The 72,089-nt window shown below is 41.9% G+C and overlaps 1 long non-coding RNA gene across 2 annotated transcripts; it reads right to left on the minus strand.

Annotated features, from left to right (window-relative positions):
* Positions 1-14,696: 14,696 nt before the first annotated feature.
* On the minus strand, positions 14,697-45,943 carry LOC140531049 (uncharacterized). Of its 2 annotated transcripts, XR_011976249.1 has the most exons (5): positions 45,818-45,943; positions 41,173-41,315; positions 33,035-33,158; positions 23,537-23,657; positions 14,697-15,243 (listed from the first exon to the last, which is right to left on the minus strand). It is a non-coding gene; the product is annotated as an uncharacterized lncRNA (long non-coding RNA). The 2 variants fall into 2 exon arrangements; XR_011976248.1 differs by lacking the exon at positions 33,035-33,158.
* Between the last annotated feature and the right edge of the window lie 26,146 nt (positions 45,944-72,089).

Here is a 72,089-nt window from a genome sequence, read left to right on the forward strand (position 1 = left end):
ATGTGACTTGAGTTTGGACTTGAGATGGTAATTTAACCAGTTAACTTAAAAATGTCTTCAAGTTGGTCTTTGCCTGGGGACTAGATCGATAACACTATGAACACCCTCTCACAGACTTCCAGAATCAATAGCACTTAGAACTCTGAAACTGTCTGGTGGTTCTAGTTACTGATCATCTGGCTTACCTTTGCAGTGGAGTACACTGGAATTAATACTGGGTTTAGAGTCAGAGAACCCATAAAATCTTTCTAAAATGAAATATGAAAGTTAGTGTTATGATTAGTAAGTATAAGATATCATCATTGTCATAAGATGCAATTAGAACTGACCCAACCATTTTGGAGAGCAATTTGGAACTATGCCCAAAGGGCTGTTATAATGTACACACCCTTTGATCCAAAAATACCACTTCTAGGTCTGAATCCCAAAGAGATCGTACAAATGGAAAAAGGACCCACATATACAAAAATATTTGTAGCAGCTCTTTTTGTAGTGGCAAAGAATTGGAAGTTGAAGGGATGCCCATCCATTGGGGAATGATTGAACAAGCTGTTCAATGTATGTAATGGAATACTATTGTGTTATAAGAAATAATGAGCAAGAGAACTTTGGAAAAACCTGGAAAGACTTATGTGAACTGATGCTGAGTGAGGGGAACAGAAACAAGAGAACATTGCATAGTTAGTTACAGCCACATTATGTGAAGACTAACTTTGATAGATTTGGCTTTTCTCAGCAACCCAAGGTTCTAAGACAACTCAAAAAGACTCATGATGGAAAATGCCATTGACATCCAGAAAAAGAATCATGAAGTCTGAATGCAGATGGAAGAGTATTATTCGCTCTCTCTCTCTTTTGTTTCTTCTTTCTCATAGTTCATTCCATTGATTCTAATTCTTCTTCGCAACATGACTCATGTGAAAATGTTTAATGCAAATGTATATAGAGAGCCTATATCAGATTGCATGCCATCTTCAGGAAGGATAAATGGGGGACAGGAGGGAGGGGGAGAAAATTTGGAACTCAAAAGCTTGTGGAACTAAATGTTGTAAATTAAAAATAAATAAATAAATGTTTATATATATATATATATATATATATATATATATATATATATATATATATATATACATACACACACACATACATACATACATATATACATATCTCAGATACAACTAACCCTGTTTGAGCAAGGAGTTGGCACAGTGTGTAGAGTCCTGGGTTTGGAATTAGGACTATCTCTGTTCAAAATCTGCTTTTGATACATATTGTCTCTGTGATCCTGAGTAAGTTATTTAGACTCTCTGTGCCTCAGTTTCCCCATATGTTAAATGAGGGAGCTAGGTTCAATGACTTTCTACAATCTCTTCCTAATTTAAATATATGATCCTATGTTTCTTTCTATTCGTCAACTGATTAACCTCAAAGGTGATCATTATAAAGCATGGGAGTGATGAAGGATATGGGAGCCTGAGAAATCCATCACACGATTGTCTCTTTTAGTCCTCTTTTATTTTCCAAATGCAAAGAAATACCACATAAAACACGGGGTGGGTAGGAGCAGCTGGCTCATGGTCTTTCCTCTTAAAGGAATCCCCATTCCCCATCAGTGAGGTCACAGAGTCATCTAAGTAGTAAAGTTACAGAAAGGTTCAATATTTGCTCTGATATGTGTCCCTGTTTTTCTGGCTCCAATAAGGCCCATGTGGGATGGGCAAAATCAGTGGAGCATTATCACAAATCAATGCCAACAATTCACCAATGAAACATGAAGTGCCTACTATGGACAGAGTACTGTGCTTAACTCAGTGTTGGGGGAAACACCAAGGGTAGGTAAGAAGTAATCTCCTGCTGTCATAGACCTGGAGGACTAGTCAATTCCTATATATTTTATTTTATAGCTCATATTTCATGACCTTAAACATAATATACCATGTTGGTGAAGCTGCCATTACTCTTGGAGATTTAATGAGGAAAATCCTTTTCTCCTCAGTGTCTATTTACCCATCACATTTTCCAAGAACTATGGATTTTTCAGTCATAAGGGACTTCAGAATTCCCTAGTCCAATTCGCACCTGAAGGGAATCCCCTCTCCCAGCATACCTACCAAAGAAGATATTAAGATATTAAGTCTTCGCTTAAAGTCTTCCAACCCAAGCCACTTCGGCTCTCACTGATTGATGTACTGTTAATGTATTTGTAATGGAATGGGAAGATCTTTCCCATCCATTAATATGCCTATGTAACCCTCTTAAGTCACATGGAAGCCCAAGTCACATAAGCTTGAGTCATATGAAGCCTCTAATGGGAGGAGTTTGATGAACAGGTGGAAGAGGAAGGGGTGGAGCTAGAGTAGAGCTGAGAGGAAGTCGATCAGACTGGTCAGAGCTGGAAAGGACAGAGAAAGCAGGCAGCTGACTGTGAGTGAGAGAAGGGCATTTTGCTCAGGGGAGCCTGTTTTTGGAAAGTCTGCATTGTTGTCATGTATAGATTTCTGTTACTATGAGAGATTTGGCTTTCTGGTGTTTGAATGAATGTTTTGGTTCTGTCTTCCATGTGGAGAGTCTGTTGTGTTTTCTGATTCAAAACTGTACTGACGTATTCATAGCTGCTACTGTGAATATCATATTGGGGCTGCAATTGATCGATTATAGGTCCCAGCCCAAGCCTCACTTGCTCATTGTTTGGGTTTCATGGTTCAGAGTAAGTGTAAATAGCAATTGTTTCTATTCTGGCCAGAAACTATGAGAGTTTTCCCCTCCTACATTGATTCATTGTGAAGGCAAACTAGGCCATCTTTTGACTCAATTCTTAGCTAGCCCTTAACTACTGAATGGGTGTTGCCTCTGTGAAACTGAGACCTGGGAAAGTCCTTAGCTTAAATAGGCCAAGGACTCCCACTGCATCTGAGGCTATTGCCAGTTGTCCTGACCTATGTCTTGCCACTGGACTCCAATGATTCTGGAAAACAATGTGAAAATGGTGACTTTGGCCAGCTCAGTCTCACTTAAATGCAATTCATTTGCAAGTTTAGACATCATCTTCCTGAAGGATGAACAACAAAACACTGAAGAGATGAGAGCCCACCTCTCAAATTACCTCTCCACTGCTGTGTATGTATTTTGTATAGGTGGATGATTTGGATGAATGAAAAAAGGAAATGAAGCATTTATTAAATGCTAACTGTGGGCAAAGCACTGGGAATATGAATAAAAATACCAGACAATCCCAGCTGTCCAGGAGCTCCCATTTTAACAATGGGAGACAACACATACAGAGGGTTTCAGCTTGAAGTCCAGGGATCTTTAAGGTAGAGCAGCAAAACTAATGGTGATGCTTCAATTTTGTGTTTGCATCTTGTTATTTACCCATTATCTCCCCCCATTAGAACTTGAGTTCCCAGCTAACAGGCTTTTTATTCCCATCACTGAACACAGTGCATGGAACATAACAAGATCTTAATAAATGCTTGTCAATTGAATGAGTTGCATATCACTTCGGATATATGCCCTTGTAGGTGGTCTTCATGAATTTCGTGGTCAAAACCACTATCATTCACAATGCTCAGCTTTCCTGTCATGAACCTCTCTGAGGACAACCAGGCCAATCCCTGGCCTTCAAACTTCTCATCGGTCTTTGGACCCAAGGACAGAAGCTTCCCAGTTTGCTAAGCAAGACCTTCCCAAGCTTGTGCTCTACTGACAAAGCCATCAAGATATCAAGTTCACCTGCATGTACCTCTTTAGTGCAAGAATTCATGTAGTGCGTCAGCCATGATAATAATGAAATGATTTTTTTAATCTGCATCAACAATTTTCATGATTACAAAAGCTGTGGTATTCACCAGAGAACTGCTACCTTTATACGGCAAGGTCAGTCAACTCCCTGGATACCTGGCAGGTCTTCAAAAAGGATTCTTCCTCCATGTGCCTAGAAAAGGGTTCATGCTCCAAGCCAGCAGCCAAATTCTCAGCTGTTCTCTGGGCTTGAACCACGGTGATCTGAAGAGAAGAAAATGCCTCTCCCTACAGGAATGCTGTCTTCTAACCATGTGACATAACAAGATTGCTTAAAAACTTAACCTTTGGACATCAAGCCTTTTCCAAAAGATAGAAAACTGTAAAAGTCATGGCCAGTGAGAGCACTATGGAGAAAAGGCTGCATTCCTTCCCTGGCTAATCCCAGAATTTCCCTGTTCCAAAAGCTTTATCAGCCTAAGCAGTCCTTGTTCCCAGAGCTGAGACAGACATGAGTACACTGTTTGGAGGCAATCCAAGGTGATTACTACTGAGATCAGGGCTTGTCTCCCAAACAGCAAGGCACATTATCCTTCACGCACGGCCCGCCATCAGAGTTTAAGAAGATTCTGAAATTGGAGCTAAGGAGATTTGCGATGAGAAGGCTTAAGCCTGGGGTTTTGTCACCTCTTTTTTTTCTTTGTCACTAGGTGTCAACTGACTTTTCTTTCTTAAGAAGTGGAAAAAATAATTTATTAGAAATGCAGAGTTAAAAATCAGTGCTGTCAAGGTTCTATGACCTTTGACACCTGGGGTCCTGGGACCTTTTGGCTAAATATATCTAAGAGAAGAGTGACATGTCAAGGTGGAATTGTCAAGGGCATGGCTGTCATTGACCTTGTGACATAATTCCATTCAAATAACAGCATTTATTAAGTACCTACTATATGCATGAGATTGTTGGGTTGAACCACTAAGCTCACCAAAGAAACAAAATTATACTTGTGGATTTTTAGAATTTTCCAAAAGTTCTTTGTAGAAGAAAGCAAAGTAGGCTATAAAACTGTGCAAACTTTTGATTCAGCAATACTACTACTAGGTCTGTACCCCAAAGAGATCATAAAAAACGAAAAGGACCCACATGTACAAAAATATTTATAACAGCTCTTTTTGTGATGACCAAGAACTGGAAATTGAGGGGAATAGCTAAATAAATGGGAGTATATGATTGTGGTGGAAAACTATTGTGTTATAAGAAACTATAAGCAAGTGGACTTCAGAAAAATCTGGAAAGATTGGACTGATGCTTAGTAAAGTGAGTAGAATCAGAAGAACATTGTACATGGTAACAGCCACATTGTGTGATAACCAGTTTTGATAGACTTAGATCTTCTCAGCAATGCAAGGATCTAATATAATTCCTGAAGACTCCTGATGGAAAATGCTATCCATTTCCAGAGAAACAACTGTGGAGTCTGAATTAATATTGAAAAACACTATTTTCATATTTTTGTTATTTGTTTTTGTTTTTTTGTTCATGCAGCTTTTCTTTTTTGTTCTGATTCTTCTTTCACAACATGACTAATGTGGAAATATTTTTAACATGATTGTACATGTATGTACACATACATGTACACACATATATACATGTATAATCTATATCAGACTGTATGGGAATGGAGGAGAGGAGGAAAATAGGGAGAAAAACTTGGAACTCAAAATCTCTAAAAAAAGTGAATTTTGAAAACTATTGTTACATGTAATTGAAAAAAATACTATTAAGCAGAGGGACAGAAGAAAACAAAGCAGCCAATATTCACTAGTGTAGTGGTTACATTTTTTCCATGGTTCAGGCTAACCCCAGGTTTATAAATTAGGTATCTGTAAGGAAGTCTTCAAATTGCCCAGATCAGCAGGTGATGCCAAGGTTCATGCCTGGTCTTGTGGCCCCATTGAGACAAGATAACTTGAAAGACTTGTCCTGATTTATTACCTTTCTCATCACTCCCTGTGCTCAGCCTCAGGACCACCCATAGAAGCTGAAATGCCATCCCACAACTGGGAATGACTCAAAACTGTCTATACATCTGAACAAACCATTGGGTCACCAAGAATCCCCTCCTTCTTGTTGTGCCTGATCTAGGTCTCCTCTCCTAGAAAGTCCAAAACGATCAAAATTAGATGATTTAAAATGAGATAATAATGATAGCTAGCATTTATAAAGTGCTGCAAGGTCTACATAATTTGATGATTATAATGCGAGAAAGAACAATGACATAATGGAAAGATTGCTAGAGAATTCTTCCTCAGACACTTGCTGTGTGGCCATGGGAAAGTTATTTAAAACTCTCTGAGTCTCAGTTAACTTATTTGTACAATGGTGATCATATAACCCCTACCTCCTAAAATTCTTATGGGATCTAAATGAGATGATCTATATAAAGTAATTTACAAACCTTGAAATTTGATAGAAAAGTCTGCTATTTTGCTTATGACATAGACAAGGTTTGACTACCTGTTCAGTATTCAAGGGCTGCACCAAATGGTTCACCTTTCTCCTAATGCTCTCATTTTAAGCCATGATGCCTGGCTGAATCATAGAGACACACAGTCCACAGCCAGAAAAGGAAACTTCATTACCTTGGCTCTGATGCAGTTTCTCTGGTTATATTCCATGAGGCTGGAGTCATCCCTTTGACCGACACGCCCCATAAAAGCCTTCCCAATAATTCAAGGAAGCTGCTAAATGGAAACATATTCCAGGAGATGTACAAAAATCTACTTGACCTTTCCCTAGCCTTGGATTACTCAGTTTACGAGAAAACTTTTTACACACATGGTACAGTCATAGAACCCAATGTGGTGTTGAACCCTGGAGCAGTCAGTCTACTACCTCTCCCCTCCCCATCTCATCTCACCATTGGAATATGAAAAAATTGTCACCTGTAAAGAAAGAAATATGAAGCATCAGGATGGAAAAAAAAATAAGCATGCCTGTAAACTGCCCCAGGGGAGAATTCTAAGTATGTATTTGCAAGGCTGCAAGCTGAAGCTGCCCAGAGCCCATCAGGTTGCTCCCAATGGCGTCCACTGCTGGAAAATAAAAATTACCAGCTAATATAGAGGAGTCTTGTTTTATAGCTCTGTAGAGCACAGACATTACAAAGTGGAAAGTAAAACCAAGGAGCCCACATAAATATAGATTGCAACAGTTATAGAGGTGACAAATCTGTGACCAGTCAGAGAGGGGAGAGAGTTGATCATTCTACATGCCCCTAGTGGGCCACTTTGGGCAGCCAGAGTCACTGTTTCTGGCAAAAATCCCAGCCAGACTCACACAGAGCTGGAGGTCCCCACCCCCTACCCTATATGTTCAAGGGGTTTCCCTTCCCTTGCACTGACTCCAAGATAAAAGCAAGAAGGGGATTCTCCAGAACCATAAAATATCTGGAAGTTGGAGGGAAGATTCTGTTTTCATGCCACCCCATTCCTCTCAGCAGGGTAGAAGTTTAGGGAGGCCAGGCTTCTTGTGTCTCAGGTCAGCTCCTGCTGCCTAGAACCCACATGAATCTTGGGACCAATGGATTATGGATGGAGCAGATCTCAGATGGAGAAGAACTCAGCAGAAACTCTTCTATAACAATTCTGTTCTCTTAAACGAGAATCCTTCTTCCTTCTCCAAATGTTGTCATTTTGATTGCTATATTTGTCCCTTGTTTGCAGGAACACTAGGTTCGGGCAGCTACAGACTTTCCAGGAAAGAAGCCATATTTGGTTTTGATTGTTTTAATAAGCATCGTTCTTATCTCTAGAGCATGTTTGAAAAACTCCAGCTATACATTATTACATTGGATCACCTCAGCAGCCTGTAAGGCAAGTGCTTTCTTGGGAGTAGGATTTGGAGCTTTTTTGTGAAGGACGGTGTCAGGGTGCCATATTGGATGGCACAGAGACTTAGTAGACACCACCAGGACAAACTCCATGTCTTAGAAAGTTTCTTCTAGCCTGATGCACACTGCTGAATCTATATTGAACCAACTCAAATCCCCTGAAAAGTTGCACTTGTCTATTGGATCGCCTCAAATGTCTCTATCATCAGTAAGTACTTGATTTCAAACTCAAGTGTACTAGATCAGGCTCTGGTAGGAGTGAGGATCTCCAGCCAAGACCATGGACACATAGCTGAATTAAACCTGAAATCTCAGACCTACCAAAGCAAACCAAGAAATTCATGTTGAATATTTTGCATTCCTTTGCCCTATTGAAACAGACTATTTCATCATCATCATCAATTCCACCACCACCTAGTGCCAATCTTGTACCTCTTCAGTGGCTGATGCCAACTAACAAAGCTATTTGCCACCATTCCTTATGGTGTCCTTTGGAATCTCTTTCAGGGACAATATCTGCTGCATGACAGCATCCATACCTCCCAAACCTGGGGTCATCATTGCAAGGTTTCCACCTGGAGTCAAGAACGGCCCAAACCAGAAGGTTTCTTGCTCAGCTCTTCTCTGGGCCTTGATAAATCATCCAATAGCTTCTTATTTGAAAAGTCACTTTCTGGCTCTCTGTAACTAGTTCCCCATAAATTTGAATTACTTTCAAGAATGGCCCAAATTTTGTCTGCAGTTTGAATAAATCCAGGTGCAAGAAAGCTGAATTGTTTGCCCTTTCTTTGGGTAAGACCTTGCTGATCCTTAGAGGCTTCTCTCTTCAGGGTCATTGAAATAAACGTGCTCTGTGTTCTGCAGAGTATGTAGTGAGGAAGCAGGGAGCAAGGGCCCTAACCCAACAGACGATGCTCAAACAAAGTGCTCCCAGGAGAAGCCTCTCTTCCCAAGAGCTGCCCAGGCCCCTTTCAGTAGGATCTATTTCCTCATCCTGCCTCCAAAAGCATCTTCTAACAGCCTTGCACATTAGCATGGATATTAAAAGTTAATCCATCCTAAGGAATTGCTAATTGGTAGCCCCTTCTGTCTCTATTCAAGAGTCTGTGAAGGTCCCAGGGGAGAACAAGATAGAGCTAAAACATTCTCGCTGCCTGTGCCCTCCACCCATCATATGACAGCAGCCGCCAAAGCTGACAGCCCTCAAGGATTGCCTCTGAGCAGAGAAGCCAAGCAGGGCCCCACCATATACTGGAGGGAGGCCCATGGAGAAGCAGCAAAGGGAAAGGGGGAAGGGAGCAGGAGCCAGACCCTACCATGGGCTGGGAAGTGAGCTATCAAAACTGACTGGTATTATCTGAGGCCTTTGCTGGTGTCCCTGGCTGTTAAAGCCTTCCCTCTTCAAAAACAAGTCATTTTTATGTCTATATATACATACATATATAAACAAATTAGATCTGCATATATCTATATCCATTTTATATGTGTGTGTGTGTTTATTTTTGTATGCCCAGTCACTGTTAATTGATTGAATGATTCTAAATATGTTGCTAGAACATTCCAGGATAGAGGGAAAGCCCTGTAGTCAGAAAGGTAGCCAGCAGGACCTTGTTATTCCCATGAGCAGAGAGCTTGACGAGTAGCAGGCAGGTGTTTCCTTTGATGCTGTATGACATTGATACCAAAAATACCATTGTTATTCTCGGGAAACATCTAGCCAAAACAATGCTAGGTCTAGAACCCAACTGTCTTGAGCCTGAGACATAGAGAGTTAGACTGAGACAAAAATACCACTGCCCACCCTAGGCTTATAGGTCCTTGACAGGTTTAAAAGTTAAATGAGCATCAGAGCCCAACACCCTCATTTTATGGGTGAGAAATATGAGAACCCCAGTAGTTAAATGAATCCCCAAAGGTCATACTGCTAGTAGGTCAGAGAGCGGTGATTCAAACCTTGCTCCTCTTATCCCAGACTCAATGCTCTTTCCTTCTCTTAGTCTGTAGGAGCTGTCATTTTCTGGAATACTTCTACTCTGACCCCAGTAACTTCAAGGCACCTCCTACCTTTCAGAGAGCAGCCTTGAGGAGCCAGGGGTGGGATTCCCATTCACACAAACACATCCTGGGTCCAGTAGGCCAAGCTTTGATCTCTGAGAGACACAGATCCCTATGCTGAATAAGCATTTCTGGGCAGCCTAACCCCTCCCTATACATGTTCCTAGTCTCACCAATGTGTGTCCCTTTCTTATTGAAATTCCTATAGTAAACTTTCCTGAGGGTCAAAAACAAATTAAGGGTTTAATTTTCAAATGACAGCATTCGCAGAGTGACAAATGCTTGGGCCAGGTCCATAAGTCTGAGAGCACATTTCCTCTGAAAGCTTGGAGTTTATTTATAGAGATAAACTGTCCATCTCCCCTCATCTGTATGCAGCTAGAGAGTCATAGGAGCCCTTCAGGTTATGTCCAGGACACAGGGATCCTTCTGATTCTCTTTAATTGAAACTCTCCCAGTAAGGATAGCCAAGTTGTGTAGCACAATCTCATCACAGAACAGAAACAATCAGTGACTCGGGAGCAGCTGCCCTGATGCTCATGAAACCCTCCTCAGCCAGTCTGCATAGCTTCCAGTGAATCCAAGCATGCTTCTCTCTTTGATGATAGAACAAGTATCAGGCTTCAGCAGATGGCAAGTGGCAAAGGATACCTTAGCACTACGTGCAGATTCTTTGGGATGCTGTCTTTCCTTTGCCAAAGGGCAGAAGCTCAAGATGTGGAAGACACTTGTAGCTGGACAGTCCACCAGAAGCAGGCTCACACTCTTACTTCCCTGCCTTTTTCTCTGTATTTATCACTGGCCATGGAGTCCTATTGCATTGGAGTTAACAAGGTTTTTCACTTCTCTGTTCTTTAGCACCCATCATACCTCTCAATAAAAGTACTAGGATGTCTGCTCCAAAGGGCAGTCAGTATGCTAAAGTCAGAGATGTCATGTCCAACCTTGTGAAGATACAAAGGCTTGACCCAACATCTAGTCTATAGAACATTGATCTTTGACAAATGGACTGAGCACACAGGTCTTCTTGGATTCTGAGTAATTCTAAAGCATATTAATCCATCTTTTTCATGAGGATTTGTGAAATGAAATATTATATACTGTACATAATTATGGATAATATATAATTGAAATATTATATGTGTAATAATGTATATTTCCTGTTACATATAACATGTATTATATATAATTTATGTGTAATTCAAATATTATATAACACATAATATATAACTGCATATTATATTATAGATAAAATAAAACATTTCATTTCACAAATAAATATGTGTATGTTTGTATGAGTGTGTGTAGGGGGAGCTACAAAGTAAGACAAGTGCCATTGGTTTCAAGCTAGAACTCCAGTATGAGACTCCATTTATCTCAACACTACTTCATCTTGTTTGATTCAGGCTTCTCTCTAGCCTAAGGTTTGAGTGGATCCTGACTGTCATCCAATCTAGTAGCCACCACTCCCAGTTTGGCACCAGCGGAAGATATAGGTAACTTGCTTCTGACTCTACCCAAGTGTTTGACTGAGTTGTTAAATAAGGCCCATGGGGCCTTCTACTAGAGAAGTTTCCCCAAAGTTAATATCATCGTTAATGATCATTGATGAACAAGATGAGGGAAGCATGGCTGGTCCAGAATTAGAAAAAGAACTGAGGATCTTAGTAGGAAACAAGCTCAACAGCATGAAATAGCATCCTGAAAAAACTAATACTGCTTTGACTACACTAAAGGAGGCATGGCTTCCAGGAATGAGGTAGCAAATAAATACCCTTCAGTGTTCTACACCATTCTGTCCCCATCTGGAGAACTGTGTTAAGTTCAAGGCATTATGTTTTAGAAAAGACAGCGATAATTGCAAAATGTCCAGAGGACAGTGAGCAGGTGGCATAAAGCCTTGAGTTCATGACACAGGAGGCACAGGGGAACGATCTAGGAATGTTTAACCCAGAGAAGAAGGGACTCCAGGGGATATAACAGCTACCCTTCTACGGAGGTGTGGCCCACGTTTGGGTGCTTGGATTGGTTTGCTTGGCCTTGCACTAGGAGCAAAGTGAAGAAATTGCAGCAAGGCAGACTTCAACTCAATATAAGCAAAACTTCCTGCCAATTGGAGCTGTCCAGAAAGGAAGAGGGTTTTCAGGGGAGGCAGAGACTTTGACTCACTCTTGGGGTCTGCTTCCTCTCCCCACACCTTGCTCCAGCATCCCTTCCCAGACCCCACCTCCCCAGCCTCAGGCCCCTGAAGTCCCCTACCCCATTAGAAGATAGGGTTTGACCTCTTTGTTTTCCCAGGTCAGCACAAGGCTTAGCATGATGCCTGGAACAGAGTGAGCATGTAATAAACGCTTGTTGTTGACCTGTGGTCCAAATGCCCAATGGAGACGATGCATCAGCGACCTTCTCCAACTCTAAACTTCTAGGATTTGAATATAAGAATATTCTCTGTCATTCCTGGGACACGTTAAGATGTAGTAAGTCCAATTCTACAAGGTCGATCTTGCAAGCTCTTATGGCCCCATTTTCCAAATGGACAGACTGAGGCTCAGCAAGGCTCAAAGATTGCCCAGGATTACAGAAGCCATCTGCAGATTCAGGTCTCTCCTCATGCTGAGGCTGCTTTTCCTTCTTACTAGTACAATGAAAACTCCTCAGGACTGGAACCTCTTTGAAATGTTTATATGTTTTATTTTGTTTAATTCCCAGCAATGGGTACAGCCCCTAAAAGAAAGCAGAGATTCATCAATGTTTATTGAATGAATGAATGAATGAATAAACTATATTCTGCCTCAATAGAAAGACTGGTGAGATTCAGACCAGAAGAGAGTAGAGAAGGGATTTCAGACTGGAGGAATTCCATATGCCAAAGCAAGGAGGTGGAAATAGCCAAAGTTCATTTCAGTTACACAGAAAGCAGTTCCTGGATTCCTATATGCAAGGAGTGGAAAATAAAGTTAGATCAAATGTTCATGATGATTGAGGGCCTTGAATGCTAAACCTAAAACTGGAGACGTTCAGTGACAGCAGCGTGAGCCTGGGACCGGTCTGGCTGTGGCCCAGGGCTCCCAAACATGCTTGTCCAGAAGCTCCTCCTTTAAATTCTACACAAGAAACAAAATGTAAGACAAAACAAGCCTACGATGCTGTTGCCCACTGATCCATTCCACAAGGCAGTCATTGTTTTCTCCATTTCCTAGACTGTGCACATGAACTAAGGAAAGCCCTCTCCAAGGGGAGCCTGGACAAGGGGCAAGGGGCAAGAAATAAGACCCAAAGCCCCTGATGTTCTTATATTCAGCAAAGGTTTCCCTCTGTAATGAGAGCATCTGAGAAACTGTTCCTTAGATCTGGTTTCAGCAACAGATAACAAAAGCCTTCTGCTCACTGACAAACCAAAAGCATTGCACTGTCCAATGGGAGCTTGGACCCTCTTCCCCTCTGGCACAGAATTATTTTGCCCATGAACATCCTAATGTAATTTCAGACGCATGGGTGCAACCACATTTTAATACCTACATTTAAATTTCATTAGAGGTCTGGAGAATAATTCTTCTGCCATTTCGTAAAGTTTCTTACCTGAAGACATCAACCAGAGTTTTTCAGCCTCCAGGGGGCACTTCAGACCAGAGGAGGCATCAGAGGGTGCTATGTAACCACAGAATTTTAGAAAGCCAGATTAAATTTCAGGTCCAGCATGGTTTAAGATAATAGAGATTTTTAGTTTTGCAAGTTACTAAAGATCAAAAAAAAAACCTCAATTGGTTCCACTGTACTTTTAAAAGATGGCTATTTTTCTAAATTTAAAGGAATTCATGGGAACATCCTTGGAGCTGGGAAGGAGAGAATCATGGGAGCCCAGACTGTCTAGCCACAATCCAAACAAAGACATCCCCCAGATAGACTCTTATCTACAGCATCCTATGCAAGGGGATGTCAGTCTTTGCTTGAAAACCTCCAGTGAGGGAGAACCCACCACCCTGTCTGCTTTGAGACATCTGGCACCATTAGCAAGGTTTTTCCCTTATATCCAAGCTAAATTGCCTGTCTAGAACTTCAATCAATCAAACATTCAATCACTGATTAAATGCCTTCTCATGGCATTAAATGCCATGTTAAGCCCAAGGATACAAAGAGAAGAATGAAAGTCTGTTCTAAAAGAACTTACATGCCATCAGGGAAGGAAAAGAAATATTTCAAAAAGCATATGCAGAATAGACAGAAGACAATTTGTGTGGGAAAAGACCAGCAGCTGGAGACTCAGGAAGACTCCACACAGAAAGGGGCAACTTAGTTGAACTCTAGAGTCAAGAAGGAGGCAAATCCCTCTTCCACATGATAATCTTTTGCAACATGGCTGATACTGAAATACGTTTGGCATGGAAAAAATAGACACCAACTATATATATTGAACATTGATTCAAAGATTTAAATTAAATGATGCTCTGAAGATCATAGTAATTTATGCAACAACATAAAAAAGCACTTTTGCTGTGATGAAGTTGAATTCATTTCAGTGATATAAGCTTCTGTCTGGCCATTCCTTCTCAGTCTTACTCTTGTTAGGTTGATTGCTTTCTGCCCAATATTTTCCCTTAGAAGCTTGTTTTAATTGTGTCTGTGTCTCCAGCATGCCAACTATCCCCCTCACCCTTCCTCCAACTTTCTGTCATCTTCAATATTCACTGATAACAAGTGTTAAACATCAGAGGCCTAGCACAGTCCTGGAACACCACTGGAAATCTCATTTCATCTTGACATTGAACCATTAATGTCTACCTGGAGTCACAGAGTGGGGAAGCTGTTTGTCCAAAGTCAAATAAATAACGCTGTAAAGAACAGATCCAGGATTCAAGCCAAGATCTTCTGCCTACTGATCAAGCATCCTTTGTGCTGTGCTACAATTTCTTTTCTCAGACTAAAAGGAAAGCCTTTTGTCATGGAGCAGTGGGGGTCGGGGGTGGGGGGCACCTTAACTTCAGTCTTGTATATGCAAACTGGCCAGTAAATAGACAGCCCTGATTGTGCCCTGACCCTCTTATGCTTGAATAGATGAAGTCTTGGCTGACCAAATTTTCTGGTAAAATTCCAAAGCATTTTATGTAAATTCAAATAGTTTATTTCTGCAAGTATTAGTCTTTTTTCTGATTGAAACCAATGTCAGAGTCTATTTGAATACCAGAATTTATTGAGTAAACAAAAAAAGGCAGTAAGAGTCACACTGGTAAAAACTATCCTCTGTTACCTCCAGTGTCGCTCAGCGCTGGAGAGGATAGTGGGTATAAAGACAATGGGGACGTTCCTCGGCAGGAGCTCATTGCTCCTGAGTGCAGATAAGACCTCACAGTCCTACAATCGTAGATCTTGGAGGATCTTGAAGAGGACATCCAGTTCCACCAAAACTGAGGGTTATTTGTTTCAATCTTGAGAAATCTCCAGGGACATAGTTACCACAGCCTCCCTTGGTAACCCAATTCTTCCTTCTGATAGTTCAAAATGTCTTGCTTTTGCACAGCTAAAATCTCTACTCTTTTGTCCATTTTCTCCTTTTTTGGTTCTATCAACACAGAAAATAACTTGTTAGCCTGTGTTTCATTAAAATAATCTATCTATATTTTCTTTTTTCAACAATTGTAAGCAATCTCAATCCCATTCCTTTCACCTTCTTTGGCCCATGCCTTTAACACTGCTTTTCCTACTTGTACCCTTTTCTGTAATCCTTTTGCTTTTGTCATCTCTTCTTTTATAACTTGAAAGTATACAGTAGCTCTCATTCAGATATTTTCAGGGCTGTCATTAAGGAGGAAAGAAGAGGCTTCTTCAATGTAGCTCTGGAGGTCAGATTTAAGTGGGATGAGTTTAAGTTCCAGAGAGAAAGTTTTTAGTTCAATATAAGGAAACTCTTTCTAAAAATTACAGCTATTACAAAATGGAGATTAACATTTTGTGGTAAGGTACTGAGATGTCCATTACTGAAAGTGTTCAAGCTGACACCCGATAGCATCTATTAGGGATGTGAACAAACTGTCTCACGCACCTTAATCAAGGGTGGACTAGGGACCACTAAGGTCCCTTCCAAGCTTAAAATTCTATGAAAATATATTGAACAGGAGACTGTAAACAATAAGATGTATGCAGTAAAGGCTCATAGTAATGATGAGCAGAGCAAAAGAAGAATTTTTCATTCCTGCTATAAGATTCCATGATCCTTTTCATTCAGACCTCTAGTTTCATGTTTCTAGTATTTCTTTCTCAAAGACAGCTAGGTGGTGCAGTGGATAGAGCTCCAGTTCAGGAGTCAGGAGGACCTCAGTTCAAATCTCACCTCAGACACTTGACACTCACTAGCTGTGTGACCTTGGGCAAGTCACTTAACCCCAATTGCCTCATCCTGGGTCATCTCCAGTCATCCTGATGAATATCTGATCACTGGATTCAGACGGCTCTGGAGGAGAAGTGAGGCTGGTGACCTGCACAGCCTTCACTCACTCAAAACAAAGTCAAGTGCAAGTCATGTCATTGTTTCTCTGATGGTGTGGTCTTCATGGGCAAAGAAAGGACAAACACACATATGTCTTTCTCATACAACACTCAACAACTTAAGGGGATTTCTTTCAGTTTGCCCTTGTCTAGAAGGTGTTTCCGTGTTGGATACCTGTGAGAAGCCTCACATAGGTAAATGTGTGATTTTTATGTATTTCTTTGGATGGATCCCATTTTGCCCCTAGGAGAGAGAAGAAAGAGCATGAGCACTGGAGTCATAGGCCCTAGATTCAAATCCTACTTCTAACACTGCTTGTGTGTGTCATTATCTAAATCTCTGAACCTCTCTGGGCCCCAGGCTCCTCTTCTGTAAAACAAGAGGATTGAATTGGGTGACCTCTAAGCTCCTTTCTATCTTGAGACCTAGGAGCCCATGAGCAACTGAGCTTCCACTAGCCCATTCTAAATGTCTCCCTGTCTAGGGTCACACAATATGATAAGCTCCTCAGGAGAGGAAAGGAGAGACTACTTACTCAAGAAAGAAAGAAATTCATGTGAAGTATTTAATTGCTGTTTGAAATTTGCCACCACATTTTATTTTGCTTGTTCTATTTCAAAATAGTCTGATTCTTTTTTTAAAAAAAATCAAATCAGATAGAACCTAAAGGAAGATAGTTGATTTGAAATATCTTTGGCAGAAGAAATAATTCATCGTATTCAAAATATAAGCTCCTCAAGGGTACAGATCACTTCTTTGGATCCCCAATACAGGGCATAGTGCCTGGCACATACAGAGGCTTACTAAGCATTTCTGAAAGTAAATCTTTGTCCATGCTAAAAGTCAGAGGATACCTAATGAGGAAGGAGACTTACTCCAGGAAAATCCAAGAAAAGAACTCAGCAAAAATGAAGCCAAATGTATTCGGGTCTTCTAGGAATCCAGGCAGCAAGAGAAGGAGTATTTATGCAATTGTTTTTCAACAAATAGCATGTCATCATAACCTGATTCCTAGAATATAAGCAAACCTTGCTATAACAATATTCCATTGCCTTCACGCATAATATATATTGCTTTGCTCTTATGGAGCTCATTGTCCTCAATAATGTCGTCATACCTAAGACAATGTTTTCAAAAAATTGAATTAATGGGAGGATTGCTAGAGTTAGGGTTAGACTTAAATGCTAGAAGTCACTTTGAAGTGCAATGTATTAGTAAATACTGTTTAGGTGAGATAGAAGTACTGGAAGTAACATTGTAAAAGTTGAAAAGGATGAGAAAGAAAGAGCTACAGTAGGAACTGGGTGGCTTAATGGATAGAGCATGGCCTCAAGTAAGGAAGATGCATCTTCCTGAGTTCAAATCTGGCCTCAAACATTTACTATCCATGTGACTCTAGGCAAGTCACTTTTTGCCTCAGTTTCTTCATCTATAAAATGACCTAGAGAAGAAAATGGCAAACCACCCCAGGATCTTTGCCAAGGAAACTGCAAAGGGGACCACAAAGAGTTAGACATGATTGAAAACAACTGAACAACAGCCAGCATACTTAAATAAATTATTAAAAAAAAAGGTGAGGTGCTAGTCAAGAAGACTGATCTTCCATTGATTATGTTTATCATTCATTTTTTCCATCCACCATGGATTTATTGACTGTATAGCCATGGTTAGAATAATACTAATATATAAATGCATTTGATATATGTGTTTCTAACACTTTTAAAGTTTGAAGAGTGCTTTATGTACCTTAGTTGCTTGGTCTTCACAACAACCCTATGAGTAAAACTAGGGGCCAGTTGTTCCAGGGTTGGCACATAGGGGCATCTATCTCAAAGTGGATCTGTAATTAAGAGAGCGGTACATGGAATATAGGTGTGGGGTAGACAAATGATACAAAATAATCATTGTAAAACCCAAAACAAGCCTAAGCTCTAGAGTGGGATTGGTGGAAATATAGGCAGATGGACAGAGAGCAATGGAAAGGCATAAATGATTGATATGAGGGGCATAATCGCAAGGAGATTAAAATTCAGGAATAGAGAGTCCAGTCATTGGGTATACAAGGAACCTAACTGTTGAAATAAATAGTTGACAAGACAGGTAACTGAGTCACAGAGAAACATCAGGTAATGTTATGCACTCCACAAAGAGGACCTGAGGCACCAACACCACAACAGTAGAAGCAACAAGAGTAATGATGACAAATGAATTAGCACTGCCCTTAGATTCTCAATATTCACCCTGTTTAGGGTCAGATTCAGACGCAGAACTTGAAGCAGGGATGAACCTCCACATGGGTGGGATTGAAGTGTCCCCAGTTGTGTGGATTGAAGAAATGTGGCTACCAAGATGCTATAAAATCATTAAAAATTTTATTCAGAATTTTTCTTAGCAACTTGGTTGAAAAAATCTAGGATGTATTGATCAAATTAGACAAGTCGTTGATGCTCTGTGAGAGAGAAATTTAACATGATTTTCTGTGACTGATGAGTTGACAAGGCTCTAAAATGATACCAAAATAGAGTTCCATCATAAAGGGAATTTGGGTCACTCCCTTGAGGCCAGGCCTTTACCTCTAATCATTACTACCAAAAAACTAGGACTTCTCTTTTTTTTTCTTGTAGGGGGAAGTAGGTAGCATAGACAGTGGGGGAGTTTATTCATGGATAGTAACAGAAATATACTGAAATACTATTTTCATTTCTTCAAAATAAAGTTTCTTTTTATAATTTGCTTACTTTGATAGCCTGCACCATTCTTTCTACTGACCAGCTACAGCTGGGCAAGTGAACAGCTCCCAACAATGAGTCTCTGTAGGGCAACTCTTCCAGAAAATCTAGATCTCTTCTTAGGGAAGCTGACACTTCCTTCAAAGACTTAGGAGAAACATGTCCCACAGAAATAATTTAATTCATCTATACTAGTACCATTTAATCAGGGCAACCTAAGAACTGAAAATCAGGCAACAGCCTCAGAACTTCCCTGAGCTTAAGTGGCTTATACCCCCACCCGTATGATACTGTTCAGGCATATAGACACTGAGGTCAGCAGGGAAAGCTTCTATCTGTTACAACATCTATATCTGAAAGAATGGAAATGGGAATGAGGGTTAATGTGCAAGGATGACAGCATCAAGGAGATCAGAACACTGGAGAGCTCCTGACAGCTACTCCTAGCAGTTAGCCCTGCACTCTTGAGGTGCAGACAGAAACTTCACTCCTTCTATGCTCCTCTTCTATTTGCTGATGTTACATTTAGGGACACCTTTTGAATTGGAGGTTCTGAAGGAAGAAGGTTCCCTATGCTTGTCTCACTCAGCCATCTTATGAAGATTTCCCTCACTTAGGTTCTTATGATTTTTTTAAACTAGAGAAATCAAAATAATTTACAGTCATGAGAAAATACTCTAAATCGTTATTTATTAGAGAAATTCACATTAAAACAACTTGAGATATCATTTTATAAGTACCAGATTGACTAAAATAATTGAAGAAGAGAGGAACAAATGCTGGAGAAGATGTAGAAAAGTTGGGACACTAATTCATTGTTGGTGGAATTGTGAACTGCTCCAACCATTTTGGAAAGCAAACTGGAATTATGGCCAAAAAGTTATTAAACTACCAGTACCCTTTGACACAGGAATATCACTGCTAGATCTACTTCCAAAAATTATTAGGGAAAAAGTAAAAGAACTTATCTTTTAAAAAAATTTAACAGCTCTCTTTGTGGTGACAAAAAACTAGAAATTACAGGGATGCCCATCAATTGGTGAATGACTGAAAAAGTTGTGGTATATAATTGTGATGGAATGCTACTGTGCTATAAGAAATAATGAGCTCAATAATCAGAAAAACATGGAAAGAGTTGCATGAAATAATCAAGAATAAAATTAACAGAACCAAGAGAGCATTGCATACAGTAACAGCAATATTGTTTTAAGAATAACTGAGAAAATAAGTTATTTTGATTATTATAAATACCAAAATTAACTAGAAAGGAACTATGAAGAAAGATGCTATCTGTATCCAGAGAAAGAACTTATAAATAGAAGCATGTATAGAATAAATTTACATATATATCTATTTGTGTCTAATTGTGGCCATCTCTAGCTGGAGGGGAGGGAAGAAGAAAAGAAAGAAATTTTTGTGATAATTTTGTTGCATATTTAAAAGAGCAAGCCGTATATAGTAGATCTACAATTTCATGTGTGATCATCTTTTTATTATACCATGTGATGAGGGGATCCATTATTGTACTCTTCTGATGTATCAGCATAGCATAGAAGTGACATTGAGTCCTGGGTGGATTGTAAAATTAGATCTTGAAACTAAGAATTCTAATATACCTTCATTTTGCAAATCAGGATAATGAGGCCCAGAGAGACTGGGACTTGTCCACAATCACACAGATCCTAAGTGACAAAACCACACTTGTTCACTGCCCTACTTGGCTTCTTCATACTCAATGAATGAGTTGTAGTCTGTCCCCTAAAGTTGGAAAGGTTGGAGATAATGGCTCTGAAAGAGTCAGTGCATCTGCCTGGAGGAGAGTAGGTATTTAATAAATGCTTGTTGATTGATGAAATGCCTTTTCTGAACCAGCCTTGTGGGGAGGTTCATCACGATAACAACTCTTAAGAACAATCTGAAAAAAATGTATAGGGAACTAAATACGTCTCAGTGAAAGAGGTATAAACACAGATGAAACTGGGGATCATAGAAAAATGTATTTCAATTTTAAACACGTATTAAACCCCTACTATGTGCCAAACACTATAAGAGGCATTGGAAAACAAAGATAAAATATAAAATTGTTTCTGCCTTCAAGAGTCTCACAGTCTATTGGAAAAACAAATATACAGATAAGTAAATTCAAGCTACATATAAAAATAAGTGCTAAATATTTTTAAAGTATTAACAATTGGGGAGGAAGAAAGGTTATTTTTCCCCACAAGAGCTAAGCCTTGAAGGGAGACAGAAGTTCATAGTTGTAGGAGTGAAGATGTCAGCATTCCAGATATGGACATGGGGCAGTGGGGAATGGGGGAATGGGAACAAGCAGAGTTTGGTTAAAATGGAGAGTGGATGATGAAGAAGAGTATGCAGTCATTCTGAAGAAAGAAGAGTTTGGAGCCAAATTACAAAAGGATTTAAATGAAAAATGAAAGATTTTGTGTTTTGTCCTAGTTGTAGTAAAAATCCATATTGTGGTTAAAAGGTGTTGGCAACTCTCCACTGACTGGCTAAAGGTTTGACCACATCACTAGGGGACCTGCTAGGAAGCAGTTAAGGCAGGAGACAGTTCTAAGGTATGTGGAGCTTTCCGACTCAAACTCTGAGTCAGCTGGTCCTGGCTACCAGATGCTGAGCGGTGGAAAGGAAGAAGCCCAGAGGACCCATATGAAGCTCTGCCCAGGAGAAACTCTGCCCACAGTGGGGAACACATAAAGACATGATAAGAAGGGGACATTGAGGCCCTGTAGTGACCGAAGTCTGCATTGCCTGGGCCAAGTGTTCCATATACCCATTTCTTTTTAGTAGCATAGCTCATGTATGTGTCCTTTCTTCCCACTGGTGCTGCAGTCAGAGAAAGCGTACTGTATGTTAGTGGAAAGATAATGTGTACCTCCTAACCCCAAGATACAATCTCGGCAAATGTCTTCACTTTGAGAGAACTGTATATACTGCATGATTTTTAAGGGCAAGCTCACCAGTGGGGGTTCGGGAGCTGAAATTTTAGGAGTGTATACCCTAGACTTAGGCATGTCATCTCGAAGACTGATTGTGTCCATGTGAGTTGAGGCAGTGCCCCAGAGATGTCTCTATAGTAACATGTATTATTAGCATTCAGATTGTGACTCCTGAGAGGATCATGCTTACAAAAGTTAGTACATACTCCAACATAGATTTTCATGGATATTTTTTAAACTTTCTATGAAAAGTTTCATACTGCTGAGACCTATTTTGTAATTTAATGAAGAATACATTTTTATGTTCATCCAAAAAGTATCTCAGAGTAATATTCATTCCAAAAAGTGCCTCCAAGCTCCATCCCAGCTACTCCTAGAAGATCCTTTGCCTTGTAAATCCAAGCTTGAAGGCACCCAGCATATTCCTCTATCCAATTATCAGTACTGAGCAAATCACTAGGTATGAGGCTGATTAAGAAGAAAATAAGGTCATCAGCTCCCAAAAAGAAATAAAAATAACCTTAGAAGTTGAGGCTGGAGTCAATATAGTAAAGGAAGTTCTAAATCCTGCCCAAATTACTAAACCATTCTGCCTCAAATTGTCCTCACTTAAAATCATCTCTTAATTCCATCTAGAATGTCTTCATTTCATTTACATAACACAGGCTTTCTCTCTGTGGGAGGTTACCTAAAATAGTCATTATGTCTTTGGGCAAAAATAGGCAGACAGCGGCAGAGAGCAAAATTCGGGAGTGCTCAGATCCCCTACGGAGATGGAGATTATATGTCTGGCTTCCTAAATACCAGAAGTGAGATTGGATTAAAACTATGCCAATGAAAAGCCTCCCAAATTTAGCTGGGCACAGTCCAAGTTCCCTGCATACCAGAGACACCCCAGATTTCCCTGAAAATCACACACTTTTCTCCCAGGTACGTTAGGAAGCAGCCTTGTTGAGGAGATGACAGGAGGAAAGAAAAAAACCCAGGTCGCATTTCCCGGACAGAAACTATGTACCTTGTGATCTTGGGAAAGTGACTTTGTCTCACTTCAGTTATCTGAAAAATTCTATTCACTGGAGCATTTCAAGTTTAGTTAATTGGTAAAGTACTTTAAGGGGTCCACTGAAAGGTGTTAGATAAGTGCCAACTATTTTCTATTATTAAGTCCACTTCGAAACCACAGCGAAGTGGGCTGGAAGGTCTCTACCTCCTGCCAATCAGCAGCAGAATGTACTACCTAGAGATCAATTTAGGGCAGTGAATACCTCACAGTAGAGCTGAGGTCAGGAGGAAGGAATTGGAAGATAGGTGCTTTTAAAGGGTAGATGGGAGCCAGGAGTAAAGATTAAAAATCTATATAGTAGGTTTGCCTATAATGGATGTTCTCTAGCAGGAAGAGGAATGAAATATGGCAGGAAATGGCAATAAGACAATAGGAGAGGATGACCTCAAGGAAGAGGGTTGCTGTTCAATAATCTTCTTCCATCCCTTTGCCTGTGTTTGCTTGCCTTCATCTCTTTTCTCCACATAAGGACTCAAAAGACCAATTAAAAACGCCTCTCTATACAATTTGAACCACAGCAAGGACCCTTCTCCTCTGAAAAAGTGTTTGCCGTGATTCTAAAAGATGAAAATCTGAGGATAAGATTAGCACAAGTTAAAGATTCTTAAATCACTCACTTTAAATTACCACAGAATCAAATGAAGAAATGGAAGCAATGCGTTGTTCTATAGTTCCTTCCAGGGAAGAGCTTCTCTGATGCCTCACCAAGGCAGGTAGCAGAACACAAGTCCTGTCAAGCTGAAAAGACAGTGAGAACAAACCCAATTAAGAATTGCCTGCCTCTTGTCTAAGGACCAGTGCAATAAGGGAAGGGTCAACTCGGGCAGTCAATGAATCACACCCTAACGAGCAAAATATTCTAGCCCTGATACTTTTATCAGAAAAGAATACCTTTATTGAATGAATCAGCCAATCAATCAAAGCCATTGAATTAATCTATGCCATGTGGATTTTAAATAAAATAGCAACCAGTTTTAAACCCAGAATTATCTTTCCAGGAACAAGGCAAAAGAGAGATGCTCCAACCAAATTCCTGAAAGGGAATCTTTTGGGGATAGAAATCAAGGAGAATAAGAGCCTCGGTTTCTCCTCCACCACCACCTCTGACCAAAACATAATCTTGTCAACTTCAGAGTGGCAACATTTGGATTTTTCACTTATGTCCCTGGAAGAGCAGTGACATGCAGCAGGGTATACATCAGGAGCCAAGGATTAATTAGAACTCCCCAAGGGAAAGGCAGCTTGGTGGCTCTCCAAGAAGCCCAGCATCAAGTTGTACCATTGCCAAAGGAGTTTTGTGCTTGTACCTGAAAAGAGAATGAAAGGGCAGCCAGAAGCTATCAATCTTCCCTTTGCCACAAGATCTCTAAGCTTGATCCCGCCTTTCCCAGATACTGTAAGGTATTGGTAGGAGAAGGGGCAGTCAGGTAGACAACAAGCATTCATAAAACATTGACTATGTGTGCCAGACACTGTCCTAAGCCTTAGGAATCCAAATACAAACAACAAGACAGACTGCCACTCTAATGCAGGAAGGTAACATGAAGGTAAAATGAAGGTAAATAGTAAGGGATGGGGTAGTAATAGTGGTGAAGTCTAGAAAGTCAGAAGTGGATCCAGGAGGGGAATGAGGGTTGGCCAGCCTTAGTCACTCTCCAAAAACTGAGGCCCCACGAGAATGGGAGAAGGGGGTTAGCATGGCAGAAGGGTGAGAATTTCTCAGGAACTGAGATGTTCTAGGATGCAGGTTAGCAAACTATAGCCTACAGGCCAAATCTGGCTGGCAGGGGGGCAGATTTGAACCTTGGATCATATTTTGCCAACCCTCATTCTAGAGTGAGGAAACTCCATTCACTAAGGGAGGTTCTAAGGTAAGATTGCAGTCAAAATATGACTCTGAAGTCTTACAAGGCAGGAGCACAAGAGGGAGGGGGCATTTTCCACCAACTGTTCTTACTTATTAAATATCCTTTTCTAAAAGCTGGTATGGTCATCAATAAGGGAGAAGCATAGCAGCAGGGGCTTATGGGTGATTGCATTAAGAAACTACTGCCCCCCAGCCCCCCCGCCCCCTACCCCCACACACCCCCCCCCACCCCCCGCCAGCTCCAGACATTCTGAGCCTCTTACAGACTCACAAAGGGAGAAGAAGTAGCTGTCCTGTGAGGACCTGACTTGTGAGTTTAATGGAAATCGGGACGATTAGTCCAGTAATGTTCTAGGTGTGGTCTAAGGATCTTGTCAGGGGTCCATGAAGTCAAAACTATTTTCAAAATAAGGTATTTGCTTGTCAAAATCCCCCTTCTTTTCCAACTACACATCTGTATAAAACTAGGTTTTCTTCATATCCTTCAGCCAAAACAATGTGCCACAATGTACTGAACATAGAAGCAGATAGAAGAATGCAAGCACCTTCTGTTAGGTCAGGCATTAAAGAGATGCACAAAAATATCGAAAACAATGCCACTCTTCTCATTTGTTTTGCTTTGAAAATATAGTTATTTTTCATTTAAAGGTTACGTTCACATGAAATGGATCTTTACTGTTATTTTTGGATGAATTAAATATTTTTTTAATTTATCAGTTTCTACTTCTAACATAGTAAATATCAACAGATTTGACCCTCATAAACAAAAGCTCTTCTGGATCCTCAATAATTTGAAGAATAGAAAAGCATCCCAGAGCAAAAAGGCTGATAAATGGTGGTCCAGAACATTGCCACATTAATTTCTGAGTTCAGTATCAAGGAGGAAAAATGCCTCTCACTCTAGCAATTTCCAAGGCCTAACAAAAGCTCATTGATTTGGAGCTCAAAAGGACTGAATGAGCCAGTTTGTCCAAGCCCCTCATCTCACAATAAGAAAGCTAAGGATGTAAAGGGTTAAGTTGGTTCCCCAAGTTCTAAGACATCGATCCAGGATACGGAGCCACAAACTCTGATTTCTGTCTCCCCTGAATCACTCTGTCTCTGGCCACACAATTCCTGGGAAAACCCCAAACTGAGCTTCAAATGTCTAGATCACACAGCCAGAGTTAAGCTGCCTTCCGAAAGGCATGTGCTCATTGTTCATAGGAATGAACAAAGAGGGGGTTAGTTCACTACAGTGTGGTCTGGCAGGTAGCAGGTACTTAATAACAAGTATTTCCAGTTAAGCCACGTGGAGACATTGCTGTGAATCTATAGCTCTCCTGCTCAAGTTCCAGACGCCTAATCTCCTCCTGTGGATAGGATTCCTCTGAATGGCAAACAAACTCTACAGTTACTGGAACAGAAAAACTGACACTATGCCATTCACATAACTCATTCTAGGATGGCTGGGTGGTGTAATCCATAGAGGACTAAACCTGAAGCCAGGAAGACCAGTCTCAGACACATGTGAGCTGTGTGACCCTGGACAAGTCACTCAACCTGTAAAAGAAAAAATGTAAAAACAGTACATGCCTTCCAAAGTTAATGAGATATTATTTGTAAAGCATTTTGTGTAGTGGCTAGCACATCATAGACACCATATAAATCTGTATTCCTTTCCCTCTTTTCTCTGGGGGTGACAAGGTCTAGACTCCTTGATTACCAATTGTGATTTTAACCCTTAAGTGGTTCTCCAGATTCAGGGTTACATGGGACATGAGGATACTTTATAAAGGGCCTCTCTTATTTGGCTCATTCTGCTAACAAAACCTATTCAGCTGATGGTTTGGGGGATTAAAGACCAAATAGGACTTCTCTTTGTCCTCTGTGTCACTGCACATGTCCAGGCACAGAAGAGGGAAAGCTCTGTTCTTATAAAAGATGAGGGGATTCCCCTCATTAACCCCTCACACCTGTTTTCAGACTAGGGGCAGTCTGAAACAGAGTCTCTGAGACACTGCTCCCTCCCCTATAAAATGGGGGAATTGATGCCTCTCATGCTTCCCTCACAGGACTGTTGTAAGACTCAGATGAGATGCTGTATGCAAAGCATTTTGGAAGCCTAAACATTCTGTACTAAAGCACACTGTTGTTACAATAGGGGAAACATTATTCCTGTTATTAATTGCCTGTCCCTCCTCAGGGTGAACCATTTGCAGTGAATTGGGTGGCTGCATATTTCTTGAGTATCTCTAATAGTTCTTACATGGAATCCTCCCACTCCAAAGCAGGCTAAACGCCCAAAGTGTGCAGGGTTAGTATCCCTATCTGCACAAATTGCAATGAACAGAGAGCTGACCAATAACCATACCACCAGTTCTGAGGTCTGCAGAATGGAGCAGCCTTTACTCCCAGTGGCCAGGGCTCTTGCAAGTCTGTACCTTATACGCAGTACTTTTAAAGTCCTCTCCTCCAATTCCATCAGAACCCTGATGGATCCCGGTTCCTGACAGCTGATCATTCTTACAAGGGAGCTCTTGATTTTTTCTGTCAGGATGTCAACCACACAAGAAACACACCTGTAAACTGCCTTTCCTCTAGCATCGCTCTGCTCAGGTAAGCTCTTTTTAAATTGGACATTTCCAAGCAGTGGAATTGCCCTACTGCCTCAGTAGGCAAATCAGGCACTCATGTTTCAGAGCCGTCAAGGAAGGATGGTGGGCTAGAGCTGGAATCCCAGAAGAAAGAATTTTCCCAGCAATCCTTTCAGAAATAAAGACCTCTCAAGCTGCAGGGCAAAGATCCAATGGAATAAGGGACCTTGGCATTTTTTTTTCATGAAAAAGGCAGCCTCCTATCAATTTCTGAGACCCATCTCACACAGAAGGTGGCTGCCGGAGCCCCCGCTCTTGCCTGTACTGCCCACTCAGCCTCATCTTTTCATCCTTTCCTCTTTGCTCCTGATGGGGGAGTGATCTTCCAAGGCTTCAGATCTTTCAGAGTATCTGTGATGTTCATTTTCAGCCTCTGTGATATTCCCACAGATGCCATTGAAATGATACCGGATGATTTCTTGCTGGCTCATGGATAAGGAAAGAAAGCTCTCACTTGGCGAGTTTATGCTTCTCACACTTCATCTCCTTCTGCCCAAGGGAATCATGGGAAATGAGAAGATGTGGGAAACACCCCTTTCCCAAGCCCACTGTTCATCCTCCGAATAAGCTGGCTAGAGCTGCTCTGCCCTTGTCATTGTTTTGTCTCATTAGAGGGTAGCAGGTGGTAGATGGATGGGGTGCTATACCGGGAATCTGGAAAACTCGAAGGTGATGCCTTCCTTCCAGTGTTCCCTACTTACCCCATCCATAGCTTGTCTGTTATGGCCTCCTCCAGTGGACTGGGAGCTCTCTGCAAACAGGGACTGTCTTTTGTCTCTCTTTATATCCCCAACACTTAGTGCAACGTCTGGGACATAGAGGTGTCTAATAAAGATCTACAGACTGACTGGCTGCCTGCCAAAATATGCACACTGGGAGTCATGGAACTCTTCCTCCTTAGTTTCCCTATCTGTAAAATGGGAATGATGATACAGCACTCCCTTGCTCACAAGGTTGTTGTAAAGACTGAATGAGATACATGTTAACATGTACCTTGCATATGCACAGAGCGCCTGGGATAAGCATCTCTCCAAGAAGGATCCATAGAGAACCCAGGAAGACTGCTTCTGGGAGAATGACAATGGTATGAAAGTTAAAGGCTTGTCTGGTCAGCCTGGGGAGCCTTGCAGGCATTCCATAACTGGTTCTGAGTGGCTAAGCACGTGCTGAAGAGGAGCCTCCCTCTTTGGCCAGCTGCAAAGACATGCAAAGAGGCCTCTCAGCCTCTGCTCTGGTCTCTTCTTTCTTGGGGGATGGCCAGTGACAAGAATAGTCTACAGACTTGTGAGCTCCTCCATAGCCCATCGCTCCACAGGTTGGCAGCCAGAGCAGCAATCATAGTGCGCTATCCAAGGAGCAAGGAGTGATATCTAGGAGTGACCTTCAGGAGGACCCCAGGCCACGAGATGCCAACTCCTCCAGCAGTCACAACTGGACATGAACTTGGTGGGAGCAACGGTGTGCAGGAACTGGGCTAAGCTTCAAGCCACTGGCCCAGAGACTAAGGTGGTGGAGGGAAGGATATACCCACCTCATGGCTGGGAGGGAGAAGTGGGGAAGGAAACACCAGTATGTTTATCTTGGCTACATCTCTGAGGTAAATAGCACTTTGAAAATGTTAATAAGATGTTATGCCATTAACTGAAACCAGGAGTATAGCCAGTGACTTCCTAACAAGTGGCATGAACACAGCCAGGAGCCTTGAGTCATTGGCCAATGCTGTATGAACCTTCTGAAGATGCCCTGTAACCCTACAGGGAAACATAGCCCACCTGGCCCAGAGAGAATGAGTCAGCACATCCTATGCCAAGCCCTTTGCACCCCTGGGAGTACCACAGAAATGTGAGCCACATATGCTTCAGCACTTTCAGTCCTGTATCTGACAAGAGACTCGGGACATCTCACCCCCTGCCATGGCCTCAGTCTAAGTGATGCTGGCCTGGGCCTGGGTAAAGCCTCCAGTTTTCTAGGTGCAAGTTTTCCTCACAAACTTAAGACCCTAAGTAGGAAACAAGGTCTCCATCTGGTGGTAAGACCGGCTTTAGGAGAAACTCATGGATAAGGAGGGAGGGGAAACAGGAACAGATGGGAACAAAATAGTGATTCAGAGCTCCTGGGGGGTGGTCCTCCTGATTCTGGGGGGGTGGAGAGGTTCTAAGTCAACAGACACCAGAAACAGACAAAGGAAGCCTGCCTTAGTGCTTAAAGAAGGGGCCCCAAGGAAGACCTCGGATCAACCCTGCCTCTGACTCGGGCTGATTGTATGACTCTGGGCAGATCACTTAATCTGCCAGTACCCTGCGGAGTTCTTCAAGACTCCAAGTTACTCCAAGTCATGTAGCGCCATAGGAGTCTCCCACACACACCGAACAACAATCCTGGGTAAAAACAAAACAACAATGAAACCTCAAAAGAGATCCTCAAAACTATGTCATCCGTCAAAGCTCCAAATGTCGTTCCAAGACTGCACATCCTCCCCATCCCTGCACCCTGCCAGGAGCGTGAGCCCCTACTTTGCTCACGGATGCCCCCCTGTTGTAGGTCAGTTCAAGGTGTTCCCAACAAGCAAGGCTTTGTCAGCACCGCATGTGTCCCCTTTCTTCTGACCACACACAAGCAGGAAGCAGGTGGAAGGAGCCAGAGCAGGGTTCACAAAAGATGAGGATCCTCCATGCAATTAAGGTGTATCACTTCCCCACCTCCCTCCTCCCTCCCTCTCCCTCTCCCTCTCCCTCTCCTTTTCTCTCTCTCCCTTTCTCTCTCTCTCTCTCTCTCTCTCTCTCTCTCTCTCTCTCTCTCTCTCTCTCTCTCTCTCTCACACACACACACACACACACACACACACACACACACACACACCTTCTTTCATGAGGAAAATCTCTAACACTAAGGCTGAGGAAAAGAAAGCATTCCTCTTGGGATGCTTCATGAAATGGAATTCCCACCCATGTTAAAGTTTATAGAGCATCTCAAAATGGTGATCCATAGCCATCTCCACCTTAGTCATGGCAGAGGAAGCTACACAGGACATAGACTCACATCTGCATTTTCCTTCATTCTGAAGGTTTTCAGAGAGTATTGAAGTGTTTGCTACAAATCAGGAAGTGCCTCAAAACTCAAGGTGAAAAGAAGGGCAAAACCAGCCTTGTCCTCAAAAGGCTTATATTCTAATGAAGGAGACAACATGGAAATAGCCACTCGTGTATTGTGGTCCAAGAATTCATCATCCAGGACTAGTCGGGTCCTTCTGTCCAGAGCTAGACCTTGCTGCCAGTACCCCCATTCAAGTTTTCCCAGTTTCCCAGTAGAACCTTCCAGAATTCCATGGGTAGAACCCTCAGAGCCCGGGATCAGATACCACCATGCCACTATGAGATGTCAGAGGAGGACAAAATCTCAGACTCGTCAGTACCCCAAAGGGTGCTTATGGTTGAGGGGCCACAGAGGATGGCTGTCCTGCACACTGTACTGAATAGCAGGCTTCTCACTGAAAGGCAGTCCCACCTTGGGTCTCCCCACAGAACTTTCTGGGCTGGCCAGCATCCATGGGACAAGGAGATGAGGGGCGTCTATGCTACAGCACCAGAAGTGGACAAATACCTTCCAAGATAAACAGAATGCAGGCAGTAAAGACACAGCATTCCTACTTACCAGAGTGCACTGCAAAGAGATGTATTTTGTAAAGGAGGGATTCAGGAAGGAGGAGCTCCAGTAAGGGGCTCTAAGGGAGAGTGTGAGAGGACAGGAGGCCAAAGGTTGGACCATCACTCAGAAAGAAGACAATGCAGAACCAAGGAGGGAGGTAGGGTTTTAGAGCTGTCATGGAAGCAAGGCCAACCTAAGGGGGAAAGGGAGAATGCCCACTGAGAGTTAGGGTCAAAAGGGCTGCCTTCTCAGATGTCACCCCTTTGCCCTGTTCTCTGCAAGAAGAAACATCACATAAAGAGCTCTGGGTTCAGCTGGTCTCCCCAACTTTGCCCAAATTGTGGGGAGGGGACTACAGCATAGTAGATGACAGCTCAGTGAGTAAGAATGACGGGTTGGGGGGGCAGAGGAGAAGACACAGCAGCTGTTGCTGGGGATTCCAGTGAGGACATAGATGGGGGCTTCAGTGACAGCTTTGATGGGGGCTTAGCTGGGGGAGCTTCAGTGACAGCTCTGATGGGGGCTTAGCTGGGGAGACTTCAGTGACAGCTCTGATAGGAGCTGGGAAAGGTCTTCTGGGAGCTTGGATTGGGCTGCAGGGGAGAAGGGGTATGAGTAGCATTTGATAAGCCCCCCCATTCCAGGCTGAGCCATATTACTTCACAGTTTGCTGGTTCAGGTTTACAGCCGTGGGAGGGCCATATGTTTCCTCTCTCCCTCTCTCTCCCTCATCTGTCTGGCTGCCTTCACATATCTGAAGGAGCCTCAAGGGACCAAGGCAGTGCATTCTCTGAGGACCACTCAAGAACAAGTAGACACTTTTCCCTCTTAAACTTTGAACAAATCAATGGGGTAGCCTCTCCAGAATTGCTGTCAGTCATAGTCTTTCCAGGACAAGACTGTTCTATTGGTCAGCTCCCTCCTGAGGCTACCCCAGAGCTCTCAGGCTCTTTCTTTGGCTCTTGTCTTGGGGAATGGTGTCATCACTAAAACTGGCTACAAATCCACAGAATCATCAGTCTCCCTGCTGAGGAGATGTGAGGAAAAGCAGAAGCCTTGGGCTTCCCAAATGTTTACCACTCCATGGAATGGGCATGGAGGCTATATCTATGCATTCTGCGCATGTTCCTTAGGCATCTATGATAAGCTTGGCACTGGGCTAAGCACTGGCGTCACAAAGCCAAAAACTGGCCCCTGTCCTCGAGATGCTTCTCTTTTCTCAGTGGAGACTATGTGTGCCTGTGTAAATAAATGCAATTGACTGAAAGGGATTTGGGAGGGAGTGGAGGGGCTTACAGCTGGGGAGATCATGGGGGAAAGGAGGCATCTCTGGCAACTAGATGTTGATTCAAAGAAACAGAAGAGAGAGATGGAATTCTAGAGACTAGTGGACCCCTGAGGCAGGGACCGCTTGCCTTCTGTCTCTGTGCCCCCAGGGACAGTGCCTGGTCCAGAGTAAATGCCGCCTGATTAATTCACTTCAGGCAGTAGACACAGCCCACACAACGGCTTGGGGGTGGGAGGCAGCGTGTTCTTTGTGTAGAACAGCCGGAAGGCCAGTTTTCTGGGAAGAAGAGAACATTTCCCTTCATTCTGACCTCTCTCTTCTGCCACATCTCCTCACCCACTCACTAAGAAAAACGCCAGCCTTCACCTACAGGAAGCCCATACAGTGTTTCCCCACAAATACAGATGTCCACACAAACCAAATGAAATGCAAGCCCAGCCTGAATCTAAAGGCCTTGGCTACACAAGAGATGCTAGAACAGAGTTGACAGAGATATGAAAGGAGAGACCTCCTCCAACAAACTGGAAAAGCAAACATGAGGCAGGGACTGTGGAGTCAGAAAGACTTGGGTTCCAATCTTGCCTCAGACATTATTGGTGACCTGGGCTAAATCACTTAGCATCACTAAGCCTCAATTTCTCCACCTATAAATGGGAATAATGATAACTGTAACACTTACCTACTGGGAATAACTGAAAGAGGGGACCCAAAGAGCTTAGCATCCTGCTCTGGACAAGTCAGCCTCATGGTCACCCTCCATCATCCCTGGAGATCAGACAAGGCTCAGGAAAGGGCAGGAGAACCTACAAAGGAAGATAATACAAGCACATAGCCTGGGGGCTTGGCAGCCCAGTGAAAGGGGAGGCATTTTTAATGTTTGGGTTTGGGTATTTGGTTTGATTTTTTAAAGACAAAAGGAAATCAGTGAATGATTTTAGGCTGCAAGAAATGAGCTGGTGGCTAGGAAGGTAAGGAATAGTCTACAGGACAAGACCAGAGTGGGGAGAATGAAAGGCAGGGAACAAATAGGCAGACTGGCCTTGACAAGGAGAGCTTGGAGTAAAAATAAGCAAATCCACGTGTTCCTGGAGCCAGGTCCCTGGACAAGGATCAGCTTTGCTTGGTTCCTGCTCTGAGCTTGTTTGGTTTTGTAGATTTATAGATTTGGTGTTGGGTAAATACAGGCCTGAGAGTCTTCTACTTTAGACCTGAAATAGGGCTCAGGAAATTCAACCTTGTCCTTTTATGGATGAAGTAACTGGGGTCAAGTCACTTCCTCAGCCAACCATGGAGCAGCCCCTGAGGCTCCCTCCCACTCTGAGACTGGCGTTCTTGGTAACTCATAGGAGTTATTTTTTAGCAACCCAAGGATCTAAGACAGCTCCCAAAGACTCAAGATAGAAAACACCATCCACATCCAGATGAAGACTTCAGAGTCCAATGGAGAGCAAATCGTCTTGCTTGGCTTTTTGCTTTTGACTATTTGCTCTCCTTCTCTTTGTTTCTTCTTTCTCGTGGTTGCTTCCATGGGTTCAAACTCTTCTTTACAACATGACTAATGGGAAAACATGTTTAATAAGAATGTACATGCAGAGCCTTTATCAGATTGTACATGTCTTAGGGAACAGAAAGAGCGGAGAGGAAGAGAAAATTTAGTGGAAGTGAATGTTGAAAACTAAAAATTAATTAATCAATCAATTCTTAAAAATGCAGGAGCCGAATTCCCTGCTTTGGATACCACTTCCATTCCTCTGTTGTTGACGTCTTAGATTCAGCAAAACCTAAAGTTGCTACAGATTCTTATTTTCCTGGTTATTTTTCTTCTTCCTTTTTTAATGACTTCTCATTCAAACTCTGAGGCTCAAAGTCAGGGTTAGGAATGGACAGCTGTAACACAGGAATCAAATGCCAAGTTTTCGAATTGGAAGAGACCTTTGAAACCATCTAGTCCAGACCATATATGAACAAAAATCTCCCTCTCTGTCACTCTCCTAAAGTAATCATCCAGTCTCCACTAGGATATCCCATGAGGGGGACCCCACTGGTGCCCTCCCCCACAGGCAGTCCTTTCTATGGGCACTAAGGAAGCTAACAAAGACAAGGTCTTTCTGGCTCTAAAGAAAAGTCACTCTAGAGATAACCTCCTTTGGGCCTTATTGAGAGTTCAGTGGGAGACAAACTCCAAGTAAAAGCCCAAGGACAAGCTCTTGGGAGTTTTGATGCCCTTGAAGCTTCTAGGTAAGTTCAAAAGGGTCAAGTAAGCACATGAGGGGCTCCAGCTAAAACTCCACTGCTAGGAAGGTTCTACCAGTTTTAATAGAGATGTCCTTATCCAAAGCTGCATTTCAGAAAAACTTAGGTGTGGCTGACCTTCCCCTAAACCTAACCCTTCCCTTATTTCATTTCTGAGTGTACAACCAGCACAGCTAGAGTCGCCTATGAGTAGCAGCCCTGAATGGCAGAGGTAAGCCCACGAGCAGCTATGGCGGCCACTTGGGGAGTAAAGAAACAGATCACCTACAGTTGATGCTGCTCTGCCACCATCTTTCAGAAGAGAATACTGAGACCAAAAGCATCAAAGTGATCTGCTGAAGACATTTGCTTAATAAAGGGCAAAGTCAAGATTTAAACCACATCTTCTCATAACCAAACAGTCTGGACCCTGTACTAAGCAAGAGACAGATGGGGAAGCAAAAGTAGCTCCTGCCTTCAGGAAGCTCATACTCTGAGGAGGGAGAGAGAACAGAAGGCATTCAGTCCTTACAAGATGGACATAGTGTACATGGAAAGCAGTCTGGGAGAGAATAGACTAGCAGTGGGGATGTGAGGGAAAGGAGGAGAGGTAGGGAAGGAGGAAGAAAGGCATCCTCTGAAAGTGGGACTAGAGCTGAGCCTTGAAGGAAGCCAGGCTCCATAAGAGGGAGAGATGGGAAGGGCGGGATTCCATGTTTTTTCTCCTACATGACACTGACAATAAGAGCCAGATGATGATGGTGGTGGTGGTGGTGATGATGATGGTGGTGGTGGTGGTGATGAGTTTCTTCCCCTTTGTGAACCTTAAAGTCTTCTATAATTGGGACCTCATCCCTTAATGCTACTATTCCAATTTTACAGATGAGAAAATTGAGGCACTTCAAGAGGAAGAGACTTATCAAAAGTCATACAGCTAGAAAGTGTTTGAGGAAGTATTAGAACCCATGTCTTCTTAACTCTTCCACTGCCAGTATCTGCCTCATCCAGGAGGTGACATCAGATATGTGCATGTCTTTTACAGGGTTGCTCAGTGACTGACCAAGGCCTCCTGGCTCTCCTCCCATCACTGGGGCTCTCAGAGAACCACTCTCCCACCCTCAGCTGTCTCAGCTGACTTCCTGTACATGTGAGGACACTCAAGATTTTCAAAGTTTATTAAATTAAGTGGAGGAAGAAAGGTCTGCATGGAGCTCCCAGGAGCAGCATGTTTCACTCACACAGCTTGTTTCTAAATACATGAATTTCCAGTTTGACATTTGCTTTATGAACATTTGATTCTCTGAGTTAAGAAAGCTTAACAAGGAGAAGAGAGGTGCTGAATTAAATGTTATTCCTACAACTCCACTAATATCAGGATGTTGAAAACTTGGGGATCCCAGGCAAAGTCGGAGACTTCATGGGCTCATCAACATAAGGGAGCCAAAACCTTCAGAGACCATCTCAGCCAATGACACCTCCCCAGGGGCAAGCATCAAGGAAATGGAGAGACAGGATTCAAGCCTTGATCCTATGGCACCAACCCTAGCATACTCTTCCTGTACTGACCTGCTTTTTTGAACAGTTCATATTGGTTTGAGAACAGTCTTTCCTCTGTAGGATCTTGGGTTCAGGAAGACTTGTGTCTATGTCCTGCTTCCAACAAGAGCTTGGTGATTCTGGGCAAGTTCTGGCCTCACTAAGACTGAGTTTCATCATCTGTAAAGTGGGGATAACAATAAATAGCACCTCCCCACAGAATTGTTGCACGGACAAATGACATAGGTAGTATGCCGTAGTCATTTATACTGAGATGGAAGTTCCCCTCTGCGTCTATGGGCTGGCTGGTCCTGTAAGTCATTAAGTGATACTGTCTGAGAAGGAATTGTCTTTCTGTGTTGTGAGGGTTTAGCCAAAGTCATCATCCTATTGACTAAGCACAAAACATCCCCAGTGCTCCTGGGTGGCAAGAATCATCAAAGTGAACTCCAGCATTGTCAAAATTGAACTAAGTACAGCCAGTATAAGCTATGAAATGAGAATTGGAAGGGAGATAAAATCTTAGACTAGTGTTATCTTGTTTCCAAATGTCTTTAATAAAGGACAATTCAGCTGTGGGGTTTTAATTAGTCAGCATGGTTGATTTTTTAATTTTTCATCATCTGTTCCAGCAAATTGTCCCCTGGAATCCCATGATGGTGGTAGAAGAGGAGGCCAAAAATCACGAGATAGAGACGATGAACTCCAGAAGAGCAGATTTCAACATGTTTAAACAATAAGGAGGTTACTATCTATTGGTTTGAGAATCTGAGAGAATACAATGCACACTGAACACCAAATGTGAGATTCTACAACAAAAATCAATATTGAGATACTATGATCGATGATCGTAAAAAGAAGGAAAATGATTAGTTATATGCAGATGGCAGGAAATAACAAGAAGTGAGAAGGGGATGGAAGGAATAGAAGGTCAGGACAATCAGGTACAAAGGGGATTCTTGGGGCTATTAAAATGGAGCCCTTAGACCCCAACACAGCCTAAGGTGACTCCTAGGATTAATGCTCAGGACAGGATGGCATGAGATACCACCCACCACAGACAAACCCAAGGAGCTAGAACAGCATGGGCATGGCTGGTATACCCAAGGATGGAGAATAGGAAAATGGAATGTCCCTACCTTCCTTTTCAGATAAGGCCTTGCTGTTGGTATTTTCACAAAAGAAAACCACAGAAAGAAAATGCTCAGATGGGATCTTTCCAAGCAAATGATTAAGTGGTAAGTTGTGGAATTAAGTGGATATTTAGGCCTTGTTGCAGTTGTCATAGAAGACGATAAGGTTTGGAGTTTGGGGTTCTTTACTGGAGTTACTCAGAGTGGTTTTTTGCATGGACAATATTCACAGATAATTGTGTAATACTTTAAAGACTTCATCACCCATCTTTAAATCGCATGTTCTAATAGGGAATATGGCATTTATGGGTCAGAGGACCTAGGCAAAAGTCTTGCTCTCTTATTTCCTGACTCATGATTTTGGACAAATCAATCTCTCAGCCTCAGTTTCCTCATCAGCAAAATAGGGATAATAACCCAATTCCTTTCTCATATTATCTTCAAGGATATACTAACATTAACAAGAGAGGTGTACCGTCTTCCCTGGGTCTATTTCTAGGATGTGACAGAGAATGTTCCAATACTATTTAAGCCCACTGCTGTCTACCTACTTCTGGTGATTCATCTGGGCCCAAATTAAAGATGCCATCTGGAGGAATCTAGATAGCTCAGCCAGAGATTAGAAGTCATGGGCAAGAAATTGGAGATTTCAGGAGCAAAGACAGCATCTTTCTCACTACTACTGCTCATGGAAAGAAAAGTATTATTCAGAAGTAAAAATCAAATTTGTGAAGTGAATAGTTAAGATGGTGTCTGAAAAAAAAAAAAGACTTGGATCTCTGGACCCCATGGAACATATGAGCATAGTGGGTTCTTTGCCAACCTTAGAATGCAATGAAATGGTAAAAATGCATTTACTTGAAATTTTTCAAATCTAATCAAAGGAACTCTTAACTTAAAAAGAATATCAAGGAAGAATGAAATAAACAGCAATATGCATTTGTACAATGCCTGCCATGGTCCAGGCACTGCTAGCTGCTAACAGTACAGAATGCAAAAGTGAGACCGTCCCTGACCTCAAGGAGTATCCATTCTGCAGGGCTGGGAGGTAGCAGGAGGGAGAAGGAAGTCAGACATGTTTAAATCCAAGTGAATATTACATATACACACATACATTAAATCATTTATATAATTATAGGGGGTACTAACTACTGGGGAGTCAGGAAAATCCTCCATAGGATAAAGCTCATAGGCTGGCATGACTGGTACATAAACCTTTCAGGAAAAGTCCTGTATATCCAGCCCAATAATACTGGCCTGAGCAAGGCTGAGAGAGCACAAAGTGTCTTTTCCAATCCAGACATTGCTGAGAATGGCCCTTATACAATGGAGGCTGAACAGGAACAGGAAGGTCCAAAAATTCACCAGACAACATTCCAAAAGGAGACGGAAATTGAACCTGAGTCCTCTTCCATTTATCATCAGATGCACAAAGTATAAGCTAAAGGAAAAAAGAGTCCTGGATGTCCAAAACCACTTATAGCAGCTCATCTTTGTGGTGCTCACCTATGGGGAAAGGCTGGGCCAGTCATGGCATGTGGATGGAATTGGATAGAAGGGAGAGATGCTTTCCGAGTAACTTGGAAAGATGTGGATGAGCCACTGTCAAATACAGTGAGCAGAACCTAGAGAATATATACTGGAACCTCAGCATTACGCAAAGGACCAGTTCTGAAAGGCTTCAACACTCTGATCAATATGAAGCTGGATTATGCCTCCAGAGGATCAAAGATAAAGCAGGCTGCCTATCTCCCAACCCAGTAGGGATGGAATCGAGGTATAGGAGACACACACTTTTTTTGTCCATGACTGAGATGGAAATTTGTTAGTGTGTGTGTGTGTCTGCATGTGTATGTATGTATATATGTGTACATACATACATATAAGGTTTTGACATGTTTGGTTCAACGAGGGGAGGTGAGATGGGAGCGAAAAATAAATGCTTGATGTTAATCAAAGAAAACAAGAACACGAAGTACAGGTTAACAGAAAAGGTGACGCAAAGAAACACGTGAGACCTCCTCGTAGTGAGACTTGGTGGATGGAGTAGAGAGTTCCAGTGTGCTGTCCCATAACCCAAATCATGACGTTCCCCAAATCTTTTATTCTGATTGGAGACAAGTGGGAGAAGATAATTTATTCCCTTACCCCATTGCAAGGACCTAGAAGGTAGTAAGTTAACATGTAACAATTATGATATTGCCATGATGAAAGAAAGAGCCTGGTTCCTAGAAGCTAGCAGGTGCTCCTGGAAGAGTTCAGGGGTCACTGTCAATCCTCACTGCTTGTTGATTGGACAAGGCATCCAAGTAATAATAGTAATAACGAATATTTAAATAGCATTTACTATGTGAAAGGTACTATGCTAAGTGCTTTATGATTATTACCTCTCTTTACATTATCTCTTTATAATTAGTATTATTTTATCCTCACAACAACCATGTGAGGTAGGTCCTATTATGATCCCCATTTCACAGTTGGAGAAACTGAGGCAAACAGAAGTGAAGCGAATTGCCCAGGGTCATACAGTTAATGACTGAAGCCAAATTTTAACTCAGGTCTTCCTGACTCCAAGATCAGAAGGGGACAGAAAACAAGTAGGATGTTCCTGTCAATATGTTTTAAAATGAACATGATGTCAACTTTTTAAAAAAACTGTCAATAATTGAGTTATTTAACATATGATCATTTTGCATTTTTGCTTGCATATATGAACATTTTTATTTATAGAGAACAAAGCTAGAGCAATTTTAACATCAATGAACACATTTCAGCTCTTATTACTTTAAAGCACCCCAAATAGGGAGAACATGAGGATTCCCAAAGGGGTCATTGTAGGAAATTAAAATTCTCATATTTTCCCCCATCCTCATGTTTCCTTGCCTTACCCCTCACAGTCAAAAAAGACATTTCTGAGTATTTCAAGAAGAAAGGGGAAATTCAATGACTGTCACGTGTAAAAAGAAGTCACCTTGCCCATGGTACAAGAATAAAGGTTTCATGGTATACATAGTGTGTGCCAAGCTGGTCTTGAGCTGGTCTTGCCTCTGCCTCAGTACCCCCTGCTAACCTCTCAGCTCCCTGGGCCTCTCCCTAAGACTGTCAGTTTCAAAGAAGATGCCAAACAGCTTTGGGAGAGGGAGTTTCATTGCCCAGAGTTCCCTATGGCAAGAAAGTCCAATCTCTGTCCCTATCCCTATAAAGGGGAACACATGGTCATAGATAACCTAGACTCACTCTATTACCAAATTCACAGTTAGGAGGCACAGGTGCCCCTGTGGAAAATAGAAGAGAAAAACAAAGCATATTTATATAGAAACTACTTCAAAGTCACAACTTTTGATATATGGACCGAATATTTTCCAGACTCCCGACTTCTTGGGGTATGCTGGAATTGGACCGTGTCATGTCCACAAGTGACCAGTGGTCAACATTTAATGAACAGGGTCCTAAAATCTAAGGAGGTAAAGGATGCTGCATCTATTTTTTATTAATTTTAATTAATTAGTTTTATTAATTTTAATTGCTGTAATTACAGAAGGCTCAGACATCTTGATTCACTCAATCAATCAAATAAATACTCAATTTGAACATAGTATAGGTTTTGGGCCCTGGCATGAGATGTAGGAAATCACTTGTGATTGGTTGGGAAGGTCAAATCACATTTCTTAGGTAGGGTGCAAAAAAGGAAGTTCCTCCCCCCCCCCCCCCCCCCACCAAGTCTGCAAAAGCCAAGCAACAGAAACAACGGATATGGAAGAATTAATCAAAAACATGCCCTTTGTGACTATATTGATCATTCTACCTTCTGAAAACACAGCCTTAGTGAGATTTCTTTGCTCCCTCTCCAAGTCAAATGCAAATACGCAGTTAGAAATAAAAACCCCAGCCTATTTTTGCTTGCAGTAAAGCACACCTTTTAATGTCCATGTTCAGTGTTTCCTCCAGGTCTTTTTCCATACTTTCGCATCTCTTCAGGGGCTGATGGAAATTACCATTGCCGATCGCTGGAATGCTTTCAGCTTTATGAAGGCCGGCTCACCACCATTTTTTTCTCCACTAAGGACAGGAAAACACAGAATCTCACACTGAAGCAGGAAAGATTCTAATTAGAGATTTGTAATTGCTGATAATGAATATGAATAATTAAGCCCTGCACACCTCTAGGAGAAAGGGGGCATGAAATTGCCTTATGTGGGAACTGGTTTGGTTTTGATTCTTTAAATAATAAATGACTTTATAAGATTTTATAATTCAATATTCCCTGAAGTCCCAGAGGGAATACTACTCATTCTTTTCCAAATGTGCAGGAACTGATTTCATCATTAAAAAAATCTCATATCACGCAAAATAAGTAATGAAAATTAATCATAATAGCTACACATATACAGCATGTCAAGGTTCACAAAGCACTTCATGTATGTTATATAACTTGATTCTCATGACAACCTTGAAAGTTTAGTATTTTTCATAAGCCCATTTTCTAGATAAGGAAACTAAAGCTGAAAGAGGTTATAATGCAACTAAAAGAAGGGTAATTCAACTAATACATGTTTGAGACAGGTTGTGAACTCATGTCTTTTTGATACCAACTCCAGCACTATCACTAGTGGAATATCTGCCTATCTCAAGAAGAAATATGTGCATATATGTAGAGGAAGAGATAACAGATGATAGAATAGACAGACAGACAGACAAATGGATAGACAGACAGACAGAGACAGACGGACGGACGGACAGATAGATAGATAGATAGATAGATAGATAGATAGATAGATAGACAGATAGATAGACAGATAGATAGACAGATTCATGATCTCAGCTGAGAGATATGAGTACAGCAGGATCTCACCGTCTCTATTACCCTGCTCATTCATTAAATGAATGGAAAGATGCGATCTACTCTACAGAACAAAATCTACAAAACTCTACCTTTGAAATTTCTCATAATCACAATCGTAATTACTGTCAATATGACATAAAGGCAAATGGACGGTCAGTTGAGTGAATCCAAAAGTGCCTGCCCTTTGGAGAGACATTGCAGTGGACCGTGACCTGGCCAGGAATGACTAGGAAGAGAGGCTAACCAGCAAACATGCTTGGGAAATGGTGGACCACTTTCACATCCAGATTGTTGTGCAACACCAAACCCATCATTCTCAATTTAGAAATGTTGACTTGCCACAATTTCACAAGGATACAAATTAAGGGTCTGAGTTCAGTTATGTCAGAGGCTAAAGGAACCTCTGAGGATTCTAGTCCAAACCACATCTGGACATGAATCTTTCTATTGCAAGCCCTTACTTGAGCATCTCCAACGAGGGAAAACTCACCACCTCTGGCCTCAGACCACTGAAATTTTAGAAATGATGATCGAAAGATGCATGATGGCTGTGTGGAGGCCATGTCCTATATCTCCAAGAAGAAAAGTGACCTAAAATCATGGTCATTGACAGGGATGACTAGAAAAAGATGTGAACTTAGAATGTAGCAAGTCAGGAGTCAGAGGTATTTAGGGTTAGATAACAACAACAATCAAAAGTCTACATGCCGCAAATTGGCAAAGATAACAGTAGTCAACGTTAGAGGGATTATGAAAAGATAGGTACGCTAATGCATTGTTGGTGGAGCTGTGAGAAGTACAACCATTTTGGAAAGCAGTTTGGAATTATGAAAATAAAGTGACTGAAATGTTCATCCTCTTTAAACCAGAGACTTTATTATTGCACTTATGCCCCAAGAAAATCATCAATAAGAACATCCCCACACACCAAAACATTTATAGTAACAATTTTTTGTGATAGCTCAAAATTGGAAACTAAGTAGGTGTCCATCAACTGGGTAATGGCTAAACAAATTGTGGTATATAAATATGATGGAATATGACTATACTGCAAGAAATGGTGTATGTAGTGAATACAGAAGCACGGAAAGATCTCTATGACCTGATGCAGAGTGAAGCAAGCAGAGTCAAGAAAATAATATACATAGTGACTCTATCAAAGAAAATGAACAGAACTACCACACACCCAAAACTCCAAAGTGAATATAACAAAATTATAAAGATTTAGCCAGACTCAAATTAAGAGATGAAACCCATCCCTCCCTATCCCAACCTATCCCTTCATGGAAGTGGGTAGTCCAGAGCTGCAATTACCCGTTGCACGTATTGGATTGTCTCAATGATGCCATCACTTGTGCTGATGCTTTTTCTCTTTAAAAAATGCTCTTTGTTAAAAGGAATAGCTTTGTGGGAGAGGGAGATACTGGAGATAACAATGATGATGTAAGAAACAGAAGATATCTGTTAAAAAAACAAAATTCTGGGTTTTGCAGCCATGAATATTAAAAGATGCATTAAAAGTCTTGTAAGAGAAGTGCTAGATTATCTGTGGATGACTTATGAAAAGCATGGGTAAGAATTACATATAATTAAAAGGAGTTCTCAGGTCCATCCAAAAAAAGCATGGGATGGAAGCTTCTGGAAAGCTTACATATGGGTGGCCCTGATCTCCCTATCTGGGCATAGTCTAGATTGTTTTTGTTTGCTTAATGTCCCTCTAAAAATGGGCACTGAGTTGGCCGTGATCAGCACTAGGTATAGTGAGACTCTTACCCGCCTCAATATGGACATTCAGCTTCTATTTAAGCAGCTAAACTTGAATTAGCTGTTTAAGTAGCTCCAGTGTGCTATCGGCATTTCATAAGCTTGTGGTCAATCAAAGCTTTTGAATTTTATTTGACCTGCTGTCAAGCTGGGTCTTTCCTCTTCTATACTAATGCGATTGATTTTTTAAGTGGTGTTCAGTAATTGAATTTTATTCCTGTTCAATTTCATCTTGTTAGTTTCAGCCCATCATTCCAGCCTATAGAGAGCTTAGATTCAATTCGACAAACACCTACTATGTTCCAGGAACTGGGTTAGCTACAAAGACAATAAAAGAAAACAAACCAACTACCAGAAACAGAGCCAATTCCTGGCCATAATTTCTGTGAAGCAAGGTGGGAGTGGAGGGAGGGAGGCAGAGAGAATTACGAACAGAGAAATAAGGACAAAATAGATTTAGGGTCAATCTGGAGTTGTTTCATGGATGGGAACCTAAGAAGTAGGAGAGTGAAGAAAGGCCCTCTGGGCACCTGAGCTCACTCTCAAAGAGAACCAAGACATCCAGGAACCAGAAGGAGAGTATTCTAGACATGGAGGGAAAACCAGTCTCAAGGCACAGAAGTGGTGGAGGGGGGTCCTATACAGTGTAAAAAGAATAGCAAGTAAGCAATAAGGTTAAAAGGAAATATGATTGCTCTGTAGGAAGATACTTTGCTCTCAAAGAGAGACTTAAGGATGGTAGGCCTCCTAGGAGGATGACAAATCAAAAAATCTGGAACCTACATCATACAAGAAATAACCCAAGAAAGTCTCCAGAATTTTCAACCACAGAAGACAAGGGGTCAGTTGAAAGAAGCCCCCAGTCACCTCCAGAAAGAGACCCTTGTTCATTTTAGAAAAAGTGATTTGTCCAGGTCATAGAACTAGTAAGTGTCTGATGCTGGATACGAATTCAGCTCTTCCTGACTCCAGGTCCAGTACTCAATCAACAAGTACTATGGCTCCTTGCTCTCTCAGAGAGTTACTGCCTGGATGACCCTGGGAAAGCCACCTAACCTCTGTCTGACTCAATGTCCCTGTCTATGAAAGGGGGATGATAATAGCATCTGTCTTCCAGAGTTGTTGTAAGGATAAAATGAGGAAATATCTGTAAAGTGTTTTGTAAGAATTAAAGCACGATATGAACGCTAGTTATTGTGTGATCATCATTAGTGGGAGCACAAAACGAGCATTTGGTTCAGTTGTGTCTGACTCTTTCTGGCCCCGTTTGGGGTTTCCAAAGACACTGAAGGGGTTTTCCATTTCCTTCTCCAGCTACTTTACAGATGAGAAAACTGAGGCAAACAGGATTCAATGACTTACCCAGGGTCACACAGCCAGTAAGTGTCTGAGGACATATTTGAACTCAGGTCCTCCTGACTCCAGGCCCAGAACCCTAGCTACTGCACCACTTAATTGCCCAGGTAACAGCAGCACCTCCTTTGAACACGATAAAATGGGCAATTCACAGGCTATGTATTCCAATTTTACAAATGGGGAAATTGAGGCACAGAAGAAAACAAAGTTGGTTGGTTTAGCACAACGTCCTTGATTTCTCAGGATGAGCATTTGCAGTTGGCCTCTGCTGCCCTACAACTGGGTTCATAGGGAGTCCCCCAGTGCTTGAGACTCAGGATTCAGTTTGTCCATACTTAATGTCTTTCCTCTCACCTTGTCATGGGGATATTATGAGATTTCATGGTGGGGAAAACCCTACAGTGCCTTGAGCTCCCCAAGAAGAAAAGCTGTCTCTCTTCATTAAGGATGCTGCTTTGGAAAAAGCAAGATCATCAGTGGGAACTGGGAAGATGAGGCCCAGCACCAGCAACAATATTAAAGGGATTAATATTTAAAAGGTAAGACAGAAGAACTAGCGACCCTGGAGAATTTACCTTTCATTAAATGAGCTACTCACACGAAAGTAGGACAGATACCCCATGAATACCAAGGAGTTCCCAGATTTGAAAGAACACACAAAAGGTGTCCAGTTTCCAGGTCAGTATCAAGCATCCTTGGCGTGGAACACCACTCCATCAACAGAAGGTCATGAGTCCCGCCTTCTAGTGTCTCAGTTGCCATGGAGATCACAGGTCTCCCAAGAGCAGAGATTTCAAGCTGGAGGGGACAGCAGAGGCCCTCTAGTCTAATCCCCTCATTGTACATGGGAACATAGTAAGGCGCAAAGAAAAGAGATGACTGGTAAGTGTGGAAGGGGAGATTTGAGCCCTGGGCTTCCTAACCAGAAGGTCAACACTCTAACCATTGTGCCACATTGGCTTCAGAGAAAGGTGGGGCAGAGTCCTTCTGGAAATGAGAACAATGCTCTGAATGTTGTCCCTGTGATATTTGATAATCCAATTTCTTCCCATTTCAAATTTATGGAAAGAATTATGAGCAGACTTTAGGGAATGATTTCCTAGGCTGCAGGATCCTCCACAAAGGCAGTTATCTGCTGGAGTGACAGTTACTTGCTTTGGGCTGGAACTGATACTGCAGTTTCCATTTTGCAAGAGGATTTGGAGACATCTCCACAAAATGTTTTTCCTTTCCCAAAGAGCTACAAAAATGTGCATACCCTTTGACCCAGCAATATCATTTCTAGGACTATATCCCAAAGAGATCATAAAAATGCGAAAGGGTCCCACATGTGCAAAAATATTTAGAGCAACTCTCTTTGTGGTTGTCAAAAAGTGGAAATCAAGGGGATGCCCATCAATTGGGGAATGACTGAATAAATTTTGGTATATGAATGTAATGGAATACTATTGTGCTATAAGAAATGATGAACAGGAAGACTTCAGAGAGGCCTGGAAAGACTTATTTTAACTGATGCTAACTGAAAGGAGCAGAACCAAGAGAACTTTGTACACAGTAACAATCACAGCTTGTGAGAAATTTTTCTGGTAGACATAGTACTTCATTGCAATGTAAGGACTTAAAAAATTCCCAATGGACTCTTGAGACAAAATGTCTTCCACATCCAGAGAAACAACTATGTAATTTGATCACAGAATGAAGGAGATCATTTTCTTTAGTATTATGTTTTGTTTTGTTTTATGATTTTTCTCATTCATTTTAATTCTTTTATGTAATATAACTAAGGTGAAAATGTATTTAATAGGAATGCACGTGTAGAACCTATACAAGACTGTATGCCATCTCAGGGAGGGAGTGGGGAAGGAGAAGGGATGGAGGGGGAGGGAGGGGGAAAATCTGAGATATATGGAAGTGATTGTAGAACACTGAAAACAAATAAAATAATTTGATAAAATATTTTTCCTTTTGGATGATTCTTTATCAAAATCCCAACCCAAAGCTCTGCCAATTCAAATCAAAAAGTAAATTTAAATATTGAAATGATTTTGAATATGGATACAGCCGAAATATGCATCAGGTGATGAAAATTTCTATTGTCTTCCATATTACCACATTTCCCAGACCATTTCAGAAAAGTCATGGTTGCTGAGTATCTTTATATGGCAGCATATGCTCTGCTAAGATCAATGTGCCTTCTGTGTGATTCTTGTCCCTGGTCTTCCATTTCTGCTTCTTAGAAGATTTTTCAAAGCACATCAAGCCCATCCATCCTTCCTTACATCCATCCTTCTATCCATCTACCCTTCCATCATTCCATCCATTCATCCATCCATCCATCCTTCCATTCATCCATCCATCCTTAATTCCTGATTCCTACTACAGGGCAAGCACCATAATTTCTGTTGTTCAGATGTCTCTGTGAAGTCATCCTTTATACCTCTCATACCACGGAAGACCCAGAACCTGGAAATGGGGAGCTGAAAAGGACTTCAGTTATCTCTAGTCAAACCTGTACCCAAAAAGGAATCCCAGCAATGGGTCATTGGCAGTTAGAAATCTGCTGCAGGCCCCTACACCTGACCTCCTTTCATTCCCTGCTGCAGACTCTGATTCTTTGGTAAGCATAGTGTTCACAACTGGAGGCCATATGCCATCGCTGGGAAGAGTGATGGTGAAGAGATTGAGTTTTCATTTGGAGGAAAAAGATTAGGATCATTTAAAGCTGAGTTTGAATCCCCTCTCCCTGTTCCTGTGCCCCTCTCTCCATCATCCCATTCACCTCAGCTTGAATTCTCCTTTTTTCCCCAGTAGAGCTAATGACCCTCCCTGGCAGTTGATATTCTTCCCTTTCCTGACAGTCTAGGCTCCTTCTGAGATTAGCATTGGCTGGAGCCATTCTAACTGAGCCATGTCACACCTATGTCTGCATTCTCTGGTTCCTACTTCACTTCCATCTTCTCCATGTGACTTTTAAAAATCAAATCCCTGAGGAGAGCAGAGCCAAGATGGCAGAGTAGAAAGATGGACTTGCTCTAGCTCTGCCCCCATATCCTGTAAAAAATGACTCTAAACAAATTCTAGAGTAGCGGAAATCACAAAATGACAGAGAGAAAGAGATTTAGAACCCAAGACAGCCCTGGAAGGCCAACAGGAAAGTCTATCACACCAGGATCAGAGGGAAGCCCAGCACAACCTTGGCCATAGGGTGTAGCATGGACAGGGAAAGAAAAGCATAAAGGTGTGGAATCACAGCAAAGGTGATTTCCAGATTTCTCGAACCACAAATGCCAAAGACAGCTTCAAACATCAGTGAAAAGGCTCTTTCACCTGGGTGAGTGGGGAGCAAGTTCTGGTCCCAGCCCCAGCCCCAAGGCAGCAGCAGTCAATGCAGCATCCACTTTTGGAGCCCTCGGCCTAAAGACCGTGGAGGAATTAAGGGCTGATCTGGGTCTCAGTGCTGAGTGGTGGTCCTGGGGTGAGGAGGAGCACTGGTGTGGTGGAGTTGGTAGAGGCTGTGGAGTGGGAATCCTACTCTCAGATCCTGGGCAGAAGAGTGCTTGTGGTTACTCCCAGACTAGAGTGCAGGTCAGGAGAGGAATAAACTCATCTCCCTTAATTATGCCACCTTGGAGTAACTGAGAACTTACAGGCCCCTAGAGTATACTCTCCATTTGACAAAGGTCTCAAAAAACAAGTAACTGGCTGGGAAGATGCCAAAAAAGGGGAAAAATAAGACTATAGCAGGCTACTTTCTTGGTAAATAGGTATTTTCTTCCATACCTTGAGGAAGAACAAGGCACACCATCAGAGGAAGACATAAAAGTCAAACTTCTACATCCAAAACCTCCAAAAATATATGCAATGGTCTCAGACCATGGAAGAGCTCAAAAAGGATTTTAAAAATCAAGTAAGAGAAGTGAAGAAAAAATTGGGAAGAGAAATAAGAGTTATGCAAGAAAACCATGAGAAGCAAGTCAATAGCTTGCTAAAGGAGACCCAAAAAATGCTGAAGAAAATAACACGTTTAAAGTACACTAACTCATCAGAGTCAGAATGGCAGAGTAGAAGCATGCACCTCTAGAAGTTCTCCCCCCAAAGCCCGTAAAATACCTGTAAGAAATGACGCTAAACAAATTCTAGAGGTGCAGAAACCACAAAACAACAAAATGAGAGATTTCCAGCCTAAGACAGCCTGGAATGTCAACAGGAAAGGCCTATTGCACCAGGCACGGAGCGGAGTGGAGTCCAGCCTTGGCCACATGGCACTAGGACAGAACTGGAGCAGGCTTCGAGGTGGCACAATAGCAGTTGCTGGTCCCAGATTCCTCAACTCACAAATGCCAAAGAGAGTTTCAAAGGTCAGTGAGAAAGTTCTTTCACCTGGAGGAGAAGGGAACACAGTGGTCTAGTGTGGACAGCAGCAGCTTCCATTGTTGGAGCCCTGGCCTAAAGCCCCTGAGATAATCACACTGATTTGGATCTCAGCCCTCAGTGGTAGCCCTGGGGTGAGAAGGAGCTCTGACTGGCTTGGTGGAGCTGGTGGAGGCCCTGGAGAGGGAATCCTTCTCACAGACCAGAGTGCAGGTCAGGAGAGGAGTAAACTTCTCTTCCTTGATTGTTACACCTTGAAGGAACTAAGAACTTACAGGTCCTCAGAGTATACCCTCCTCTTGACAAAGAACTCAAAAGTCAAGTAACTGGCTGAGAAAATGCCCAAAAAACAAGGGAAAAATAATAAGACGATAGAAGGTTACTTTCGTGGTGAGCAGGTATTTTCTTCCATCCTTTTGGATGAGGAGTAATAATGCATACCATCAGAGAGAAACATAAAAATCAAGGTTTCTGCATCCAAAACCTCCAAAATAAATATTCAACGGTCTTGGGCCATGGAAGACCTCAAAAACGATTTTGAAAATCAAGTAAGCGACATGGAGGAAAAATTGGGAAGAAAAATGAAAGTGACACAAGAAAATTATGAAAAACAAGTCAACAGCTTGCTAAAGGAAACCCCAAAAATGCTGAAGAAATTACACCTTTAAAAATAGACTAACCCAAATGGCAAAAGATGCCCACAAAGCCAATGAGAAGAAGAACGTTTTAAAGAACAAAATTAGCCAAATAGAAAATTAGGTTCAAAAGCTCATTGAAGAAAATAGTTCTTTAAAAATTAGAATGGAGCAGATGGAAGCTAATGACTTTATGAGAAACCAAGATATTATAGAACAAAACCAAAAGAATGAAAAAAGTAGAAGAAAAAATCAAATCCCTGAGCTCCCTGACCATCCACGTTGGCCTCCATTGTCCGGCTTCACCTCCATGTGTCAGCTTCGAGGAAGACCTGAGTTCCAATTCTACCTCCAACACTTACTAGCTGTGTTCTCATAAGCAATTCACTTAACCCCTCTCAGATTCAGTTTCTTCATCTGAAAATGGTGATAATAATAGCACCTCCCTCACACAGTTGTTGGTTGAAGCAAATGAGATCAAGTGCATAAAAATGCAAACCTTAAAGCATTAGGTGAATATTAACAACATTTATTGTCGTTATACCATTTATAAAATATCATCATAAAAACCTTGGGAATTGCACGCTGTGTTGGGGAATTAGGGAAAGGGAGAGAGAAAATTTAAAACTCAAGATCTTATAAAAATGAATGTTAAAAATTAAAAATAAATGCGGTGTTGTTTTTTGTAAATAGAGCTGGATCCAGAATTTGGGTCTTCTCCCCTCCCTCCACTCATCCTTGAAAAAAAACTTGGAAAGAGAGTAAACGTCCTGAGACTTATCTAAGATTACAAGGCGATAAAATTGAAATCTACGACTTGAAGCAACCTGACTCTAAGACCAGTGCTCCTCAGGAAGTGAGTCTAGGCAAAATCTTTAGACTGACATGCACAACATTAGATGGTTATCGCCTCTTGACAAGTATGGAAGAGTCAGTAGTATTGATGAGCATCGTGGTTTTTTTTTTTTCCAGAAGGAAGTAAATTTGTAGAACCTGCACATGTGAATTAAGTTTCCAAGTTTAAGAGAAACGTTGATGTCAGCAGTAAATAGACAAGGAAAGGAAGATCTCTGGACAAGAAGAGGGGTCTATTGGCATGGAGGTCAGTTGAACTCCTAGGAATGAACTATGATGACTGAAAACCCAGCTGTCCTCTGGCACTCAGCATGCCAGAGGACTGGCTATCAGCTCAACATCTTCTCTATCAAAAGATACAACTATTCGTTATTAAAGACTTTTTTTTTTCCTGGAGAAACACAGCTCTGATTTTTAAGTGAATCTGAACAATTCAGAGTTCTCTGCACAGGCAACTGTAATGGAAAACATCTCTCCCTTGAGGCATAGGATGCTTTGAAATAAATTTATTCAGTTTTGAAGCAATATGTTCGATAGCATTCAAATTTTTTTTTATTTTACCAAAATACGCAGGCATAGCATATAAAATTTCTGTCTTTCTAGACATTATTCCCTAATGATATTCAAATGGTTTTCTGTCAAGAAGCATTGTAATTGTCTGCTTGGAATTCTGATGTCTCCATCTTCTGTCCCTATTCCCCATCTCCCTGGGCTCTAACCCTCAGAGCAATGTCACTTAGTCCTGTTCCATATATAGGTCATGTCAGACAAACCTCCAAGAAGGAAGAAAGTGGCAGTGTTGTATCTGGAGAAAAGAAGACTTGGGGGCATGGTAGCCATCACCCAGAATTTGGAGCGATGTCATGTGAGAAAGTGACTAGTCTTGTTCTGCGTGGTCCCAGAGGGCAAACCTGGGGCAGAGGAGGGAGCTATAGGAAGGCAGATTTGGGCTTAACACCCTAACAATTGGAGTGATCCTAAAGTGGAATGGGTCCTACATGTACCAAGATAATCTGAGAGGGATTTTTTATGGTAACAAAAATGTGAAAACAAAGTGGCCACTGATCAAGGAGTAGCTGAACAAACTGTGAGGCATAAACGGAATGGAATATTATTAGGCTGGAAGAAAGAAGACAAAGAATTCAGAAAATCGTGGGGAGATGTGTAGGAAGTGCTAGGGAACAAATGAAGCTAAGGCTGGCCAACATTCCATATGATGACTGCACCAACACTAACAAAAGTGTGGCTATCAGATGGTCAAATTCGGGTTAATCTTTACGGCCAATCTTTGTCCCTGACACAAGACAGGAGGGAAGTGGAGGACTCCAGGTACGAAATGCAGCATACACCACCAGATGAGGTCACTGGGCTGGTTGGTTTTGCTTGCCTAGGAGTGCTCAAAGTGTTGCTAAAGAGGATATTGAGTGAAAAAGCTGTGATCACGGCTGAGGTCATACCTAATAAATGTTTCTTTATTCATTCAATCAACAAGAATTTGTTAAACACATGTTATGTTCCAGGCACTATTCTGGGGATTGGGGTGGTTGGAGAGCCAAAAATGAAATAGCCCCTCCCCTAGAAAACATCCATTCTGAGGGGAAACCTCGTGTGAACAGATAAACATGAACAAAATCTATGTAAAATTAAGCAAGTCATTAGACAAGCCAGTGGAAGAGACCAGGCCTCCCCCAAATAGGAGGAAGCCACCCCAGCTTTCAGAACAAGAATAAAAATTAGGATTTTCTTCTAAAATAATAGCCAGGAGAGACTGGTGGGTGAAAAATTTACTGATGAGCCTGTATAGACATAGACCTGATGTGGCTGCTAGAAATGGCGGCCTTTTTAAGAAAGCCATCTGCCTTTAAAGGCAGTCCTGGAAGCTTTCTCCAGTGAAGTATCCTAGCAACTTCTCAGGCCCTGAGGGAGTCCCTGCTGAAACTCACAACAGATTGGTTTATCACATGCCCCACTCCCCTGGCTGTGTGCCCCAAAGAGCTGCTTTGATCAACTAACTACTCCAATTTTCCCATTACCAATGAGACCTCCCTCCCCACTCCTGCACACACAGAGATGAGGTGGGGGGTGGGTCTTGTTACCAGGGTGATGCTTTCTACAAGGAAAAATTAGGTAAAACCACATTTATCAGACAGGATTCTTAACTAAATCTTTCTGAGAATCTGGAGAAAAATCTAGGAGAAAAACTCAGGCATTCACACCATCCTGTTCTTAGCACTATCCCATCAGATCATTCTGTAAACCTGCCCATGGGACTCACTGGGCTTCTGTGGTTTGGACTTTGTTCATCTTAGTCACGGACAAAGTGCCTCTCAACAGTATCCAAGCTCATAGATCCTCCTAAAGAAACTAATAACTAAGAGCTAAAGACAATGACTTTCTAGAAAAGACTACTATACCACTCCAATTTCGGGTTATGTTTGTTTTTAAGAAAGAGGGTTACCCTGGCCATGCTCAAGAATGAGAGCTGGAAGGGGCTTAGGAGGGAGGGGCTTCCCCCTCAATGGAGGTCTTTCAGAAAGGACTAGAGGACGAACAACATGACAAGGGAGGTGCCTTGGGGATATTCACTGAGGTGTGTCTTTGAGGGTGGCCTCTCAGGTCCTCTGATTCTCTGTGACTCTTTTGTTTGAATCGCATTTGGGAATCAGAACTTTCTGTAGAGTCTCACATCCTTTGGACCATCATGGCAAGATTCTAATCCTCTGTTGCTTCCATGGCTAGCCTGATATGAGTGTACAGCCTCCGTAGCTAACAACTATATCACATGTCTGTGGATCACCTCAATCCATATGGCTCCCTCAAGAAGTACATTGAATGGGTGCCCCCTCTTATGGACTCTTTCTGCAATGATATCAAAAGTTTATATGGTCTCAACAAGTCTAACATCATCAATGCGATCCACAAAGGTGAGAAACTGAAGGCTTTAACATTAAATCTGGAGGTCATATTTCAATGGATGAAAGGAATACCTACAGATATCATGATTTCCTCCAAACAAGACACAATGACCACATCAATATCAAAGAGAAAACTCCAGCTCAGTGTCTGGAAAGTTACTGGCATTCTACAATTAAAGCTTAATGGAAAGAACACATGTGAAGCAACAAATACCTAGGCAATGTCAGTTATAACATACATTTTAGAACTATAAAATGTGTCACGGCAGATTTGGTAAGTTTCTTTAAAAAATCCATACAAAAGTAATGAGGCATAGGGGTGAGTATTTTGTCACCAAAAGGGAGAAGAAGCTGGACAAATATCCTTAGAGCCAATTATAAATCCATCAAAAACCTGTAAGAATTCTCTTGGAACAAGCAGAAATTATTGCAAAGCCTCCTAACCCAATCCTAAACCATTGGGATTTGTTGAAGGTAAGGGACAGTGGCATCAATGAAGCAGATAAGATTCAAGAATGGAAATAAACACCCTCCTTGTGCAACAGCCACATTAACTATGCCCACCATATGTCAACAAAGAAGCATCAAAAATAAGAAGAGCTTCAGGCCTATGGTTTTGTTTGAGGAAATGGAGAGGTCTGTGATGGCCTGTCAGATCAGCTCATCACCTTCAGAAACTACCAAAGAGTTTTCCTTGAGAAACCCAAGCTTGGTGATCAAGATAGATTGTGTAAAGACACGGGTCAGCTGGGCAACAAAAAGGCTACACTTTCCAGACCCTGATGGAATATTCCCTTGTACTTAGAAGGTCACTTTGCTTCAAAGATGGACAGATGGGCAAAATCCCTATGCCACAAATACAGTCCTCCCGGTATCCTGGAGACCCCAAGTCATAAACTATACTCCAACCAGATGTCGAGACCAGAACAGGCTCCTGACTCCCACCTCTCCAATGCAACAGGGACTGTAAAACCTAAAGCACACTTGTATAAGTGCTGTCGTACCAAATAATCATGATCATCTTTAAGACAAAGAAACAGAAAATCTTTCAAATGCAGGAATCCAGCCAAGGAGACAAATCCAGTGTGGGTACAGGGCAAGGCACACCTTTCCCCTTTGTCCTGCCGGCCCCTGGGAACTGCACAAAGGATGCCATGGAGGGAGGAAGGATGGGGGGGTGGGGAGAGACACAGCAAGGAGGAGGGGGTGGGGCACTAAGCAGGAGTGTCTGTTCTGACTTTACTACAAAAAGCATTTATGACTAAGGTGAAAATGTATTTCATAGGAATATATAGAACCTATATAAGATGGCATGCTGTCTCAGGGAGGGAGTGGGGAGGGAGGAGGGAAGGAGAGGGAGGGAACAAAATCTAAGATATATAGAAGTATTGTAGAACACTGAAAAACAAATAAAATAATTTAAATAAATAATTTAAATAAATAAATAAGAATCTTTTTTTAAAAAATCAGCTATTTTAACTTCTATGTAAAAATCCATGGAACAATAAATAAAATAATTGTGCAATAATAAGTCATAATAAGAACAACATTTATATACACCTACTGTGTGCTACCCACTGTGTTGAGCACTGGGGATACAAAGAGAGGCCCAAGATAGTCCCTGCCCTCAAGGGGCTCACCTTCTAATGGAAGAGACTATGCAAACTTCCACATATAAATGAGCTGCACTAGGATAAATTGTGTGTGTGTTTGTCCTTTGTTGCCGAAGAAGACCACGCCATCAGAGAAATAATGACATGACTTGCACTTGACTTTGTTTTGAGGGAAGGAGGGCTGTGCAGGTCACCAGCCTCACTTCTCCTCCAGAGCCATCTGAACCCAGTGACCAGATATTCATCAGGATGATTGGAGATGACCCAGGATGAGGTAATTGGAGTTAAGTGACTTGCCCAAGGTCACACAACTAGTGCTTATCAAGTGTCTGAGGTGAAATTTGAACTCAGGTCCTCCTGACTCCTACATTGCTATTCTATCTACTGTACCACCTAGCTTCCCCAGGATAAACTGTATATGTTCACTAGAGGGCAAACACTAGGATTGAGGGGCCTGGGAAAGGCCTCTTGTACAAGATGGGGTTTTAGTTGAGCCTTGAAGGAGGCCCAGGAAGCCAGAGTGGGGTTGGGGAGGGGGAGAGGCACTGGAAACCATGAGGATGGGCAGTGAACATGCCCAAGTCCAACTAAAGCCCCCTTTAAATTCAATCTGATGGAGCCACTTCTGCTTTCTGCAGGACCCTGTTCTGGGTCTTGAGGTCTCAGTAATAGGAAGTGCATAGTCTCTACTTTTGAAGACCTTATATTTTAATGGGGGTTACAATACACTATGTAAGTAATTTGAAAAGGGAGAGAACATCCTGTGGGGAGGGATCCAAAAGGACTGAATAAATGAATTGCATTCCACTAGCTCCCAGATGCCTTGGGTTCAAGAGCCCTCCACACCTTCTGGTCTCCAGGGACCAGACTGGGGTAGGAGAGGGGAGAATACAGTCTGGCTCACTAGCCTCCCTGTGAGGCAGTGGTCCCAAGAAAGGCTGATAGGCAAGTCCATTCAGGAGCAGCAAATTCAGGACCATGAAGTGAAGGAGGGAATTCTCAGGAGCAAAGCGCTGCTGAGATTGTCACTCTTACGGAGCTGCTGATTTCACTGTATCCACAGAAGGCAGTTTACAAAGGCTTGTGCTTACTTGAACATGATCCTGAGTCTGGGATCTCACTGACATGGGGACTCTTTCCACCAGGGCAGATTGCAGCCCTCCAAATCTTCTCCAGATTATATGCTATGAGATAGGAAAGACCCAAGGAATGATGTCCTTCTGGACACAAGTTCTTGTTTCATGCCAGGATGAGCTCAAGCACCTCAGAGACAAGGCCACTGTCACCTGAGCTCAGGCAGGTTGAACCAAGGCAGATTCTGGAGGATGATGGCCCGCTTTACCCACAGTGCATTGGGGTGTAGGGTGTGTTCCAGGAGGATCGGTACCTTTAGTGTGATGGCTGCCAAGCCCTTTTAGGGGTTCTTTCCACCTTTGGTGTCCACCTGTTCCACCCAACTCTCACCTGTGGCTTCAAGAAGCTGCAGCATGCGCAGCTGTCACACTCTGGTAAATCATTTTGGCACACAGGCCAAACCAGGTTGAAGGTAACCAAGGTTTCTCAAACCCATTGGTGAGTTAGGGGGGTGTCCACTCCATGTATGTGAAGACTTCCTCTGGTGGAAAGGGCGGATGAGAACAATTTGTTCCAATGGCCATGAAGGTAGATGAAGCAGGCAATGGGAGCACTTAGAGTTTGGTTAGACACTGAAGACACCAAGGTCATCCACTTCATCCTGAGCCATTGCCAGCCATCTTGACTATGTCCTGCCACTGGACTATGATGACTCTGGAGGAGAGAGTGAGGCTGATGACTTCATGCAGCTCTGCCTCACTTAAATCCAATTTACACATGAATTAAAAGACATCACCGATACCATTTCACTATTATGCCTCAAAGTCCTGGAGACAGGAAAGTGATGAAGCAGCAGGTGCAGATACACTGAGAGCTGTAGTCACAACCCTGCACATAGGCGACCCAGGCCATAGGGTCATTTCTCACAGGAAGAAGCAGAGGGACTTGGCAGCCCCCTGAGTGTTTGAACAGCCTTTTAAGAATCACACTGCGCTATGTAATAAAAGGTCATGGAAAGATAAACCAAAAATCAATTGGAAACTAAATAATCAAATCCTAAAGAAGGAGTGGGTTAAAGAAGAAATCACAGAAACAATCAACAACTTCATTCAAGAGAATGACAATAATGAGATAACCTACCAAATCTTATGGGATACTGCAAAAGCAGTTCTTAGGGGAAGTTTTGTATCTTTGAATGTCTACATAAATAAACTAGAGAAAGAGATCAATGACTTGGGCATACAACTGAAAAAGCTAGAAAAAGAACAAATTGAAAATCCTCAAGTAAATACCAAATTAAAAATACTGAAAACCAAAGGAGAGATTAATAAAACAAATTAAGAAAATTATTGAATTAATAAATAAAACCAATAGTTGATTTTATGAAAAAACTAATAAAATTGATAAACCTTTGGCCAATTTGATCAAAAAAAAGAAAGAAGAAAATCAAATTACTAATATTAAAAATGAAAGGGGTGAACTCACCTCCAATGAGGAGGAAATTAAGACAATAATTAGAAATTGCTTTGCCCAACTTTATGCCCACAAATTCGATAATCTAAACAAGATGGATGAGTATTTTAAAAAATACAAATTACCCAGATTAACAGAAGAGGAAGTTGAATACTTAAACAACCCCATCTCAGAAAAATAAATTGAACAAGCCATCAATGAACTCCCTAGGAAAAAATCTCCAGGGCCAGATGGATTTACAAGTGAATTCTATGAAACATTTAAAGAGCAGTTAATTCCAATACTATATAGACTATTTTTGAAAACTGGGGAAGGAGTCCTCCCAAATTCTTTCTATGATACAAATATGGTTTTGATACCTAAAGCAGGAAGAGACAAAAGAGAGAAAGAAAATTATAGACCAATTTCTGTAATGAATATAGATGCAAAAATTTCAAATAACATTTTAGCAAAACGAATACAGCATCTTTTCATGAGAACAATACATTATGATCAGGTAGGATTCATACCAGGAATGCAGGGCTGGTTCAATATTAGGAAAACTATTAGCATTATCAGTCACATCAACAACAAAATTAACAAAAACCACATGATTATCTCAATAGATGCAGAAAATGCTTTTGACAAAATACAACATCCATTCCTACTAAAAACATTGGAGAATGTAGGAATAAAGGGAACTTTCCATAAAATAATAAGCAGTATCTATCTAAAACCTTCAGCAAGCATTATATGCAATGGGGATAAGCTAGATGTATTTCCATTAAGATCAGGGGTGAAACAAGGATGTCCATTATTACCACTGTTATTCAATATAGAAATGTTAGCTGTAGCAATTAGACAAGATAAAGAAATTGCAGGAATAAGAATAGGCAAAGAAGAAACTAAGTTATCACTCTTTGCAGATGATATGATGGTTTACTTAGAGAATTCCAGGGACTCAAGTAAAAAACTACTTGAAATAATAAACAACTTTGGCAAAGTTGCAGGTTACAAAGTACATGCACACAAATCTTCTGCATTCCTATATATTAGCAACAAAGTCCAACAGTAAGAGAGATAAAGAGAAATTCCATTTAAAGCTAGGGTAGACACTATAAAATACTTGGGAGTTTACCTGCCAAAACAAACCCAGGGACTATATGAACACAATTACAAGACACTTTTTGCACAAATAAAGTCAGATTTAAGTAAGTGGAAAAATATCAGTTGCTCATGGGTAGACCAAGCTAATATAATAAAAATGACAATTCTACCTAAATTAATTTACTTATTTAGTGCCATACCAATTAAACTATCAGATAATTATTTTCTGGAGCTGGATAAAATAATATCAAAATTCATGTGGAAAACAAAAGGTCCAGAATGTCAAAGGGACTAATGAAAAGAAATTCTAGGGAAGGTGACCTAGCGCTACTAGATCTCAAATTGTACTATAAAGCAGCAATTATCAAAACCACTTGGTACTGGCTAAGAAACAGAAGGGTAGACAAGTGGAATAAACTTGTCACTCAAGACACAGTAGGCAAGGAATATAGCAACTTCCTGTTTGATAAACCCAAGGACCCCAGCTTCTGGGATAAGAACTCACTGTTCAACAAAATTTGCTGGGAAAACTGGATAAGAGTGTGGTGTAAACTAGGCATAGACCCATGCCTGACACCGTACCCAAGAATAAAGTTCAAATGGGTACACGATCTTGGTATCAAGATTGATACCATGGACAAACTGGAAGAGCAAGGAATAGTGTATTTATTAGATTTATGGAAAAAGAAAGAATTTTTTTTACTAAAAAAGAGATAGAAATCATTATGAAATGCAAGATGGATAACTTTGATTACATTAAACTGAAAAGGTTTTGCACAACCAAACCCAATGCAACCAAAATTCGGAAGGATGTAGTAAATTGGGAAAGAATTTTTACAGCTAATCTCGGGGATAAAGGTCTCATTTCTAGAATGAGTCAAATGTACAACTATACAAGTCATTCCCCAATTGATAAATGGTCAAAGGATATGAACAAGCAATTTTCAGAGGAAGAAATTAAAGATATCTATAATCATATGAAAAAATGCTCTAAATCACTTTTGATTACAGAGATACAAATAAAAACAATTCTGAGGTAGCACATCACACATATAAGATTGGCAAACATGACAGAACAGGAAAATGATAAATGTTGGAGAGGATGTGGGAGAGTTGGAATACTAATTCATTGTTGGTGGAGCTATGAACTCATCCAATCATTCTGGAGAGTGATTTGGAACTGTGCCCAAAGGGCTACAAAAATATGCATACCCTTTGACCCAGCAATATCACTACTAGGACTGTATCCCCAAGATATCATAAAAATGGGACAGGGTCCCACATGTACAGAAATATTTATAGCAGCACTCTTTGTAGTTGCCAAAAACTGGAAATCAACGGGATGCCCATCAATTGGGGAATGGCGGAATAAATTATGGTATATGAATGTAATGGAGTACTATTGCACCATAAGAAATGATGAACAAGAAGACTTCAGAGAGGCCTGGAAGGACTTATATGATCTGATATTGAGCAAAAGGAGCAGAACCAGGAGAACTTTGTGCACAGCAACGACCACACTGTGCAAGAGTTTTTTGTGGTAGACTTGGAACCTTGTAATAATGCAAGAACGTTAAAAAGAAAATTCCCAGTGGTTTTCTAAGGCAAAACACCTTCCATACTCAGAGAAAGAACTATGAAATTCATTCACAGAACATAGCAGATCATGTTTCTGTGTGTGTGTGTGTGTGTGTATTATGTTTTCATTTGTTATATGATTTCTTCGATTTATTTTAGTTCATCTATGCAGCATGACTATGGTGAAAATGTATTCAATAGGAAAGCATATGCAGATCCTATGTAGAACTGTATGCCATTTTGGGGAGGGAGAGGGGTGCTTAGGCGTGGGGGGGGGGGGTAAAAATCTAAGTTTTATGGTAGTGATTGTAGAACATTAAAAAAAATAAATAGAATAATTTTAAAAAAAAAGAATCTCACTGCTCACCTCCTGGTGTGAGGAAGGGGGCTATAAAAGGTGCCCTAAACATTGTGTGCTTGCCCAACCCTGGCCTGATTACTGTGGCAGGTGGAGAATCCCACTTTGCTGTCAGAACACACAAAAAATGTGCAAAATGCATGAAAACATCCACAAAGATGTGCTCATGTGGAACATGCGCACACTAATAGACAACACAAAATCCAGTAGACTTGAAAGAAGAACTGCTCTTGTTGCAAGAGAACTCAACAGGTGTCACATCCAAATAGCATCCCTGAGTGAAACAAGGTTGGCAAATGAAGGTCAGTTTACTGAAATTGGAGCTGGATATACCTTTTTCTGGACTGGGCACAGTGAAGGGGAGCACCATGAAGCTGGCATGAGTTTTGCAGTCAAAACTAATGTAACCAGCAAGCTGGAATGGCTGTCAAAAGGAGTGATGACAGGCTCATGACAATGATTGTAAGAAGAAAGACACAAGATGTGAGAGTGACAAAGGCAACGTGTGGTGTAGAGTGCTGGACTGATCATAGACTTATCCTTTCCAAGCTAAATATTCACTTTCATCGAAAGCTACACTCCCAAGGCAAAATGACAACCAGAAGAATTAATGTCAACAAATTAGAGCTCTTCTCTGAGCGTGAATAATTTGTTGCTGACTTGGAGGGAAAGTTGAGCCAACACATAGTTGGCAACAGTGGAGCAGAAAAGGAGTGGGCAGCTCTCAGAGATTTGGTGTACAGCACTGTATTTGCTCATCTGGGTCAGAACACTCTCAAACACCAAAACTGGTTTGATGAAAATGATGAGGAAATTCAGAAACTGCTACATGAAAAACGAGAACTCCACAGGATTTACCAGCGGGATAATTCATCCACCTCTAAGAAGGCAGCATTTAATTCTATCAAAAGTAAAGTACAAGGAAAGCTTAGAGACATGCAGGATTAGTGGCTCAGTAAGAAGGCAGATGAAATTCAGTTTTATGCTGATAGTAACAATCCAAAGCAGTTTTATGATTCCCTGAAAGTTATTTATGGACCAAAAACCTATGGTGCATCACAACTACTCAGTGCTGATGGAGTCACATTGATTAGTGACAAGGACATGATCCTAGAGAGATAGGCTGAACACTTTCATAGTGTTCTCAACAGACCATCATCAATCAATGCTGAGGCCATTGACTGTTTACCTCAGGTTGAAGTCAATCCCTTCTTAACTGAAGTTCCAACTAAAGAAGAGGTTTTAAGGGCCATTAGGTTCCTTTCATGTGGCAAAGCACCTGGTCCTGATTCTATTCCAGCTAAGACTTGCAAGGTAGGAGGACCACTGCTCATACAAAAGCTGACTGACATTTTTCAGGTTATATGGCAAAGGTCATCCCCCAGGAGTTCAAGGATGCCTCCATTGTCCATCTCTATAAAGGTAAATGGAATAGATCGTCCTGTGACCATCACAAGGGGATCTCTCTCTTAGCCATTGCTGGAAAAATTCTTGCTAGAGTTCTCCTTAATAGACTGATCCTTCACTTGGAAGATGGTCATATACCTGAGAACCAGTGTGGCTTCAGAGAGGGCTGAGGAATAGTCGGTATAGTGTTTGCTGCCCAACAACTCCAGGAGAAATGCCAGGAGCAGAAGAGAGGTCCATACACAATGTTTGTAGATCTGACCAAGGCCTTGTACACTGTTAGTCATGAGGGCTTATGGAAAATTATTTCAAAATTTGGTTGCCCAGAGAAGTTCATCAGTATTGTATGTCAATTTCATGATGGCATGTTTGCCTAGGTTCTGGATAATGGACAATGCTCTTGTGTCTTCCCAGTCACCAATGGAGTGAAACAAGGCTATGTGCTTGCTCCCATGCTTTTTAGCATGATATTTTCAGCCATATTGACAAATGCTTTCATTGAGGATGAACTTGGCATCAAAGTCAACTACCATACTGATGGTAAGTTCTTCAAGTTGAAAAGGCTACAAGCCAAGACCAAAGTGGAGGGAATGTTGGTGCATGGTTTTCTATTTGGAGATAATTGTGCACTCAATGCAACCTCTGAAGCTGAGATGCAACAATGTATGGATCAATTATTTGCTGCCTGTGCTAATTTTGGCCTAATAATTAACACCTAGAAAACATAGGTGTTCCATCACCCACCACCACACCATCCATATGTGGAACCATTGGTTACAACAAATGGAGAAGTTTTGAATGCTGTAGATAAGTTCTCTTACTTTGTTAGTGTACTTTCCAGGGATGTATATATTGACAATGAGGTTGATTCATACATTACCAGAGCTAGCTCAGTGTTTGGGAGGCTCCCAAGAAAGGTTTGGGAGAGAAGAGGTATTAGACTCCCTACCAAATTGAAGGTCTACAGAGCCATTGTGCTGACCTCATTGTTTGCTACTTGTGAAACATGGACAGTCTTCCAGCACCATGCCAGGAAACTGAATCACTTCCATTTGAAATGTCTTAGGAAGATTCTGAGTATCACCTGTCAGGATAAGGCACCAGACACTGAAGTCCTTGCTTGAGCTGAACTGCCAAGTATTCAAGCTATGCTTCAGAGTGCACAACTCTGATGAGCTGGCCACTTTGTTCTAATGAAAAATGTACACTTGCCAAAAAGACTATTTTATGGAGAACTGGCATAGGGCAGGAGATCACATGGTGGCCAGAAGAAGATACAAGGACACTCTCAAGATCTCTCTCAAGAACTTTGGATTTGACTGTGCAACATGGGAGACACTGGCACAGGACCACTCTGCATGGAATGCCCACATCAGAAAGGGTGCTGTGCTCTTTGAGCAAAGCAAAATTGAGACAGCACAAAGTAAATGCAGGATGGGCAAATTTGGGATATCCACCCCAAATATTCACATGGACTATCTGTGCCGAACCTGTGGTAGAGCATTCTGAGCTCGTATTGGTCTGATCAGCCACAGTCGGATACACTGAAATTTCACTTTGTCATGGTGATGTCATTTTGGTCCTCTTTGAAGACAAAGGACAACAACCAACAGTGCATCCCGTCACTCAGAAAGACGCTTGGCTGCTTTCTGAAGCTCTTCGCCACAGACGCGGCCACGAGGAACAAGTGGCTTCCTACACAGTGACTTGGATGGAGGCAGGAAAACCTGGACTGGACACTCACCTTGGACGTTGACGGTGACAGAACACGCCCAACAACCCCTCACCTCAGAGCTCTCAGGCATAGTCTTCTCAGTGGCAAAACAAGGTTAATGACCTTGGCGCCTGCCTTAGAGTTGTGGGGATGGAGCAAGAGGATGGACAGAAACGACTTTGGAGACTGGAAAGCCTGCCTGAAATGGAGACCCAATACCTGTCATTCACGCCACTTAGCCTCTGTTCGCCTCAGTGTTCTCATCTGTAAAATGTTCTCATGTATAAAATAGTAATAGTCCCTCCCTTCCAGGGTTCTTGTGAAAATTGTAAAGCTCTTAGCATGATGCCTGGAACACAGTAGGTGCTTAATGAATGTTCTCTCCTCATTATAAGACAAGGAGCCGGCCAGTCTCTGGAGAACTGAAAAGGAAGACCTCGCGGGGGACAGGGAGAGAGGTTGCGGTAAAGAGCTCATGAGAGCAACTGGGAGAGAAGACAAACCAAGGCTGCCCTGAGGGGCAGAAGCAGAGGTCACCAGTATAGGGCAGGGGTGACGGCACCTGGGTGAGCGTGCGCCCTGGCGGCACCGGCAGCCAGCGGCGTGTTGCCGGGGAACCAGAGACAAAGCCAGGGAAGGTGTGCAACCATGGGCGGGTCACGGGCTTTCTGCTGGAGAGCAAGTCCAGATGCGAGTGCTTTCATTCTGGTGGCTCCTCGGAAATGGCCATGATCCGCCCTTGGAGGAAGGAGCCTTCACACACACACAAAGAACAGTATTTGCCCTAGTACAAATGTGTGTGTGTGTACGCGCGCGCTTTCAAAACTCCCTGGCAGCACTTCCCAAATCTCCTTGGACAGTTTTTTCCAACTCGAAGGATGGAGCTCATCTGGGCCAGGTGGCCAGACTTCATCAGGGCAGCCAGGTACTCCCTTACTATCGCCTCTCTACGGATCTTGGGCATCAGTGACTCATCAGCACCTTCTCTCTGGCGTTTCCAGCTCCGAGGACGTTCCTGGGGGGTGAAGGCAGAAGCAAAGTGAGAGGGAGAGCAGCTCTGCCTTCTCTCCCCGATGTGAGCTCTCCATGTCCATCCAGAGCAGCAGGACTTCGCCTTCTCCATCCTCCCCTTCTCTCCACTAGAGCTTTAGAAAAGCTGTTTTGTTGTCTTTGGATGTCTTTTCCAGCTTAAAGCATCTTTATTAGCACCTTGGAAACTTTAAAAAAATCCATTTTGGGAAGACAATTGCCTCTCCACCCCCATTTTTGAAGAGTGCTAAATATTCCCTTTGCTTGGCTATCAGTTTTCTCTCAGTGAAATTTAGAGCTTCAGTGAAAATTTCCTCAAACGTTACTCGGCATGTCTTCTCACTCCCCTTTAATATGAAGTCAGACTTTGTTAAAGGAGTGAGGAGCAAGCAGAGGCTCTTTGGGGCATTTCATACTTCCAGGACCCAATTGTGGCAGACCAGACCTGAGGCACAATGTGGGATTGACAGGAGGGAGGGGCTGCTGGTCATTCCCTCTAGGGAGGGCATTCCTTCAAGAGGAAAAGATCTTCCTTGAAGTGGCTGCCACTCCATCACTGCCCTTCTCCAAAGGTACCAACCCTTGACCATTGTGGAGGGTGCCACACATAACACATTCACGTTTGATATGACCAATATTCCCCTGTCCCTGGCCTCAGACTGTTCAATATCTATTGCTCCTTTGCTCTGGCTGAAATACTAAATGACACTGAACTATCATGTCCCTTTTTCCAATTATCTCTACAACATTTAAAGCCAGAGAGAAAATAAGTATCATCTTGACATATAATAAATTATCAAGGCTGAAATCTCTCAAAACACAATGGCGAAATCCTGCATTTATCCAATGTCATTTTAGGATGGCTGACTTGGCTAGATTTTAATTTACTCTCCCCTTCTCTTCCACACCCTCTCAAAGATCAGCGTAGCAAATACACAACAGACCTTTGGACTTAATTACAACCTGCCCTTCAAACAACTGTAAAGTAGGAGGTAAAAGAAGGGGGAAAAGGCCAGAAGGTGTTGGAATCAAAATGAAATCAACCATAGCTTGCTTAGGACATGAGACTAAAATTACCAGGGCAAAACTCCTTGCATAAGACAGAACTTCAGTGGTACTTGAAGGAGGACAGGGAAGCCAGGGGTGGAGATTAGGAGGGAGAGTATTCCAGGTGTGGGGGATAGCCAATGAAAATGTCTGGATTTAGAAGATGGAGTAACTTGCGGAAAGAACAGCCAGGTGGTCAGTGACATCAGATTGCAGAATGCAGGGACATGATTGACAGAAATCAAAGGATTCCTCCATCACTAGCATGACACCTCCATGAAGATGGGCCTCAGCTGCTTAATTCAATGAAAAGAAACAGCTGGGATTTATCTAGAATCAGCTGACTGCCCATCTGGGAAATTCAGCCTATGGGAAAATTCATCACCAGTATATTTATTGCTACAAAAATTTGACATTTCACATTTCATTGACTATTTGCTCAACTGAACCCATTCTTGAGAGATCAATATTGTGGAGTAGTGGTGCTGACTTCATATGAAGCAACAGACAGACACCTCTCCCAAACTGAACAGTGCTGCCCACTTCTGAACTCCTTCCAATCAAGGCTCCTGGTATATTTGATAAACACCAGCCAAGCTCCCATTATCCAGAAGTCTGGTGGCTGCTGCCATTACATTTTGTCATTTTAACACGTTACAGAGTTTTCCACTATTTCTAGGGATCTCAATAGCAGGGACAGACCATGAGCCCATGATCCTTAGGCTCTCAGACAGAAATGATAATTTACACCATTAGCACCAAACTGGGGCCAGCAGCAAAACCAGAGGTCGGAAAGACACGGTTTTCTCTGGGGCTCCGAAGCTTACTTTCTTGCTGGTGGCAGTTGGTCAGTACTTGATTTGGGCGGTAACAGGAAGGTGGGCCCCTTCTCCACAGTGATTCCTCCTCTACATGATGGCTCTGAGTCTTTGTGTGGAAGCAAGGTTAGTGGTCAAATGGTTCTGCTATTCCCAAAACTCATAAATGGCAATCAAGTTGGAGAGCATGCCTGACGCTAAAAGCAGTTCTCACACTGCCTGGCAAGATGAAAACATGAAAAGAGAAAGGCAAATCACAAACAACTTTGAGGCATCACCTCACACCCAACAAAACTGGCAAAAAAAGATAAAAGTTGGGAGTAGTCCATCTCAGAGAGGCCATGGGAAGACAATCACATACCAATACATGGTTAATGGAACTTTGAATTGATCTATTCCATTTAATTTGGAATTATGCCAAGAAGGGAAAATATCCAGTCTTTGAACTCAAGACCCCACTCCTAAGTACTACTAGACACTACCCAAGGTCCACCACTTCTCCCCAAGCAGATCAAAGATTAAAAAAAGGTCCCACATACAGAGTTCTCTGTATATCAGAGGTAGAAAAACTTGGAAACAAAAGAGAAACCCATCAGGGAAAGGCTAAAGAGAATATGGCATATGAATGTAATAGAATATCACCATGTTGTAAGAAACAGTGACTGATTAATTCAGAGAAACATAAGAAGATTTAAATGAACTGCTACAGAGTGAAGTAAGCAGAGCCAGGGAAATCACATATACAATGGTGACAATAACATAAATTGAAAGAACCCAAAAATGAAACAAAATGCTCTGTAACTACCATTGCCAAGCATGGCTCCTGGGAAGAAATGAAACAATGTAACTGCCTTCCTCTGTTGAAAAGACGGAGGACAATAGGCATAAAGTATCGTTCAATGTGTTCGTTGAATTTGCTAAACTGTTTTTTTTTTTTTTTAGTGTTTGTTATAAGGGATGGCTAACTAGATGAGGAAAAAGGAAAAATGAATATAATCTCAAAATAAAAGGCATCAGTTAAAAGGATGATATAGTAAGTTAGTGGCAGGGAAGGAAGGAAGGAAGGAAGGAAGGAAGGAAGGAAGGAAGGAAGGAAGGAAGGAAGGAAGGAAGGAAGGAAGGAAGGAAGGAAGGAAGGAAGGAAGGAAGGAAGGAAGGAAGGAAGAGGAAGGAAGGAAGAGGAAGGAAGGAAGGAAGGAAGAGGAAGGAAGGAAGGAAGGAAGGAAGGAAGGAAGGAAGGAAGGAAGGAAGGAAGGAAGGAAGGAAGGAAGGAAGGAAGAGGAAGGAAGGAAGGAAGGAAGGAAGGAAGGAAGGAAGGAAGGAAGGAAGGAAGGAAGGAAGGGAGGAAGGGAGGGAGGGAGGGAGGAAGGAAGGAAGGGAGGAAGGGAGGAAGGAAGGAAGGAAGGAAGGGAAAGAAAGAGAGAGAGAAGGAAAGATGGAAAGAGAAAAGTAAACTTCATGCCCCAAAAACACCCTATGCTATACCACACATGTGGTATACTTGATGAAGTTTTCAAAGCTAAGAGACTTGGCTACATTTGAAATACTTCCTCTTTTTCCTACCTGGACAAAACACAAGATTGCCACCTACAAAGAAGAAATGTTTAGACAAATTTCCACAGGAAGCCAAAGGACATTCCCATCTGTTTTCCCTTGATACCTATTCACTGCTTTGACTCAGTTATACTTCCCAAACATACAGATTTATATCTAATTTTCCACAGCCATTTTGTTCTTAACTTTCAAATATCAAACCTATGTGGCAATGTGCTTCTACATTGCATTGTAGAAGTGATGCTGATTATTTAGTTTTATTTCAGCATAATTTGTCTTGTCTCCTTGTGAGTTCCTGAGGTGACCTTAGTACCTCTGATAGACAAACTCAGGCCTGTCCTACCACTCTAAGAAGACTTCCAAAATGGATGGGGGTGGGGCACATAGCTTGTGAGTCTCTGGTCTGTGGGCCAGACTGGCTAAGTTTTCAAGACTGCCTACGAAGAGGCTTACCGGAGTGGGTGGGGTGAGAGGCTATCTCAAACTCTTTCATTTATCCACTAATGGTCAGTGGGAGGAGACTCAGCCTCCCATAGTGTGGCTCCTTGAAGAAATGATTCTTGCACTCCCTGAAAGTCTTCTAAAGGTCGCCCATGTGGAAACCCAAAAATTGTTTCACAATAACTGCTTGAAGATTTACAAAATTATGTTCATGCATTACCTCCTTTGGAACATACATTTCTATGGACTACAACCTACAGACATTTTTTTCTATATTTTACATAAGAAAAGAGTCTGAGAGGGTAAGGGACTTCCTTGCCCAGGGTCACCCAGCAAACAAATGTAAAGAGTTGGCAATAGTCCCAGGTCTTCCTGGCTCCTGGTCCTTTCGATTACTTCCTACAACATGGCATTCCTTTGGACCTCAGAAAGCATTTCTATGGTGTCATGCAGACATGTTGAGAACTTAATCCTTTTTAATCTTTGACATTCAAACCATGGAGGACATTTCCACTAGCACTTCTCATATAGCCCATGATATACGTTCTGAGGGTCAGGAGAACAGACCCAAAAGGATGGCTCTTTCTACACTTATGAGATGCTGATATTTGTGAGTGGAGGTCATGGGGGCACCAAGGCAGCCTTAAAAGAAGTTTTCAGGCTATCAAGTTCCCATTGTAAGGATGTTTTAAAAATCCTTCTTATCCTAAGTGAACCCACTGCATTTTGAAGAAATTAGTACATTCTTCTTTGAGGAAGCTTTCCATCTATTCCCACTAAGTGGGTCTTATAGATGCAAAGGAAATTGGAGAAATGGGCATCGTATTTTTTCCTTAGAACTATTGAACACCCCCACCACTAGCTCAGTGACAAAGAAAATCTATTTGCTGCTTTGCAATATGCATGCATGTTAATATAAATGTTGTTCATTACATGAATACGGAAGGGTGATTCATTAAGAAGATTGCATCCAGCTACAAGGTTTCGTCCTGCTACTGCAGGGGGTGTTTTATAGAATATCTCTACTGCATTCAGGCCTTCCTGAGCCCTCCAAAGAGGATTAAATCTAAGGAATGGGAAGACAAGAGCCGGCCTGGAGGAGGCTTCAGCCGCTCATCACAGGAAATTTCATTGCTCTTTGGTTGTTAAAGGTTTGCCAAAATGTGGTTCAACTTCATCTAGGAAACTTTGGAAGGAAAAGATTTGTTTCATGAAAGTCATTATTCAGTTGCTTTTATTTTAGTTTGTTGAGTTTTTTTAATATTCTGGAACATTTGTGCTTTAAGAAAGCATTGAATTGTTTTATTCTATAAATATATGATCTTTTCCTTCTGATTCTCCTAAGAAGGGACATCATTGTTTGGGGAGAACTGAGGAAAACTGTATTCTATTGCTTAAAGCATTTGTCCCTCAGTTTCCCCATCTGCAAGATAGGAATGACAGCTGCATTGGTTACATGACAAGTATATTGCAAAGGTCAATGGGATCGTTGATGGGAAGTATTGGGGAAAAATATTTAAAAGCCCCACGTAAATGTTCAGATCAGAAAGTCACTTTATTACCCAGAGTGGTTGGATAATAACAGTGTTCATGATGCTACCATATGAGGGTAACTGCTTTCCCAAGACTATTCAATAAAAAATGACAACATGCAATCCAGGTGGAACAGATTCAGAAGAAAATTCCTGGAAATGGAGAAAGAGGGTTGTCATGACCTTCACTCACTACATTGTAAAGATCTGGAATGACCAGGATAATAGAGATGTCTTGATGGTAAAGGGTCAGATTTACTGAATTTCAATAATATTGTTAGGACTTTCCTCTGACCTGCTATGGCTTTTAGCTTCTCTGTTTTTCCACCTGCAAAATGGGACTGGTTTTTACCATCCAGCTCTCTTAAGAATACTTTGAGAATAAATGTTTTGAAAATATTGCTAAATAATAGACCACTATGGACAGGTAGGCTGCACAATGGATGGTGTGCTAGACCTAGAGTCAAGTAGACTCATCTTCATGAATTCAAATCTGGCCTCAGACTAGCTGTGTGACCCAGGGCAAGTCACTTAACCCTGTTTGTCTGTTTCCTCATTTGTAAAATGAGAAAGAGAAGGAAATGGTCAAGCATTCCAGTATCTCTGCCAAGAAAATCCCAAATGGGGTCACAAAGAGTTAACATAAACTGATTGACAACCAACAAGTGAATATTGTCTTTAAAGCCCACTTATTTCCACAGAAAGGATTTTTCTCTCTTAAATAAATTCTAGCAGTAAGGATGCTAGCATTTTCCTATCCTCAATGTTCTTTGATTTCATTTTTGTGGGTCCTTCTTCCTATGAAGCAGATCATAGCCCTTCTGTTCCTTAAAGAAATGATGTCTGTGAGTTTCTAAGGTTAAGAAAATCACCTTTCACATCAAAGTGGTGAGGAGCCTCTGGGCCTTTGACACATTCATGGAAAAAAAGGAAGAACACAGCCTCTTACTAATCCCATTCCTAAAGCCTCTCTGGGCACAACCTTCTGCTGAGAGCCTGGGGTCACATCCACACTCCCAGGAGGAGGACACAGGTGGAGGAAGTAAATGGGCCACAGCAGATGTGGCACAAGCGTGAAACTCCATGGCTTCAGATGATCTGAGGAGAACTTATTCTGTACCAATCCTAAGTCTTTCCTCTCATAAGCAGGCCCCTTTGTACATCAACTTCTTTGGTTCCCTTTTGCACTCCCTTATACACTGACCCCCTCATACATCAGCCCCTTATACACCTGCATCCTTGTACATTAGCCTTTTTGTACTTCAGCCACCTTGTACACCCACCTCCTTAATACTTTGGCTCCCTTGTATGTCAACCCCCTCATACACCCAGCTCCTTGCTGTTCCTCTCATAGGAACTCCATCTTCCAG

This window comes from Notamacropus eugenii, chromosome 3 (assembly GCF_028372415.1).
Source record: "Notamacropus eugenii isolate mMacEug1 chromosome 3, mMacEug1.pri_v2, whole genome shotgun sequence".
Taxonomy (NCBI): domain Eukaryota; kingdom Metazoa; phylum Chordata; class Mammalia; order Diprotodontia; family Macropodidae; genus Notamacropus; species Notamacropus eugenii.